The sequence below is a fragment of the Ruditapes philippinarum genome, unplaced genomic scaffold (assembly GCF_026571515.1).
Source record: "Ruditapes philippinarum isolate M1 unplaced genomic scaffold, ASM2657151v2 ctg629_1_1_1_1, whole genome shotgun sequence".
Lineage (NCBI taxonomy): Eukaryota > Metazoa > Mollusca > Bivalvia > Venerida > Veneridae > Ruditapes > Ruditapes philippinarum.
Window position 1 is genome coordinate 791,171 of NW_026858135.1, and position 72,089 is coordinate 863,259.

Consider the following 72,089-nt stretch of genomic DNA (forward strand, 5'->3'; position numbering starts at 1 on the left):
TAGCGTGATTAACTGTAAACGGGAGTTCCGAACCTGAAAACTGTAGAATTACGAACTATTAATATTTATCTGTGGAACCTTCAAAAAATGTAACATTTAAGGCAATACCTTTATGCTTAAAGGAATTGTTTAATCACAATTGAGCCAATTCTGTGTCATTGCTGAAATGCAGGTATGTATTTAAAATTATCAATATTTACAAATTTTTCACATTCGAAATTGTTTTGTTTTGGTTTTATTGGTGTTTCTTTTGCATAAAAACTAGTAAACATGTAAGCTACTCCGAGTTTGAAGAAGCAACACCTCAGTATTTAAAATAAAAAAATACATTTACAGCTTTCATAATTGAAAAAGTCCTTATTCGTCATTCCTGGATTGAATGGGACATTTAAAGAAATATTGCCACTATTAATATGTTTCTTTTTTTAAATATTTAGGAATACCATGCTACGTAAAACATTCAACTTGTTGTCATATTTTTGAATGCAATTTCGATGTGAAATATCCCACTATGACGTACTTTAAACATTTATTTAACGTCAACTCATTTTCTTTCTTTCTCGACGTGACAAATCTCGAGCGTTTTCCCTACCGTTAGTAAAAAATTGTCATCTTAACAATGCATGTATTATCGCCACAGGTGTGGATTGAAAACAAAATATTCACATTTTGTTTAAAATATGATCAAATATAAAACAAAACAAAGATCAACAAAGAAGGGTCACATTCAATGAACGTACCCCCAACACAAACCAGAAACACAGGACCACCGGCAAGGTGCCTAACAGGTCACAAGTATTTTATCACTTAGGATCATTCGCCATTTCACAACTACGAAATCGAGATGTGTCTCCTCGGAAAAGAAAGATAACAAAATGACATTTAGGAAACGTTCTAGTAAGTGTTGCCCCTTTAAACACCAATAAAGTGATTACGTCATCGGCAATAGAAAAGAGCAAACTTATGATATCTATAAAATAGAGAATAACAGAATCCCCAAAGAGCGTACATAAATTGAAATGTTGCAAGCTCAGTTTGATTAATACTATTAATGGACGGTAATGGAATCTGACGACTAGTGTCAAGGGCCATAGAACTGACTTAAGCAGATTTCAACATTTAACATTCAACCACAGACGTATTTATACGGCGATGACCATGGAACCTTCAATGTAAAGTGTACCACGACAAACGGCGTATGGTGCCCAAAAACAGAAACAAACTTAGTGAATATGATTAATGCATGCGCAGTAAAGACTAGGTGTAGCATCATATTCACTAAAATACATCCAGACTCATATTTTATGACCATACAGCATAGACCATTTAGAATTATTGCATGGTATAATTTTGGATTCAAAAACCTTTTAGTTCACAAAAATAGGTAAAAGTTATACCTTAATGATATGTCAATTGATAACTTGTTTTTAATGTTAGGCTTTACTTTTGTGTTTTATTCTTAGGCTAGTCATATAATAAAACAATTATAGAGTTGTGATCCAATGAATATACGACATTTTACCTTATACACGTGTTGCCTTAGAAAGTAATTTGTACCCCCATATTTCAGCTCGCACACTTACACAGTGATTTTGTGTCTTTTTGTTTACCGCACATGTATTCAATTAATGTAATGAGTTTTCTAAGAAAAAAGGTAAGCAATTAAACAAAGAATATTGAAAATTTATCAAGATACTAAGGACAAATCATTAGTTTATTTTATGGATTGTAGAAACGTTTAGATAACAGAAATAAAATCAACCGAATACTGTTTATTATCATGTTAAATCTAACGGACTTAAATATGGTATGTCACAGTTCAGAACTGTTCACTATTTAGGGGAGAAGATGTGTAAGCGGCCGGATAGCTCACTCGGTAGAGCCGCGGAACTGTATTCCGAATGTCTCTGGTTCGAGTCCCGGTCAGCTTGCACATTTTCCACCCTGTGACATTTGGCGCCCAAAGGGGGACCGTGACTGGACATAACTTAGAGTTAAAATTTGTATATGTATATAAGGTTGTACTTTCTGTGATTTTTTTTTCTTAGCCTATTCATATAATAAAACAATTATTGACTAGTGAGCCATTGACTATGATGTGATATTCACCGGCAGAAAGTCATAGTAATATTGACATATGCCGGTGAATATCACATCATTTTCAATGGCTCACTAGTCAATAATTGTATAATAAGCGTGCATCAATATAATATTTCAGAAATATCGCAATTTGTTGTCGGCATAAAGAGAATGTACTAATTTAAGAAATCCCTTATAAAATAATAATCCGTATGCACTAAATGAAACAAAAAGTGTGATACGAAATAATGGGGATCAAATAAATAACGGGGATCAAATGTTATGAAGTCTGAACTACACAAACTATCAGATGCAGTTACACCGACACTGTACCAGTCATACAGCGACATTCTAGATTTACTGGTGGAGGGCGACGAGATATCTTGCCCCTCATAGCATTCCTCATGGTATAAAAATTATCCACAATGACACCAACGCTGTATTACGTGCGGCAGCAAAATCTTTTTTAATCATTTTTGACACGCTAATGAGACGTAATAACTTGCAGACCATATGCAATGTGTTGGTATTTCGAGTAAAATTCACAACACTTGTTAAATATTTTTCAAATATTTCTTTTGTCAAGGTTATTTGGTAAAAAATATATCTTGTAAGTATTTCATCCACATAAGCAAACTTCACTCGTATTGAGTTCCCTACCGATTTGGTTGCTATGGCAACAACTAGCTTTAAAATAGGGTAAATATAACAATATTTGTGATTACTCAAAAAGTAGTGAAAACTTTTTTTGAAACTTAAAATATGAAAAGATGGCAGAATATTATATAAAAATCATTTTAATGTTTAATTTAGGCTATCCGACTCATCAAGCGTCGTCGACCTCGTCAAGATTTCTAATCAGGTTTTTTAAGGCTTTTCACTATACGTTCTTTATTTCTTAAGGTATTTACTTTAAACTCCAAATATATGTTTCTCATAGTCAACCACATTATATGTGACAAGGTTTACAACTATAGCACAAAAATTATCAGAATAATCTCGCTTGAATTTAGGAGATAAGGTTCAATACTCTAGCTTGACTATCTTCAGAATCCCCCTTGAACATTATTATTTTTAATCAAACTTCTTAATTTATTCAAAGCATTTACTTCAAACTCCAACATCATAATAATATTAAATCTATCGTCTATAAAAATGTAAAATCAGAGTGTCTGTCAGTTCGGTCGTCTGTCTCTCCGTTCCTAAAAAATCTGTTTCCTGAGATCACTTTTAGAGAACTTTTCCAACAAATTTACTTAAAATAGACAGAAGTTCAAACATTAGTTTTTAATATTCATTCCGAGGAAATTTGATCTACTGATTATCTTTGTACAAAAATAATTTCATTACTAGGCAGGGACACATTACTAAGATAAAGACAAACCTGGACACAAAAGATTTAAGTTCATTCATGTGTAATGCCTTTCAGCCTTTCAGAATGTTGCTGGGGTTTTAACCGTAAGGGAACTTATGGATTGCTTGCAATACTATGATAATTGTTAGTTCTTTATGTTCCAATAGCTTGAATTCATTCGATTGAAGATATCTCTAAACCAATCGGTTGTTGGTCGTATCATTTCCTCCGAGATGCAAAACAATTATATAACGTTCAGAATAAAGGTTTCAACTATTCGATCCACCCATACCAAACATTTTCATATTTCAGGGTATACTCAGTACCTATGATATCACGGGTTCTATGATATCACGGTATTTACATTTTCTGAGACTGCTAATAAAAGCCACATATGTCCATGCTACTATTTTTAAAACTGTCACACTTAATCGCATAAAATCTGCCAATAAATTTAATTTTGTGAATTTGTGAATAATTAATATATTCGTGGTAAGAAATGTATTTTATAAAATTTAGATTATTATTGGATCTTTTAAAGTAATTTAAAAAAAAACAGTTTTGGAAAAAGTTCACTTATTGTTAAACAGAAAAAAATCTCATAAACAACAATTTCTTAATTTTTTTTGAAGCTGCCATTTCTAATCTGCTCAAATTTTTTTTATCTATTGCGGAAACGAGTTCAAGTTACATGATATTGTCCCCTGTCAATAGTCAAATAAAATGTACTGTACTTATTTGTGCTTTGTATTTATACCAAACTTTATAACCTTCCTGTAGTATTCAGTAAATTTTAGATTCCTGTCAACAATGCAGCAATCTTTAGCCAATATGTTTTGTAATGGTGGTTTTGCAATATACATTTTAATTGACTGATATCCTTTATTTCTCTTCCGTTAATAAATATTTGTATATCTTAAGACTATACGCCATGAAATTGTGATGTGTTTCTTTGGAAAAGAAAAGAAATAAAATGACATTTAGGCAATGTTCTAGCAACGCCATTTTCAGGTATTCGTACTGTGGTGTTGTCCCTTGTATCACCAATAAGACGATGGCCTCATCATCAATGTGAAGGATCAAAACTGTGATACTTATAAAACAGTATTCATTAAGAACGTCCAGATTATTCAAAGGTTGGGTTTGATTCAGCATATTTATGGACTTCAATAAAAACTAAAGACATGCACAATAACCCCTAGCTTACTCAGATTTCAATAATTGATATCCATTTAAGATAAATATCTGAAACAAGTGATACATCGGAAGTACTTAAACAACAAAATTACATGACAATGCATACTCGGTTTGATTGAGTCTGTACATGAGGGATAAAGAAAAAGTTCAACATCCCTCATGCCCCCTAGAAAAAAACAACACTGAAGTTAAGTATTGGGTAACTTTTTAACGGCTGCCGTGCGGCACTTGACACCTGCTGTTTTGATATTCAAATGACTGGAAGAAAGTGAAGCGCTAAGAACAGCAAAATTACATGAAAACTGCAGACACGATTAGATTGAGTCTTTGCATCTGCCGATGTTTCTAAATCAAAACTGTTGTCATTTTTCATAGTTAAACTTTGCCGTCAGCTTAAACAGTTGCTAGGTACGTGGACGGTAGTTTGTTCTTTTCAATACTATCCACGAACAGGCACAATCAAACAGATACTGCAACATTTTCAATTTTGCCGTTTTGCGCGTTCTGAAAGGATCATTTTTCTATTTGTGGGCATCTTACGCAATTTGACGTGGATCATTTTACATTGAAGTTAACATGATCACCGTCGTTTGAATATATCTATGTTTGTTTCTTTGTATAAGTAAACCAAAAAGAAACAAGAGCTCACATTTTGACATAATATATGTTTATCATACTACTATAAATTTTAGTATGCAACAGTTCGAACGGTCAAGGCTTTAAATGTCTTATAATTATATAGTTCTTACAAATGAATTGCTAGGAAATCAGTTGAACTAGACTGAATTATAAGGAAGAAATAGAGATGTTTGACTGTCAAACTTGTTTCTCTAAAATAAAAGAATTTGATGTTTGGGAACATAACAAATAAACGAGTTGTACTCGTTTTGTAGACATCAGGATCTACTACTTCAGATTGTGATTTTATGTTGTTGTAGCAGAAATATTCATAACTACATTTAACCGTAGACACAGACAATACGATGACACTTTTGATAATCAAAATATCAAAGTATGTTCCCTTGGGTCTGTTTTAGAGCCTCGTGAAGATTTATCTTTAATGTCGCTTGTTACTAATTAGGATCTTATTTCTAGCTGGACGAATTTACCAGGAGTTTTTCGAAGGAGATAAGCAAAAAATCAAAGTAAGTGTTGGTACGGGCCTACAGAAGAATATGTTTTGGTTATCATTAGCAGTAACTTCACTCATGAAAATTTTAGATCTCGCTATTTTATCTGTTGAATGAAAGATATTGCGATATTGTATTTGGCTCAGACATGACAAGTTTCTTCTGTACAGATATCTAAAAACAACGATCTACAGCCATTTTATTTCCCTAAGGCATTCTTCATCATCAAGATAATTTTGTCGGCACGAAAGATTGACAGAATTCACGACCCTCATTATTCATTGAAATATTTGTATACAAACTTTTGTTACAGTCCAATGTTATTTACCTAATTGTTTTAACTATCCTATTGTGAAAGAACAAGAAGATGAAAAGGCCCGTATGAAATAATTAATGTTTATAACTTACAAAAGGAAGAATAATGTATCTATTATATAAACAAGCAAACTTTATATTATTACGCCCTTTACTCAGTTGTTACCCAATCCATTCGACTGACATTTTCTCTAAGTTGTAATCGCTTTTGGCTTTGGACTAAAATTAACAACAAAATGGTTATGAACATTTGGTTTATATTAGCATCGCTTTTCTGTGTTGTTACAATGGTAAATTGTCGATTTGTACCACATGACTCTGATAAAAACGTGGACATTGGAACACCGTTTGCCACTGTTAAGAAGATGTTGGAGAATATATTTTCCAGACTGAATGTCTTAGAAAGTCGAAAGGAAGGTAAAACTGTTTTTAGATATTTTTACATTAAAAGTGAGATTTGACATGTATCAAACTTTAAAGACTTAATAAAATGTGTATTGTCTCATAAACAATCTTATTTGTCGTAATAAAGATAAATGTAAGCATATATCTGAAGTTGATGACCCTACCAGATCTTAAAAAAAGACAAATATTCTATACAACGTATATTTTGCTGTGTAATGTGGGACTAGTAAAGTGAATATATTCATAGCAAAGTACTAGTAATTATTTCTTCATAATCCAATGTTTTGAATTTAATTTGCGATCGGCATGAGAAATGCATTAATTTTGACAATATTTACATAAACATTTAGACAGACATGTTAATATACAATAGCATACAAACATATAAATCATTATTATAAATTATTTCAACCATGGTACTATTGAAGCACATATAATAATAATTTTTATTGAACAAAAGGCAAATACCTGTGAGTACATATATACATACATATAATACAAGTTTTTTTTTTTTTTTTTAAATAATCAGTGGCGGTCCAATTCTATATAAATCAGCATAAATGTATGAGATCGTAAAAAATATCAATCATCACTGCATGCAATCATTATCAGTTTGCAAACTATAAGAGGCGATTGGTGAAACAACAGTATCATAAATGCTTTTATATAAATCTTCTCAAATTTTCAAACAGTTATACACCTATTATAGTCAACGTCAATAAGATTTTGAAAAATACAATGAATATTAAACATGAGAATTAAAAAACTTCGCACACACACGCACCCACACACACACACACACGCACGCACATACACACATGCACACGTATACAAAAATTAATACATCAAAATAGAGTCTTCCACAAGAGAAAAATGTAAAAATATATTTTGTGGAGAAAAGTGACTCACATTTAATATAAAACTATGCTACGGCGTTCCATGGCTTTAAATAAGTATATGGCAAGATTTGTATTTATTTGTTTTTGGTCGCTGGAAATAAGTTCAACAAACTTTGGAATATTCGGTCTTTTTCGAAAATATTGTTTTATATATCTAATTCTTAAATCTTTATATAATTCGCATTCTAAAAGAAAATGAAATTCGTCTTCTAGTGTGTTACATAAGATACATTTGCGTTCATTTCTTGGAATCGGATGCGGTTTATGCCATCTGCCGGTTTCTATATACAATCTGTGTGACGATAAACGAAATCTTGTTAAAGCAGCCCGGTATTTAGTGATATTAATTTGTTCTATGTATTTCGAAAAACCGAAAGTAGCGAAAAGTTTATATGTGTCGGCCCTGGGTGAAGCTTCAACTTCAGACATCCAGGTTTGAATAAAATTATCTTCAAGTCTTCGCTTGATTTCTGCTATAAAAATGTTTTCATTTCCTATTTCTTGAAATATCCATGCATAATTTAAGCCTAAATTTTCAAGAATTGTTCTTACAGATGTTGCCCAATTAGTAATTTCATTGTTTCGTTCAATATCTTCAAGCATCAAATTGAATGTTTGTTTAATCAGTTTCACGTTATCGTATTTAATTATCTTTAACCAGAATTTTAAAACTTGTAATATTCTTTGTTGTTTTAAAGGCATTCTACCTAAATCGCCGTATACAAAATTAGTCTGGGTTTGTAATTTTACCCCTAAAATATTTTTCAAAAAATGTGTATGTATATTTTCTATTTTATCAGCTTTATTCATGCCCCATATTTCACATCCATAACATAAAATCGGTTTAATTAACTTGTCAAACAATTCAATTTTATGTTTTATATCTATATAAGTAAATTTCTGTAAGTATTGTTTCATTTTGAAAATAGCTTTTAATGCTTGACCTGACAATGCATCATATGTGTGTTCAAAAGACCCCCACAAGAAAAAACTATACCAAGATATGTAAATTTATTCACATATATAAGAAAAGACAAGCAAAATCACTTATAGATACTAACTTAGATTTTTTGTTCTTAATGAGACATTATTAATTATTTGCAGGAAACCTGACGTCAGTGATGCCAAGAAATATGAAATGTTTGGACGGCTGGATCACATTTAAAGATTCGTGTTATTTGTTTGACACAAAAAAACTCGATTTTCAATCAGCTGAGGCACCTTGTGCTACTACTATTTTCAGAGTCTATATCTATATTTCTATTGTTATCTTAAATATGTGGAATGTTCAAATGTCAACTAGTTAATCGATAAACATTATTGAATTATTCTAGTCTTTGATGTTGGCATTTATTATTTTTATATTCGTTACAAACATTGAAGGATATATAAATCAAAACTTTGACATTTGAGAATAAAAAATAATTTTATCATTATTTACTATTTGCCTTTTTAAACTATGAATGATATGGGTTTAAGAACAGAGAAGCCATGTCTAGAAATTATGTATGCTTCTTGAAAGAATTCATTTTATATAATTAGTTATGTGTCTCATTTTCCTTGATTGGCATATAGACCTTTTGTTATCGTACAATTTACCAAACGGTTTGCAAGGATAAAGTACTGTTATGGAAAGCCTAAGTTTTAAACAAATAAAAATAAAAAAAATATAAAAACTACAAAAGCAAATATGTTAACAGCGGATATCTTACCATAAACACTGTTGCAATATAAAGACACAAGGTATTTGTATTCACGTTTGGTTCAATGACAACGTAGAGCTTTTTTCAGATTATATTTCAATGGCAAAAATGACATACGTATGTTCTGTATAGCTTCTGATATAAATATACCTTGAATATGTATTATTTTGTAATTTTGCGGTATTTCAGAGAGAATGTGGTAAATGGGAAGCTTATGTAGTACGTTTAGAGACACAAGAAGAAAATATATTTCTAAAATCATTCATGGCCAATATTTTAAAGGTGAGATATAATTTTAAGTTTTCTTCAAAAATTGAAAAAAAAATGATTGCAAGAAATGGTAGAATTTAAAAAGATATATTCAAGTCAAACATTATATTCTGAACTACATACTATAAATTTCAGACACAAATTACTGGATTGGTATGACAGACATAGAAACAGAAGGATTGTGGAAGATATCAGGCACAAACAAAATTGTACCATTCACAGACTGGAAAGGCAATTAACCAAATAATGCAGGAGGAAATGAAGATTGTGCATAATTTTATCCTGTCAATTCCTTCAGTTGGGCTGATGCGCCGTGCACCTGGAAAATTCGAGCGGTTTGTGAGAAAAATTCAAGCAGTCTTAAATGAACCCGTAAATTACAAAAAGGAACTGAGGATATTTTCGCGTTAAATGTGCCTATTTAATTTGTATATAACTTATTAAGTCGTGTGTACCATTGAATAAATACATACTTAGTATCATTACATAGATTAATAGCAGAACTTGTTTGTTTTAAAAGACATCTCCGAATTCACTGTTTGAATGTGCGCTTATAGTTCTTTCTCCAATTACCCTGTGCGTTTATTAACGCAATAAATGTTTATGATTAAAATATAACTTTGACACACCTACTGATATATTTTATTTAAAGTTTCGCCAAGTTTATATGTAAACTTTTGCTTAAGCCAGTGTTAGGAGGCGTGAATAGTAGAATGCAATTACTACTAATACTTTGCTTGCACAGGCGGCTCAATCCAAACGGGTTTGCAATGTGGCTTTGAGCGTTCGTTAGAGATTGTGGTTTGCTCTATTTTGATGTACAGTTTAAGTTGATATAATTTAAATAAGTTATATAATGAAAGTCACATTATGGTCATATTTCCATTGTCAGATGTGCTGAATTGACTATCAAAAATCACATAATAGCGACATTTCAGTAATAGTAATTTTATAGAGCTAGGCCAGCCCGCGCGTCAAATTCTGTGAACTAGTTTAGTTTTCGATACTGAAACCATCTAACGAATTCACGGACAAGTCATTTACATTAGTTCAAGATCTACGTTATTGTTAGTTGTACTTAGCATTTGGCATGATAATGTAACGCAACAGTTTTGCTTTAACTAGTGATCTAAGTATTGTTTTAAAATTCTTCTGTTCCGGCTATGCTTTATCAGATGACACTAGTACTGGTTGGGTCCAGGAAACGGAAACGGGGCAAGAAGTTTCCTTCACAATCTACCTTAAATACATGTATTTCTCGAAGGCAGTTAGTCGAGCGTGACACTCACCTTTGTGTGTTTTAGTTAACGATAGAAGAAAACTTACGTATGGTCATATTTCCAATTTATGTCATTTCATACGATTATTTATGCCTTCTGTTTTTGATTTCTTGTAAAGTGTCAAGTCATTAATTTATAAGCTGACCTATTTTGCACAAAACATTGCGCAGCTTGAAGATGCATTCAAAATTCAAAGATTGGGAAAACTTCGACATGGCATTAAGTTTCTGTCAGGTATTTTGAGTCCATAGCGAAAGTGAGTGACACATTGAATTTATTTTGCCTTTTTCAATTAGTCACTGGTTTACATGGTTTACGCACATTCTGGCTTACACAATACACCGAAGCAAAAATGCATATAAGCAGTTGTTTCTAAGAACAATATAGCGATCTTGTCATGTACATGTATGTTCTTTATACAGCTTAAGATGTAATCGTCTTCCAAAATTGACTGCAAGTCTTGATTTCTCCAGGTCTGGCTTTAAAGTGAAATTATGCTAATATTTTTATTGTCAAGTTGACCTGAACTAACTTTATATTTCAAGAGATTAACTGTTTAAATGATGTTTGACAAACAGATTATATTGGAAAATGTTTAGGATAAAATTTAAAATCTACCTAAAATATAAAAAGACTGCCCCACTCTTTTTTATACTGAACGGTACAGGTAAATTCTAAATGATATTTACTGAAATTTTGTATGAATCCGGTGGCTATTTATTGTTTATGCGGTTATTTTTTGTTTATGCGAAGTAAATTATTAAATCAAAAGGTATTTTGGCAAAATGAAATTTTATTTTGACTCTCACCTGTTCACTCACTATATACTTTTAGATGGGCATAATGTCATTTTAACTCACACCGACACAATTTATGTCATTGGGCGACTTTGAAGCTTTAGTAGTTGAGGAGAACCCAGGTGCCCTTCCGTGCAAATGAAAATATCAATGGGCATTATGTGCATATTCACAAAGCTTTAGAGCTAATTCATTTGCATAAGAACATTGCAAATTACAGATATTGTGTTAAAAACAATGGATACATATGACCAATCATTTCCGTACTATAATCGAGGTTTAGGTATATGGTTTGAATATAACCGACCAGTTTCTTTTTAATACTTATTATTAAATTGCCTATACTATAATATGTTATTTTAAGTTGCTAATATACATATATTTCACTATTCTTTTCCATTTCGTGTGCAATTTAAAAAGTACAATTGACAAGCGACATAACATAAAGAAATAAGTCATGCCGCTATGCTTATGCCGTATTTTGTAGTTTAAATGAATGTCGTTTTCGTTTGATGACAATGCCACTATTTATGGACAGACATGTGACCGGACAGGCGCGTTTCGACCGATTGCAACAAGGGACAATGTTAGTCATATTATAAACTTCTTTGTATGTTCTATTTGGTTTTACATCAAAACATAGACGGAAGATAATGTTATTATAATTAATGTTATTATTTTCCTTGTTGATGTTGCTTGTGTTTTAAAGGAAGTCAACATAATAATCTCCACTTGTTTTTTTGTTTTGTTTATTATTATACATTTAAAGAATAACATTATGCTTTACTAAACAATTATCACCCCGTGGGTAAGGAGCTTTCTGTAGTCAAGGCATCCTTTTGCTTCAGCTGGTTGTTCCGCTTCTTTATTATCAATAATATTTATCTAAAGAAATAGTTTAAATCAAGATGTGCATCACTTACTGTCCGACTTATTGTTTTTTTTTAACTTTAAAAAAACTGTTCAAATAACTTAATTTTAAACATACCAGTATTGAAGCTCCATCGAGCTGTCACTTCATATTCAAAGGTCTCCCGCAGGTAAGTTGTTAAGGTCGTTGGCTTCGAACCACTTCTCTCATCGCTGTGGGTTCCAAACCAGCCAGGGACTGTGTATTATTTCATGTAGAAAAGAACATCTTTCATGTAAGGAAGGTAACCAGCAAATTAACGGTATGTCAGTGGCTCTACTCAGGAGCCCGCTCCTATCTGAAATAATGCACAATGTGGCACCTAAGGTCTTCTGCCACCACTAAAGCTGGAAATTGGCAATATGACCTAAAGTATGTCATTGTGACATAAGACTCAACCGAAAAATACATATACGAAAATTAAAATTAAAAAAAAAGATAAAATAGAAAATAAAACAAAGTAAATAAATAAAACAAAAATAAAAAATGCATAGTTTTTACGTTGTCCTGGTTGTCTAAAACATACATTATAATGCCATTATTTTCAAGTGATGCTACCCTATTTACATATAAACACCATATACTTAAAAAAAACTTTTAAAAAGTTCTTATTTGGGATTGTCTGCTTAATAAGAAAAAACCCAACTAGATAAACAATTTACTGGAACAAACCCATTGAGTATATACCTTTATATACATATAAATGATTATAATAATTATTTGGCTTTGCCTAATATAAGTTGCTTTATTATAAAACTTTGCAGACAATTAATACACTTGTTAGTACAACAACGGTCGCCAGACTGTTAAAGTAATAAAAACATCGCAACCAATTATCACTTAGATTTCATTGAAGGGAACAATGAATTCAGGAATTATTCTGTTGTTTTTACAATTTTGTTCGATGACAGATGAACACATTATAATATACGGAACAGGTGGGGATTCTCAACGTCCAGTCTTAAAATGGGATGGTGAAAGTGCAAATTTAGAACGAGAGATTGAAGATGTTAAAGAGGACGTGATTTCTATCAATAAACAGATCGGTGTCTTGAAGAACCGGGTAGAAGATTTAGAGACTCGAAAAGGTAGACGGAATTCACTTTTGAAATGATACGTTTCAGTTTTCAGACGATCTTAGTTCACGGTTGATGAATTATGTTTTAACACAAGTTGACAGTATTTATTGGATGGACATGTAAATATCCAACTTTTGTTCCTAAGCAAATTTCTTGTTTTTCTTGCTTTTAACAACAATTAGAAATATGTCGTCGAAGGTAAACATCTGTATTAGTGTTATCGTTGTTAGACATAAAACACGCAGAAATATAACATTTACTCATATTGTTTTATTAGTAATGTTAAAAGACAGCTTTCAGCTACCATTTATACACGTTTTAGCTGCAATACTTTATATTTACGTTATTATTTGGTTACTATGACATTAAATTAACTTAACAGATAAGCAGTAATGCTGGTTGATTTTCCAATGCAGATTTTTATTTTAGAAATTCATTTTGACATTGACTGTGACAACACTAAGTCTCTCACACCATTGATGTACAAAATAAATATTTTATTTCTATAAATATATGTGTTGTTTACAGATTTGTCTTAAGTTTTAAAAGATATTATTTGTCGTCATGATATTAAAAGATTGCCTGCTGTCCCGAACGCCATCTTGGATTTGTCAGTCCGCTCGAACACCAAATTCATAAAATTGCATTACTTTAAAATAAAAAACATGCCACATGTTTTGGTAATATAATGTTATACCTTTTCGATCACTTAATCCTAAAAAAATGGATCCGTATGTTGTCAAACATCAGTTATCGTTCAGTGCAACTTTATGACTTATATATATATATATATATATATATATATATATATATATATATATATATATATATATATATATATATATATATATATATATATATATATATATATATATATATATATATATATATATATATATATACACAGGTCACTTAGAATCGTCAAGAACACCATGCCTCGATGGTTGGATAGCGTATGGAGGGTCTTGCTACTATTTGAGTTCAACCAATGTCAACTATGCTGGTGCTGATGTAAGTAATGTTATCATACCAAACTAAAGAAAAAACAAATATCTATGCTATTATCAAGACTAATCACATTTCTTTTTTGTAGTTTTCATTGGAAGATCTAGCGCACATAAATTGAAAAAAAAATCATGCATATCAAAAATTTATGAGGATAAAGATTGTGTGAATGCCCGAACTTGTATACTTAATATGTTTTTAATAATAATAATAATAATTATTATTATAATAATAATCTATAGACCGTATAGATTCCATATTACCTTATATAATTTTAAAAGTCACCAATCCATGCAAATTCACCACTTAGCGAATTTTTTTATTGGAAAAGTTTGTAATTTTTTTTTCAGGAATACTGCAAATCTCTTCGAGCACATTTGGTTCATGTCGAAGATAAAGATGAAAATACATTTCTAAAGACATTCATGCAGAATCATAGTCGTGGTAAGTAATTCGCATGTTTACAAACATTTGCCTTATCGTTTATGTATTATGTTATATTATCTAAGTTTATTATTCATTATTTGTTTATTAATTTGAATTCTTTTGGTAGAGTACATAGACATATGAAATATTGATAGCACCCTGTCAAATATAGGTTTTTAAATGTGCGCAAGTCAAGTATCATCAGGTTTTATGTGAACAATATATAATGAACTTTTTATATTACACTCGCCGATTAAAAGTTATATAGCCACTGTCTTATTTCGTCATACTTCTAACATTTTAACAGAACTTCTTACACGCAAAAGGCTCGTTGTAGTCGAAATGGCATACAGTCACAGTGAACTTGTACATTAAAAATGCCCCGAATATGTAAGAGTTAAGCAGAAATAATTGAAACAAAAAATAGAGTATAATATGAATTTGATATTAGATTCGAAAAATGAAAACTAGGCTTAACTTAAACTTGGGGGTTGCGTTCATTGAACGCCACCCTTCCTTGTTGATCTTGTTTATCATATTTTAATTGATAGGATTATAAGATTTGATCCAAAAATGATATACACTCGAAGGTTACATGGTGCAAATGCTGAAAGTCCATTAGTTACATTTTCTAAATGTGAAATAATTAAGTAAGTTTGCCGATGAAAATATTTTATAGGTTTAAAAACAGCTAATAGATGATAATGGTTAAAAATGAATTATCATACAAAAACATACATGCATATAAAATGGAAAACTGCTATAAATGAGTGAAGTACATGTTATGTAATAATAAAGTTATACATAAAATATGCACTGTCTAAGTAATTTGAGTCTTAAGGTTTATATATCGGCATTTTGTCTGATGGTCAGTTGACATAAAGAAGAGATTAATTCAAATTTAGTTTTATTTATTCTAGCTGGTATACATTACTGGATAGGCATCACAGACATTGAGACAGAAAACGTATGGAAGTTATCTGGGGAAAACAAATCCTCTTCGTTTTTCGACTGGGGAGCTAGCCAAGAACCAAGCGGTACACGCACAGAAAATTGTGCCCGATTTGCGTATGAACACCAATACAAATGGGGAGATGTCGCATGCACATCTACAGCTCGCCCTGCCTGTGAAGAGAATTGGAAAGGCGATTAAATATTATAAAATATCATATTTTATATGTTGCACATCCCATTGTTAAAAAATTAAACTGATAATTTGAAACACATATTTATATCATCTTCAGATTCATTTTTGTTGTCACTTTTAGTTTTCTTTTGTTTGTCACGAGTGGCTGCTTTTGAAGTTTGATAAATACTTTTTGTAGGTCTTTAGAGACAAATCATTTAGAAATAAAACCGGATGTTTCTTTAAATAGAATCACGAGTGGGTTAGAATCCACAAAAAGCTTCAATACACGGAAGACCAGCGTTTATAACATAAGACACTATTAGAATCCTGATACACTGTAAATTCGATCGTGTTGGTCCTACGGTGCCAGAAGAGCTTGCTGGCCGCTGCAGACTTTGTTTGTGTCGATAAAATAGAAAACATCCAAACAAACACACACACGTCTTCAATCGGAGCACCTCGGATTTTAATCGTAATAACCTCGGACTTAATGCGGATTGAAAGTAGTTCTACCACGTGGTTTTAGATGTAAACAAAAAAGAAAAAAAGAGAGTGTAATCTTTGATAATGTAGAACGACTGCTTATATTTGATATATTCAAAAGAAAATAAAGACTAATTCAGTAAAATTATGATTGAAATATGTCTGACAATCATAGACAATAAAAATACCCACTGATGTACAAGTATAATCAAATCCGAATCAATGTCAACAGGTAGACATTTCGTACTTTCGATTTCTATAACAAGATTAATAAGTACATGTATATAAAAAAATGTTCGGTTGACATAAATATCTATAAATTTACTGATCTAGACTGATTTTTACCCGAATAAAATAAGTCAACATTTCCTAGCATTAAATTACTACTTATTTACGTGTTTAGTTTCTTGGTTAGAGTAAAACCGAAATACCTTAATATCCGTTCTGCATGCATATGTGTATACTTACTATTATGACATGTATGATCGAGGTCCTTATCCGAAGTTTGACGGAAAAATACCATTAAAGATACCATTGAAAAAAAATTAGTCTTATTCTGTCTAACATAAATTGTACTAAATTAATAAGTTACATAAAAAGTACAGTAGCATATGCATGCACCTAAAACAATACAAATACAGATCTGAAAACATTCATGTCAAGATGCCAGCGTGCTGATAAAGAACACAAACGATAATAACAACTCTAAATTTAGAATATCTTGTCATCTATCATAACATGGTATGAAAACAGGGAACGTGCTGTTATGTTTGAATATGATACAAAAGAGAAAGAACACCAAAACACTCGGCAATCTGATTTATACTCGGAGGCTACGCCCCCCCCCCCCCTCGTACAAATCAGATAGCCTCGTGTTTCGGTGCTCTTTATATTACAGGATTGAATATTATCACAAAGTGTCTTATTCACGGAAAGGCACTTGGCCGTGTTTAGACCGATTGCAACAAGGGACAATATTAGTCATATAGTAAATTTCTTTGTATGTTTCTTTTGGAAGAGTCTTAAATTTGATATTATTGTTAGTTAATATTTGAGAAAACTTAATTTTACATACAATACAATAGTGAGAACTTGTTTTCATAGACAGTTAAACTGCAAAATTTAAATATATTGTCAAATGTTATCACTTTTTAAAATCATAGAAAACGTTTTAAAATTTCAATACATCTGAAAGGAAAATTTTGAACCCCTTTTTCCAGTAATAAGAATAAGTATTGTGCAAAGCCTTATGTTGGAAAATAATACCTATATTTTCTTAAATTGATACGAGTATATGTTTGAATATTTCTTATATAGAAAATGTTTTCCTTATACAAGCATTTAAAAGAACTCTGTGATGTTGTACGTTTGCTGCAGGATACGGGTGTTGCACTGACAATTAAAATCCTGGCTGCTGTAGACCTCATAAGTGTCGTTAGAAGATTTAAAAAAAGTTACAACAAATGCACACAAAATTATCAAAATATTTGTTTTGTTGTATAAAAATCGTCATAAATAAGGAAGTGTTTTCAAATGTAAACTTTTATATACATGTGTATTTCATTATTTAACAAAGACTCTGAAAACAAACATTTAAGATCATCGCGTGTCGATGAAACAATTGTAAATTTAGAAGACATTGGTTTTTACATCATAACATAGGCGGAAGATAATCCAAAATGTTATAATTTTCCTTGTTGATGTTGCATGTGTTGTAGAGGAAGTCAATATAATAATCTCCACTTGTTTTTGTTTGTTAATTATTATAAACTTTAAAGAATAACATAATGCTTTACTAAACAAATATCACACCTTGGGTAAGGGGTTACTGACAGTCTGTAGTCTAGGCAGCGCTTTGCTTAAGTTGGTTTCTCCGCTTCTTATTATCAATAACATAATATTCATCTAAAGAAAAAGTTAAATTTAAGATGTGCATCACTTACTGTCAGACCTATTGCTATTCTTAACTTTTTTTGTATTCAAACTATATATTTTAGGCATACCAGTATTGAAACTCCATCGGGCTCTAAGGTGTCCCGCTGGTAAGTTGTTAAGGTCGTTGGCTGCGAACCACTTACCTCATCGTTGTGGGTTATACTACACAACAGCAGAGCCTGTAATTCTCTTGTAATTTTGTTGTGATTAATGCTTCTGAGGGATCACTTTGTTTCCAGATTTTTATACTTCACAACAGCAGGTGTCAAGTGCTGTGTGGCAGCTGTAAAAAGTTTCCCCGTATTTCACTTCAGTGTTGTTGTTTTTCTGGTCATTCGGGATCATTGGTGCCAGCATTATTGAGTTTTGAGAATTTAGTACCGCTCAAGCCGGTGTAAGGGGGCGTGAGGGATGGTGCACGTATTCATTATCCCTCGTGTAGAGCCTCAATCAAACCGAGCCTGCAATTCTCTTGTAATTTTGTTGTGATTTATGCTTCCGAGGGATCACTTTGTTTCCAATTCTTTTCAAAACCAGCCAGTGTGTGTGTATTCTCTCATGTAAGGAAGGTAACCAGCAAATTAACGGTATGTCTGTGGCTCTACTCAGGAGCCCCTTCCTGTCGGAAATAATGCACCACTAAAGCTGGAAATTGACAATATGACCTAAATTGTGTCATTTTGGCATAAGACTCAATTAAAATATATATAAATTATATGAAAAATAAAACTAAAAAAATAATAAAAAAAAATAAAGTAAATATAACTGTTTTCAATAATAAAAGAAATACATAGTTCATACTTTGTCCTGGTTGTCTAAAACATACATAATTGGGGAAATGATAAAAACATGCCATTATTTTCAAGTGATGCTACCTTATATACATAAACACCATATACTATAAAAGAATTTGGGATAGTCAGCTTAATAAGAAAAAACACTAGATAAATAATTTTCTGGAACAAATCCATTGAGTATGGATACATATAAATGATTTTAACAATTATTTGGCTTTGCCTAATATAAGTTGCTCTCTTTGATAGTAAGTATTATAAAACTTTGCAGACGATTAATACACTTGTTAGTATAACAACGGTCGCTAGACTGTAAAAGTAATAAAAACATCACAACTAAATATCACATATCTTTCATTGAGGGGAACAATGAATTCAGGAATTATTCTGTTATTTTTACAATTTTGTTCGATGACAGACGGACATATTATAATATATGGTACAGGTGGAGATTCTCAACGCCCAGTCGTAAAATGGGATGGTGAAAGTGGAAATTTAGAACTAGAGATTGAAGATGTTAAAGAGGACGTGGTCTCTATCAACAAACAGATTGGTCTCTTGAAAAACCGTGTCGATAATTTAGAGATTCGAAAAGGTATACGGAATGCACTTTTGAAATGATATTTTTTTTATTTCAGTTTTCAGACAAGCTTAGTTCACGGTTGATGAATTATGTTTTAACACAATTTAACAATATTTATTTGATGAACATGTAAATATCCAACTCTTGTTCATAAGCACATTTCTTGTTTTTCTTGCTTTTAGCAACAATTAGAAATATGTCGTCGTAAGTAAACATCTGTTTAGTGATATCGTTGTTAGATATAAAACACGCATGATTATACCATTTACTCATATTGTTGTATGACTAATGTTGAAAGACAACTTTCAGCTACCCCTTACTCACGTTTAAGCTGCAATAATATATACTTAAGTATTTATTTGGTTACTATGTCATTAAATTAACTTAACAGATAAGCAGTAATGCTGGTAGATTTTCCATTGCGGATTTTTTTAAACTTAGAAATCCATTATAACATTGACTGTGACAATTAAAAAACGTATTTCTAACAATTGATTTTCAAAGTACAAAACTGTACAGTTTCTGTTTCTATAAATATATGTGTTATTTATATATACGCTTAGTTTTAAAAGATATTATTCGTCGCCATGGTATTAAAGATTAACTGCTGTCCTGAATGCTATCTTAGATTTGTAAATCTGCTCGAGCTCCAAATTCAGATAGTCGCATAACCTTAAAATAAAAACCACAGGTTGGTATTATAATGCAATACAGTTTTGAAAACTTAATTCCTATGTTGTCAATTATCAGTTATCATTTGGCGCAAATTTATGTTTTATGTATGCAGGTCATTTAGCATCGTCAAGAACACCATGCCTTGATGGCTGGATGGCGTATGGAGGGTCTTGCTACTATTTTGGTTCAAACGAAGTCAACTATGCTCGTGCTGATGTAAGTAATACCATATATTTACACTCTATTGTGTTTTGCTCGTAGTAAGTTGTTAAATATACTTTTAGATTTTATTTTTCTTATTATCATTATTTTCATTATCAAATGGAATTATTATTTAGTGCCATACAAGCTGAACAAAAAATACCAGATAAATACGGATAGAATTTTGAAATAGGAACAGAATTCTTTTGAACGTATAGACAACAAAACTTTAAAAATATGCCTTATATCTTTGCTATTATCAAGACTAATCACGTTTCTTATGGAAATGCACATATTTTTTTTTAAATGCATGCACATCAAAAGATAACGATGATAAAGACTGTGTGACTGCCGAAGTTTAATACTTAATATGTTTGAAAAAACCTAAAACAATAAATAGATAAAAAATAAAAACAATATGGATACAATATTGCATGATATAATTTTAAAATTCGCCAAAGCCATGCAAATTCACCATTAAGTGCATTTTTGTATTGGAAAAGTATGTATCTCTTTTCAGCAATATTGCAAATCTCTTCGGGCACATTTGGTCCATGTCGATAGTCACAATGAAAATATATTTCTAAAGAAATTCATGCAGAACCATAGTTATTGTAAGTAATTTGTATGTATACGAACATTTGCCTTATCGTATACGTCTTTTGTTAGGGGCCAGTTACACAGACGGTCGGTCGCCAATCGGTCATTTGATTTTAAATTTACTCGCTGTTATGATCGGTTGTCTTGCGTGATTTTATTTCTGGTTTTTCTGTGTAAACGGCCATCGGTGACAGAAAGCAAATTCAAACGGGGTTGGGTCGGTGATAAAAATGCTGAAATACTATCGGTTTTTATCGTTTGTAAATCGGAGCTAAATCGGGGGTAACGCTGATTAATCGGTGTTTGATAGCTAGTCATCAGTTGTTAAACACTTTCCGTCAGATATGGCCGGTGATTCATATTTGGTTATCTTTGTCCGATCGGCGATATCGGTGATTAAGAGCTTGCATATCTCGTGATATAGGAAGTCGTCGGTTATTTGTAAAATATTTTCACCGATCGAGAATTTTAAACATGTTAAAAAGTCCCAATCGGTAATTTTTCACCGATGAAACTTATCTTTCCCCAATAGCAGTTGATAGGTGGAAAACAGGTGACCAATAGGTGATATCGGTGTTAAATACGTTGTCATCGGTTCACTCCATAATTTGGCTAAAAAAAACTACCGATCAATCACCGATGACTCTGCGTAACTTGGGTGTTATATTATCTAAGTTTATTATTCATTATTTGATCATTAATTTGAATTCTTTTAGTGGAGTACATAGACATATGAAATACTGATAGCACCCTGTCAAATATAGGTTTTTAGATCTGACAAGTACAGTAGAATCAGTTTTGAGTGAACAATATATAATGAACTTTTCATATCACACTCGCCGATTAAATATTATAGCCACTGTCTTATTTCGTCATACTTTTAACATTTTAATAGAACCTCTTACACGCAAAAGGCTCGTTGTGGTCGAAATGCCATACATTCAGTGCCCCGAATATGTAAGAATTAACCAAGAGTAATTGAAACAAGAGATCGAGTTTAACATGTATTTGCTATTGGACTCAAAAAATGAAAACAAGGCTTTATTGATAGGATTATTAGATTTGATCCAAAAATGATATTCACTCGAAGTTTACATGGTGCAAATGCTAAAAGTCCATTGGTTACATTTTCTAAGTTGTGAAATAATAGTTTCTCTTTGGCATTAGCTTTGAATACTTATTTATGGAAGTAAGTTTCCCGATGAAAATATCTTATAGGTTATAAAAACAAGCAAATAGATGATAATGGTCAAAAATGAATGTATCAAACTAAAACATACATGTGCATAAAATGAAAAAGTGCTGTAGATGAGTAAATTACATGTTATGTGATAATAAAATTTTTCATAAACTATGCTCTTGTCATTTATGTCTAAGGTTTACGAATCTGTATTGTCTGATGGCCGGTTGACATAAAGAAGAAATTAATTTAAATTTAGTTTTATTTATTGTAGCCCGTAGACATTACTGGATAGGCATGACAGACATTGAGACAGAAAACGTATGGATGTTACCTGGGGAAAACAAAACCACTTCGTTTTTCGACTGGGCAAATAGCCGAGAACCAAGCGGTACAAGGACAGAAAATTGTGCCAGATTTGCGCAAGAACACAATTACAAATGGGGAGATATTTCATGCACATCAACAGCTCGTCCTGTCTGTGAAGAAAATTGGAAAGGAGAATAAATATGATAAAATATCACATTTTATATGTTGCAAATCCAATCTTTGAAAAAGTACACTGATAACTCATGAATAGCTGTCTTAACTCACGTACTTTGTCATTTTACCTACAAAAAAGATAATTTCAAACAAATATTCATATCATCTTCAGATTCAATTTTGTTGTCACGTTTAGTTTTCTTTTGTTTGTCACTTTGTCTAGTTTAATTGTAAGCACTTGTTCATCTGGCTGCTTTTGAAGTTTGATTTATGCTTTTAATAATTCCAGTTATAGAGACAAATGAATTAGAAATAAAACAGGAATTTTCATGTTACTATAAATAGAATCACTGAGGTAGGTTCAAAAAGCGTAAGTCTACGAAAGACCATCGATTATAACATAAGGCACTCGCAAAAGCCTGACATACTGTACATTGGATTGGATCGTGTTGGTCCTACTGTGCCAAAAGAGCTTACTTTGTCAGTGTAGATACAATAGAAAACATCCCAACAAACACACACGCCATCAATCGGAGCACGTCGGATTTTATTCTTAATACCCTTAAGATAGATTGAAAGTAGTTCTACCACATGGTTTTAAATGTAAATAAAAAAGAGAGTGATAATGTAGAACGACTGCATTTATTTGATATCCAAAAGAAAATAAAGACTATTTCGGTAAAATTATGATTGAACACATGTCTTACAATCATAGTCAATAAAATACTAACTGATGTACTATTAGTAAGACCGAAATACCGTATCTGTTCTGTGTATACTTACCATTGTGTTCGATGACCTAATCTGAAGATTGACGGAAAACAACGAGAAGATACCCTTAAAATTAAAAAATTTAGTCTTTTATTCTGTCTAACATTGTACTAAATCAAGAATTTTATAAAAGGTACAGAAACATATGCATGCATCTTAAAACAATACAAAAACAATTCAAAGAAGATATGAAAGCATTCATGTCAAGATATTTACGTGCTGATAAAGAACACAAAGAACAAGAACAACTCCTGATTTAGAATATCTTGTCTTAAATCTTAAATGATAGTCATAAAGAGTATTTCCTCCTTGTTAACGTTGCTGAGAGCTTAAAGGACGTCAACCTCATAATTTCCATTTGAGCCGCGTCATCACAAAACCAACATAATGGGTTTGTAAGCGACCAACATGGATCCAGACCAGCCTGCACATCCGCGCAGTCTGATCAGGACCCATGCTGTTCGCTTACAAACCATATAACAAGTTGAGAAACTGATAACGCACAGCATGGATCCTGATCAGACTGCGCGGATGCGCAGGTTGGTCTGGATCCATACTGGTCGCAAACCCATTATGTTGGTTTTGTCATGGTGTGGCTCATTTGTTTTGTATCATATGCATTTGTAATGAATAAAATCGTGCTTTACTCAACACTAGACTATAAGAAAACATGTTTCTTTTTCGTTTTTTTTTCATTATAAATAATAATAATTTTTAAAACGAAAATATAAGTGTCTGTCTTTTATAGTTTTCCCATTAATATTTCTTTCTTGACAGATATTTAATGAGTGGAATGATAAAAACTAAGTGTTGTTATTTTTCATACAAGTGATGTTACGTTCTGTACTTATTTTTATACCACGCATTTCATAAAAGACACCAAATTAACCTTTTATGTCAAACTTAAATGCAAACACGATTTTAAAAAATACATACACCACAGAACAGATATATTAGGAAAAATCAACAACAAAACACATTTCCTAAAACGTAAACAATTGATTAGCCATTTACATCATTATAGAACCAAATGAAATAAAAAAGGTACATTGATTAGAACAAGTGGTAGTGTTGGTAGTTAACTCTCTAGTACACTGCAGTAAGCCACTTTGAATTCACCAGGACAATGTTCAGCCCCTGCATCGTTCCTGGGCAGACTGTGAAAGAGTTTACTAGTACTAGCGCCTTCATTTTCATGCGAATGACCGTAGAAAAGATTACATGATAAATCACAACGAAAGTGGCCTGTACTGCCACGGAATCAATCCCGAGTCGCCCAATTCACAGTCTTACGTTTTATCAATTGAGCTAACCGACTGGTAATGATTAGAACAGTTGGCTTTGCCAAAGATAAGTTGAACGGCCTTTAACATGTATACAACTTTGAAAATTGATAAAGTTGTTACTTTAACAACAGATGTCAAACCGAACACACGTAAAGACATCACAACGACAAAAATTGCTTTTTCTTTTAAAATTTTAAAAGAGAACAATGATATCAGGATTAATTCTGTTGTTTTTACAAACTCTGTCAATGACAGGCGGACATATTATAATATATGGTACTGTTAAGGATTCTAAACACCCAGTCTTAGAATGGGATGGTGAAAGTGAGCATCTAGAACGACAGATTGCAGATGTCAAACATGAACTGGTCTCTGTCAAGCAACATATCGGTATTTTGAAGAACCGTGTCAAACAATTAGAGAATTCTGTTGAAGGTAGAAAATACACTATTAAAGTATTTAAATGTATAAAATAAATAATCATTAATCGTTTACTTTTTATAACAATGAAGGTGTTGACTATAACTAACTATAGATGCCTTAACAAAGACATAGAATTACCGGTTTTCTAGTAAATCACATTGTGCCCATGCCAATACATTCTGGTCTTTGTGCCTTTGCTGTTATTCGATTTAATCCTTAATTCGATGTGATTTATAGGTAAAACGTCAGAATCTATGTTATCATCAAAAACACCACAACAAGAAAAATGCCCATATTCATGGATTCTCTATAAAGAATCCTGCTTCATCTTTGACTTCATTGCTGTGAATTTCTCTACAGCGGAGGTAATTATTCATTAGTATAATTGGTAGAAAGTATCAAATAGAAATGACACAACGATTCGTCACACTGACGAATCGCCCAATAGCAACTCGCCCCGTTGGATATGATATATTCTTTGTATTTGAAGAAAATAAGTTTAGTTTTTATTATATTTGTTGGATGCACTGCAATTATCATCTTTTTACTGAAAGGTCTTGCGTTACTAAAAAATGTAAATTCCTAGTTTTAAAAACATCATTATATATTCAGCATACATAGAAGTACTAGAAAAAACACAACACATATGCTTTAAGTAAGGAATAAATCTATGTAAATAAACTATTATCGCTAATTTATAGCATCAATCTACTTCATTACTGATAGCTCTGAAAGTTCTATGAAAAAATACACAAATGAGATATAATGAAATAATATATGAGTATAATTTTTAATGATATCAAGTGGGGAAATCGTTAATAAACTGGGGCGTTATTGGGCGAATCGTCAGTGGGACGAGTCGTTAAACCGGAAAAATGCCATGAGACATGGTTTCCGTTTAAAAAATCCTTCTTCTTCTTTGGCTTCATTGCTGTGAATTTCTCTACGGCGGATGTAAGTATGTATAAGTATAATTGGAAGGAAGTATCAAATATAATTGACACGATATAGAATAGGCACATAGTTTAGAAAGTTCTTCCCAGCCAGCATGACTATATCGGGCCGATATAGGATTAATGTCGGCATGTCGGCAAAATATGCCGACTACTTGCCGACGTCGGGCCGCTGCAGTGCCGACATATTGAGTATTTTGAAAAAATTTAATTGCAATGGCATTGTTTACTTAATAATGTGAATAAATTATCCTGTGTATGATTTCAATTACTAGAACCACATTAACCACATTTTGTGTTATATCAAAAAAAGATACATCGGGTCTGCGTCGGGCCTACATGACCTATCAATGCAAACTATTTTGTATATCGGATTTGACATCGGTACGATATTGCGTTTTCTGTTGAATTGAAAATCATGCAGCAAATAATTGTACATTTGATAATGAATTTCTAAATAATTATAGTTTGAGTTGGAGATGATATGTGGTTTGTAATTAATTCAATATTTATGTTTTGACTACTTAAAAATCACTCTTTTATTATATTTTAAATGAAAAGCTTGAAAATATTCACTGCAGTCCTACAATTAACAGATTAAGCGCCAAAAAGAAAAGCTAACAAAGGAAGGTGATTGCATGTTTTTTTTAGTGTAATGATATTCAACAAATCTGTAAACGCTGTTAATAATTTTGATTTTTACACTTAAAATTATTGGAAAAATACAATTTATCTGTTTGTCTCTTTTTAAGATGTAAAATTAATGTTTGAAATAATTTGTCACATGATTTCGCGACATGCATTAGCATGGTAGTGATTGTCATTTGCACATTTAAGTTAAAATATATGTCTTTATTATCTATTTTGTAAAATGATTATCTTCTATTTTTGTGTTTTTGCAGGATATGCCAAATGATTGCTGCTAGATGTCATCAACATGCTTGCATAAGGATGATACCTGGTCGATATAGGACCGATATCTTTCTATTGTTGGCTGACATCGCACCACTATTGTTTTGATGTAGGCCCGATGTCGGCAAGAAATATCGGGCCTATATCGGTAAGATATCGGCCCGATATTGTGCTGCCGATGTCGGGCCGACATCATTCCAATTTGCAGCCGAGGTTAAAGCCGACATCGGGCCGTCTTAGAAAACCATGTCGGTTTGATGTCGGGCCGATATAGAATGTTGGCTGGGTTATTGCCCATCACTGCGACAATATGTGTTACATATATTTGGGTGTGATATCAAGTAAAGAAAAATCTGTTTATGCTCTATGTGTTCAACATGTTGTCAATGAACATTTGATTTATCCCCTGAAAGACGAGATGTATTTTAATATTCGAAATCGTTAATGTGTATATTTATTTTATCATCGACTGTTGTGATAGTGTACTCTTTGTTTCCTTGAAAGCTTGTTATAAAATGATTGAATTATTTAGTAGCTACCAAACTTCATTCTCTAATGTTTATAAAGGATAAAGAATGAGACTCAAGATCAGGGACACATTTCACATTAAACGTGGTATATGAACCTCAAATGGGCAATTGTTGTTCGACTGATTCATTCATACATACTGCTGAAAGAATAGAAAAGATTGGTAGCTAATGTTGATTGTTTCATTTTTATAACAACTCAGACATTTGAAACAAATCTTGTTTTGTTTAATGTGAGTTAAATATAACTATTTGCGCTTGGCAAATTATATCATATGAATTAGTTAGGCAATACTAGTATACCGATCTTTCTTATTCAATGCTTTGTTTGTGTAGATGAGCTTGTTGTGCATCAAACGAATGAAACATCTGATTATGTTAAAAAAGATAAACTTGTTTTAACTTATTATACATTCTTCTTATATATTATTATTCAGAGTTTCTGTAGAAAACATGACGCTCATTTGATACATTTGGAAACAAAGGAAAAGAATGCATATTTGCAAAGAATATTGCCAAACGTTTATAAAGATAAAGCAGGTAAATATGATTAAGTGTCTCATTAGATTTATAGATATAATGTTGTTTCTATCTGCTTCGTGATATAGTTTACGCTACACTAAGTCTTTATATTTGCAAAATGCAAAGGAGCACACCAAAGAAACCCCTTCTCCAAAAACGTAAAATATGACGTAACCGCGGAACACACTCTGTCATAAAGTAAAAAAAGTCATCATAACTCGACTGCTACTCTATTTATGTGATGGATAAATAATAGGGAAACAAATCCCATCTTCAAATAATTTTTGCTTGCTTCTACATTAAAGAAATATATAGTCAATTCTTTTCAATTAATGATATGATAAGACAATTAATGATAACATTAACATAATTGTCTACACCCAGCAAAACCATGTCAAATGTGTAACTACGAACACTTTTATTCAAATCTGTTGCATGTATTAATATATTCTAGAGATTATCTTACGATTTATTGAGTATGAATTAAATGCTGAACCTTTAAATTTCCTTAAAGTCCACGACAAAATGTACAGTATTAACTCCATGGTGCAATATGCTATATCAAATAGCTAAAGACAGTTTTCTGCTAAGCTAAGTATTGTCGTTCTTCCAAATTGTTTCCATTACAGCCACTTAATTTTCTACGCTGTTCGGACTGTCAGAAAAAATTGTCCATTCTAATAAAAGTTTCCTGATAACTAATTATTCACTTTTGGTTGATTTACACATCTTCTGTATTTACTTTGATTTTTATGCGACCAAAGAATTGACGACAACACTTTCAAATTAAAAATACTGTTCACATTGCAATTTTGATGTTATGGCATCGTTCAAATGACATCAAACTTACTTGACATAAATTAATCTGCATACTCTGATATGGGTTCATTTGAACATCTCGATCGTGTTTTCTTTATATACAGAATTAATTTTAGTTCGATTGTGTATTAAGCTAAAAGCTTAAAAACACTTTCGAATCCGTTCCTTGAACCAACCAGCAGTGAGCAACGAGTTTCTTGCTCACAGAAACAACGACTTGCTCCTGATGGGGTTTGAATCCATGCAGGTAGCAATCATTTGATTACTAGTCCGACGTGTAAACCACTCAGCCATGCCGCCACGTGTTTTTTGTTTTGTGGTTACTTAAAATATGTGGTAAAAATGTCCTGCCGCGTGACAATAGTTAAAGAACCGCATCACGTGCAAGTAATAGTTACTAAATATAACATTTCTCGAGGAAATGAGGTGTCATTGGAAATATTGGATCATTTCTCGTATAGATGTTTCAATATTTTAAAGGGAGATAAATATGGTCTTCTCAAAATTCGGCATCCGAAGCGTTACACATATGAACCGCGCCATGACAAAACCAACATAATGGGTTTGCGATCAGCATGGATCCAGACTAGCCTGCGCATCCGCGCAGTCTGATCAGGATACATGCTGTTTGCTGTCAGTTTCTCTACTTGTTATAGGGTTTGTAAGAGAACAGCATGAATTCTAATCAGACTGCGCGGATGCGCAGGCTAGTCTTGATCCATGCTGGTCGCAATCCCATTCTGATGGTTTTGTCATAGCGCGGCTCATTATGTAGTTTAAATTTGCTTTTAAGATTTCCTTTAAAACAACTTAACACATAAGTATATTTTATGTGACTTTCTAATTTCTAAGGCAAACTACGTTTCGTACAACAGCTAATGTTTCTTTTAAAAACAGTTTTATGATTTATTTTGTTTAATTGTTGATATGAATTTATTTCAGAACGTTGGTTTGGATTGGGATGACTGATGAAGCCAAAGAAGGACTTTGGAAAATGACAGGGACAGACAATGTGGTTTCTTTCTTCGACTGGGCGAATGGAGAACCACAAAACAAGTCAAATTACCTTATCGATTAAGACTGTGCTGCTTTTAATTCGCATGCAAATTTCAAATGGGCTGACATAAATTGCAGCACAAGACCCGCCTATGTAGCTTGTGAAAAGGTCAAACAAAATTGAGTCCATCTAAAGCAAGACATTACATAACAATAATAATGTTTACAATTATTTATCATTTTCAACTGGAAGTAATTAATTTTACTTAAAAGTCCAAAAGTTCTCAATTCTTATTTTCCAAGCATTTGCTTTTGAATGATAGAGGATGACAAATTATCTAGAACATGTTAGTATCTAAGTTATGTTATTAAATGTTGCTTTTTACACAAAGCGAAGCATGGCGCCGTGCTGAATTTGATATTTCTCTGGCTTCTACAGTCCAAAAAATAAAATTTCAGTCATATTTACGGTTACGTTTTTACAACATTATGGCCACGCTATTTATGTTCTTATGTTAAGAAATTAGGAGCTAAAGATGCAATCGTCTCTCATCAATGGACTGTAAGAGTATATATCAATAAATAGGCATATTTATAAGACTTGAAGTTCTGAATCATTTGTCCATTACGGATATAATGTTGAAAAATAGTTGATGTTTGATGCCGATTCCCATTCCTTGCCGTACTATAAAAGATAGAAAAAGAAAAATTCCATTATATTATTTGATAAATATGTACGGATAGACTGTGTCCTGTATTTTAAACACGCCGTTAATATATTTCACTTATTTTATTTTAGTGCTTAGTATTGAAAGAAAAAGTTAAATAAACAAGATATATAATTTTTAGTTATTCCCTTCGTTATAGGTAAAAAGTTCTACAATTTAGACTTTTCTTATAGATTTTATCGTATCTTATCTTCCTTTATATCTTAACCTCACAAAAAGTAAGTAGTAAATATATAGTAGATTGATATAATTTGACTGTAACATAATGCAAACATCATTCATTTGCTAAGTTATATGGTCACATTTTATATGGATGTTTGGGGGAATTGTGGATATTGTCAACCCTGGAACTGGTGTTTTACCCGAAAGCGTAGCCAAGAGAATAACAACAGCCACTCTGACAGCCGTCTCATTATGGTATTGTTTTCCTGAATATCTCGTGTATTGTCGGTAAAATATACAAATCTGTCTAATTCACAAATATGCGGTTATCCGTATAACGCCCTAGAAAAACTGTTCAAAGGGAATTTACTCTATTATTATGGCGTTTTTGCTTTGCTGGAGTTTTCTTTCTTTTTTTCTCTTATTTTTTTATGGCTTTACAGCATTTCAAGATGAGCGAAAATATTATTCAGCCTCAGTCATATGAAGTGGAACAGGATTCTTCATTACACTAAAACAAACTTTTTACAATGTTTCTTTTTTTTCTGCCAAGATTCAACAATATTATGTGTACATATTAAAGTTGCCACAACGCTGCAAATCATGGAATATATACACATGTATGTTGCTACTGTTTATTTCTAAAACACTACTTTTGAATACTATGTAAATGACTATTTTGTTTTATTTCATTTATTTATCAATGTCAATAATACGGGTTTTGCAACGGAAAATAAATGCCGTTATTCATTCGCAGTAATTCATTCAACTCTACAAAATGATCAAAGTATAAAAATTGCATTTAAGTCGATATTTATGTTGAAAGATTTTTTCGTTGTGTCAGTATAATGCTTTTATGATTAAGAATACAATGTTAAAATGTACGAAAAATTCATAATTACTTAAAAAAAACCTTATCCTGCACTTTTTATTCTTTTTCATCTCGTTGACGTTTGAACTGATACTTTTTAGGAATGTTTGCTAAATTTATGCATTTTATTTACCTCCAAATGAAGATGTGCTTACAAAAAGGAAACTCTTTATGAGTAATGTTTTTTTTTTTTTTTTTTTTTTTTTTTACAAAAATAAGATAAACATTCGAAACGTTTTAATATTCAGTCCCTCTCTCTCTGTGTCTCTCACAAAAAACTGGGTAACTATTTTCGCAAGGTACATCCATCCAACCGGACCATTGAGTGTGATGATGTAATACAGCACAATCTTCTCTTCCTCTGAAATCGTTTGGCTCATTGCCTTTCCAGTCTGTATATGGTACAACTCTGCCTGTACCTGATAACTTCCACACTCCTTCTTTTTCGACGTCAGTTATTCCAATCCAGTATATTTTTGTATCTGAAATTGATCAATATCTGAATTGAAATTATTAAATTGAAAAGAAACAGTGGTATATTTGTTGGCAGAGATATCTTTGGAGATATTTAACTCATTTGATATTTATGTAAATACCCTTCATCATAACAATGCAAATAAAGTTCTTGAATTCGAATTCGATTTGTAAGCGATGCCGTATTGACCGCGAAAAACCGAAGCGCACTCAAATATCAATTTTTACACTAAGAGTGTGCATAAAATCATAATATATCATTTTTTGTATTGTTTAATGGTTTAGTGTAGTGTTGACTAAGCTTTATAAATTGTGAATATTGTAAGTAGTTTTTTGCATTATAGATTTTGATTACTATGTAAATATTCAAACTTGCTCAATTGTCTGACACCTCTTTATGCATATTTTATGTATTCGTGTTCTGCCTGCTCTTCATTTAATAGAGGAAAACAAGTGGCTAGAACAACGTAAAATATGAATACATCTTTTTAATTAATCCTTTCTAATTATAATCTAGATAAAACTTATTTTTCTGGTCATTCGGGCTCATTGATGCCAGCACTATTAAGTATTGAGAATTGAGTACTGCTCAATCCGGTACTAGGGGGCGTGAGGGATGTTGCACTTTACATTATCCCTCATGTACAGACTCAATCAAACCGAGTCTGCAATTCTCTTGTAATTTTGTCGTGATTAATGCTTCCGAGGGATCACTTTCTTTCCAGATTTTCATACCTTCAACATGCTTGTCCATATAAGATTTCAGAAACTCGTTTTCTTCTTTTGTTTCCAAACGAACTACATGTGCATTCAGTTGTCTACATTCGTTCTGAAAATTCATTTAAAGCAACTGTGATTTTGAAATGTTAAAAGACACATTTTCAGTTATTGCATAAGAAGGATTAAAATGTCATGTGTCTGTATAAGATGTTAGAGGAAAAGAGAAATTCTTGAACAGGATGAAAAAAAAGAAACACAAAGATACAAGCTATTACAAGTAACACAATCTTAGTTTTAATTAATTAACTGTTTCAACAGTATCATGTCATTATAATTTTCAATCTAATAACTATTGTTTAGTTTTCAGTGCCTGATTCAGAATTATTGTAAAATGTAAGGTATAGGTATAGGTAAAAATGGTTAACAAAATAATTTAATGATAACAATTGTCATTTCTTGTGTAAACTTGTGTTTTTTCCTTAAATAAGGATTTATCAAACAGACTGTTGACCTAACACCTGAAACCCTTATTGCATAATGGTTATTATAATGTTGGCAATCATTTCTTTAAATATCGTGAATAATAAAAAATTGACAATTATTTCTTTAAATATCATGAATAAAACAATATTCAACCCGGAATTCAAATAATCGATTTAGTATTATTGCTTTGTCATTTTGAATTGAAATCTTCGCATTCTTCTGTTTGGAAAAAGTCAGATGTTTCAAAACGACTTGGATTTTTTTTTCAAAATGAATTGCTTATAATTATACTACTTTGAACTCTTTATACTACATGTACCTATCATTTTCAGACAGTTATATTTTAGTATTTCTCTCTTGAATTGAACCATTATAAAGGATGAAAAATTACCTCTGCTGATTGGAAACTATTTTTTTTTGAGATAACAAAGTAACAGGAATCTCTATATTTGAACCAGTCACCACCACACTCTGAAGCATTTCCTGAAACAATAACGATCATGTAGTAAAAATGCAGAAAATGCTATAATAATAATTCTCATATTTTCAAATTATACAATATAAAACATATTTAGAGATATGACTATTACAAACTATACTAGTACTGCTAAAATGTCCATAAGCAGTACATAATTCTCACACGACTATATTAATCTAACAGACGATGGCAAATCAAAACAGTAAAATAATATTATGTTAATTTCCTAGAAAATGTGCTTTATTTGTTGTAAATGCTTATTTCCAAAGACGTTTTGTTATGGACTTTAATCAAACCAATATTTATTATATTATTCACTTATGTTTTTATACAATATGATATAGAGGATATTTGTTTGATTGAATTATAATTTCATTGAACACCAGATGCAATATTTTCACGAGTGGAGTAAAAATAGAAAAAAATAGCTGGTGTCCACGAATGAAATATATATCAATCTTATATGTAAAACAAATAAATTTTCTTTTTATTTTATGCTTTTTAAATGATTTTAAGTATTTTTTACTGATTTTGCCGCGTAACGTCGCGCATTCTCTTTGTGAGGTTATCACATCATGACGTCACATCATCAATTTTGAAACATAGGTCTGTTAAATTTCTCTACTTTTGTTAGATTTTTAACATGATGTATGATGACATCGACTTTTTTTCTTAAAGGCATGACGGCATTTATTTCTACCTGTTATTCCATTTAGTTATGATTTTCTTTTCATCCGCATTCAGATATAGTCCGGCTACAGTGAAAATTATATTTGATAAATTTCACTAGTGGATTATCAGAATATAATCATCTGATATATTATAATACAACACTGGTAAGCATGAAATAAAAGACTTTATCACACACCCGTGCCGATTTTGCGACTCCGTAAATATGGTATTGCACGGCCGTGCATATATTTTGACGTGACGTCATTAGCGTTATACAAACATTGTGTAAAGACGAGCTAAATGTTAGCGTTATACTGTAGGCGCGTCAATGAAAAATGACTCTTATTTCACTTTAAACTGTCTTTATTTTGGGTATGTGATAAATAGAATATTAAATTCGTGTAAGTTCATTACTGAATTTATTACCCTCGTTGAATAAAATAATATTATGCTCGCCAGAGGCTCGCATAATATAATTTTATCCAACTCGTGCAATAAATTCAGTATTAAACTTACACTCATTCAATATCCTCTATGTATAACGTGATGTAGATTGATTCATGTCTTGACTGCAAAGTGTCATATGTACCATTTAAAACTAAGTGTGAGAGTTCTATTTACTATTCAAGATATTGTTATCATATTTTATCACACACCGTGCCGATTTTGCGACTCCGTAAATATGGTATTGCACGGCCGTGCATATATTTTGACGTGACGTCATTAGCGTTATACAAACATAGTGTAAAGACGCGCTAAATGTTAGCGTTATACTATAGGCGCGTCAATGAAATATGACTCTTATTTCACCTTAAACGGTCTTTATTTTTGGTATGTGATAAATAGAATATTAAATTCGTGTAAGTTCATTACTGAATTTATTGCACTCGTTGAATAAAATAATATTATGCTCGCCAGAGGCTCGCATAATATAATTTTATTCAACTCGTGCAATAAATTCAGTATTAAACTTCCACTCATTCAATATCCTCTATTTACTGAAGTATATCGAAATACGTGTATTCCTTTGTAATACAAAACAGAAATAACACTCATCCTTTCATGCAATCAGCTCAATTACTTATTTACTAATTTGTTTGCAAATTATATCAATATAATTAGTTAATGTCTTTTCATAATTTTAATGTAGAACAATCCTTACCACTTCCATGTTCATAAATGGCATTCACTTTTGACAAGATATTGTTTAACATTTTCTTAACTTCATCAAAGTGAGATACCACGTCCACTTTTGTATCCGAATTGTCTGAATTGTATAATACAAATCGGCAGTTTACCAATGTAGACACACAATATAGCGATGCTAATATGAAAAAATATTTTCATAGCCATTTTATCGGAAAATGGTAAGAGTAATGTTGAAATAAACGTTTGAAGACTTCAAGTCTTAGAAAGATGTAACAACTTGCTAAACGTCGAAACAATTTCAACTTAGTCTCAACAATTTGACTCTTAAATAGCATACGAATGGTATAAATTGTAATATATTTTCCTTATGAAACTCTGATACAATATCACATTTACTCTTTCAAATGAGCGTTTTCAGCTTCTTAATACCGGATACTTTGGTCAACAATAGAAAAGTTAAAACAATGATGAAGTAAACATGTAAAACAACAGATGACTTACAAACAATACGTTTTAGTTCTGTACGCCCAAATATTGTAATGAATAATACAAAGCTATCTTGCGTTTGCGGAATGCCATTTGTTATTTTTTCTTTGTTTCTTGAAGATAATTATCTGTAGAGACGCATGATGTCTGGTTCAGGCCAGTTTTAATAATAATAAAGAGAATAGAAAGTAATAATAAATATAAGAAAATATAAACAACGTTTCAGATTTGAAATCTCGAGCAAATGTATTTCGTATTGATATAAGAAAAATTCAATTAAAGGAATATATGGACACCCGTAATTCTTCTATTGTAAATACAAACACATGTCATCACACTGAATTAGTCTTACATTAACTTATACAAAAGTTTAAAGCTACATTAAATAAAATATGTAAACATAGTTTTTCGTCAGCTTAAAAAACAAGCATTCTATAGTTTCATGAACATCTTTAACAGTATTGTTGTAAATCTCATTAAAAAATGTTCATAAGTTTTTATTTTAAAAGGAAGACCCCACGGTAACATTAAAGTACGTATACGAATTTGTACATGCAAATGAAGACTTGTAAAGTTAGCTGGTGTATGCGCTATGTCACAATGGTAAATCAATTGTAACCATGTGGATCATAGCAAATACGCGATATTCTTGTGCAAACAAACTTTTACCGTTTTAGTTTCACGGTCGTTAGCCCTGATGTTTAAAAAATGAAATTATTCTCGTATCGGATATAGCTTGAATGAGTGTTTATGTATGGTTTCTGTACCTGTAAGTTAAGTATAGGATAGAGTACCAGTTGGATGTGAGATTTATCAACGAGCGAAGCGAGTTGATAAATCTCACATCCAACTGGTACGAGCGATCTATCTGACTTAGACCACAGGTAGTTTTCTCTGTTTAAGGTGAAGATTAAACATGCGTAAACGTTTTTTTTTCTCCGACAATTACATAGGGATATCGAAATATTTCTTATTCAATCTATTTTGCCTTATTGTAGGCAAAACAAATGCACGAGAAAATAGCATAGTTCATGTTCTTTCATAAGTTACTGAATACACACTCTTATGAATGATAGATATCATATTCCATTTTTAATTTCTATCACAAAGGTGCTGTCAGAAGAAAATTGGAAAGGATTTAACATTTATAAATGTAATAACCTTACAATTTCGCAAATTGAGAGATTTTGTTGTTATTCCTGTTGATTCCTCATTTAAATGATTTAATGACATATCACAGTACGAGAAGTGGAGAAGCAAGACCGCTAACCGAAAAATACTCTTAGACAGAAATCATTGGCGATTGCTGCTTATCAAGAGTGGGCTTGTTGGAGAAACGGGCAGGTAACTTTTATTAAACGTTTTCCTTAAAAACTCTAGGGTTCAGGGTATTTATTGGTTGTCCGGCTGAAGTTGAAAATATTATTCTTGACTTATAGATTCGTTTATTTATTGTATGCATTATATACATCCTGCAATGGCTTTTTTACCTTATTCATGAACTTAAAAAATATTACAAACGTCCCTCTGAAGCTTTAAAGCATAGCATTTCCTTAGCGTTGAAACCGCAGCCCAGTCACCGTTCTAAACGCCCACCAGTGGTATCTCCTCTTCCCAAACCAGTAAATGAATGTACATCTACAATGTCTGCTATTAAGAGTGCACCGGGCATAATTCAGGATACGATTATTGAAATCACAGTGCTTGAAAATATTAGCACAAAAGCGGTCGTAAAAATAGATTGATAAACGCATTTTTCTTCATTATTGCTAGTTTTTTTTTCTTATTAACAAAAACAGCAACTATTCTTGTAAAATGATGAAATGTCGAAATTAATTTTTTCTGTACTATAATATTAAACATATAAATTTTTCCCGCATAAAGCGTGCACATAACGGTTTTTTGCTTTCAGTTGAATACAAAGATGATAGTTATATCAAACACTTCACTGTGACGTGTGGGATATATCAAACACTTTTAAACCTCTCTGATTGACCGAGAGAAAACAGCTGTGGTCTAAATATGGAGTAATACCTTATATATTTTCTTTTAACGGTGCACGTGTATTTCGTGGGCTAGTGGGGGTATATATATAGTGATTTAGCGGTTTTTCTTCACTCTACGCTTGCATTTGGTGGTACTTAAATAACCTGTTTAAATACGAAAGTATGAGTGATGAAGAAAATCGGTATTCTCAGCCACGTGGAGAATCGTCACAAAGAGCAGAAATTGTTGATGAACTGAAGAATTATTTTGATTCTAAATTCAACGACTTTAAGAGGAGCGTTCAGACTGATACAGAGTGGATTGCAGAAGCTACAAAAAAAAGGTTAGAAAAAATCCATCTGTTACTTTAAAGGGTTTATCTTACAATAAACAGTATCAATTCAATTGTGAACTTGATTAATAATATCTGTCATATTTTGCGGTTCGGATCGGAATATCCGTCCCGAGGTGAGCCTCGTTACCGCCCAATGGGCGGATGACCGAGGGACGGATATTCCGATCCGAACCGCATACATATTTCAGATATTTTTTCTTGCATATTCTACCATATTCCATTATATTTTAAATTCTTTATCTTTATTTTCAATGAAAATTTATATCAATTCAATCGTAACTACTTTCATTCAACAGCGTATGAATCACAAAATCATTCATAACGGTAAAATGACGTCATCTTTATCGTGCCATTGTACAGCACGCGACTTATCTGGAACCCCCATGCCAGATGAAATTTCCGGCATGGGTAAAACTAACGGAAACGCCGGTCTGATATGCAAGAAAATACGCTCGACAGTATTGATAAGGCTATTTCGCTAAGAAATGCAGGCAAAGCTCATGAGTATATTTCTGAAGCAAAACATCTTATTAAAATTAGAAATAAACTGATCAGAATTGCTGACAATTCTCCTTCCGGTTGGGCCACCATTCAAAAGTATGAGAAATTGGATGTGGCTAGCGATTCTGGTGACGATAAAAGAATTCGTAAAGCTGAAGACCGGGCCAAAGCTCGTATCGAAAAGGCCAAATTGTCTACTTATTCTAACCAAAGCTCTCAGTTTAATTTTCGTAGCTTTCGCCGAACACCAGAATCTTGATTGGCCATGGCTGGCGGATCATCATAGCAACAACAACTTCCCTCAACAGTCGTTTGCTTCAAGTGTGGACAGTTGGGACACATCGCATCTGGATGTACACATGTCAGAACCGGTCCATATACAAGACCCATGGGTACCTCAACAGAGTCAAGAGCACCTGAATGCGACAAGCAGGAAGTCAAGATTAATAAACAATGAATTACAAGACTCTTCTTTTGAATATGATAAGTATTTTTTGTTTTTGTTTTTTTTTGTTTTTGATAATTTGCACTCTAATTTTTCACATTTTTGTTATCACGAGATATTTTGTGAATATACAGAAAGTAGTATTAATATTTCTGATTATTCAGTTAAAGGTCGATTAAAATATGCTTTAGAATTTTGGGAAACTTCGATGCAACCTAACAATGATATTCTTAATTGTTCCTCCAGTTTATTTGATACCAAAGTCTTTAAACCATTTATTATATTCTAAAGCTAATGGTACATTAGTAGCCCCTTACTGGCCTTCGAGCCTTTCCCCAATGATTTTTGGGAAACATCAAATCTTAAGCAATTTGTTTGTGAAATACTTTTGTCTAATGATCCAAAGGATATATATGTTCAAGTCAGAAACAAAGCAACTATTTTTGGATCTATGTACTTTACTAGTATGGTTATTGTTGCTAGAATAGAATGTTGTTAGTTTTGACTTATATATTTTATGTTTTAATGATTTGTTTAAAGGTCAATTTTTTTTGTGAAAAGCAATGCTATAATTAAGCATAATGAAATATTTTGTTTTATTATTGTTTGTCAATTTTTACAGGCATTTTAACCAGTCAACGTTGGTTAGATGTACAAGAAATGTATAGATTTTTGCCTAAAAACCAGGAGCTTTTCTCAGAGAGTGAAAGACGCTGTGATGTCAAGCAAAGAACATACGATACGTAATTATAGTATTCTTTTGAAAATTTTCAAAATGGTGTACGGTATAAGTTTTCTTTTTTGCCTGCCTCACAATGTAACGGTAGCAGCTGGTATTAGTGTTTTAATTCATTCGAGAATGAGTGGGTTGATGGGATAATCAAAATTAAATAAGCGTTTTTATGCTATTAACTGTGCTCACGAGTTAGCTTCTTTAGAAAATCCGTGTAAAGAGAATTGGTTAAAATTATGTTTGGAAGGTTGTGTCAGGAAAGTATGTCGACCAGTGCAGAAAAAACAACCTATTTCTCCTGATATTTTGAAAAGATTATTATATACTTTTGCTTCTAAGAATTGTTCTCTGGGAAATTTGATAATAGTTACCTTGTGTATTTTGTGTTACGCTGATTTTTTACGAATGAGTGAAGCCTTAGATCTAAAACGTTTCTTTGAAAAGATTCTTTGAAGGACCGATTATCTGTGTCATAAAATCTTCATTTATAATTGACACTGTTATTAATCAATAGCCATGTTTTTTGAAGCTATTACATTATATTGTGACTTGAAATTATCACATCAAATTGTTGTTTGAATTTATTTCATCAAATAGTGATTTGAAATTATTACTTTATATATCAGTGATTATGTTTTAACCTAATATGAATCATTTGTAATAGTAAAAGTTTGATTAAGGAAGATTATATATTCTTTTCATTCTGTTTGAATATCTTTTTATATCGAATGCTTGCCTTGAATCCAAGTGTTGCCCCTCGTTGGGCGGAAGTGTTGCCCCTCATTGAGCGGAAGTGTTGCCCCTTGTTGGGCGGAAATGTTGCCCCTCGTTGGGCGAAAGTGTTGACCCTCGTTGGGCGGAAGTGTTGCTCCTCGTTGAGCGGAAGTGTTGCCCCTCGTTGGGCAGAAGTGTTGCCCCTCGTTGGGCGGAAGTGTTGCCCATCGTTGGGCGGAAATGTTGCCCCTCGTTGGGCGGAAGTGTTGCCCCTCGTTGGGCGGAAATGTTGCCCCTCGTTGGGCGGAAGTGTTGCCCCTCGTTGGGCGGAAGTGTTGCCCCTCGTTGAGCGGAAGCGAAAGCAACAATGCTATACATCTGATGAATCCCAAATACAAGAACATAAGGGGGCAGGGGACATATTCGAATGAAGGCCCCGGTCAAATTTTTTAAATAACTCAGACATGGTGTTTTGAAGGTACTGATAACTTCTGATATTTCTCTGTCATTGTAATTCTTTCTTGTTTGTATGTAGGAAATGAGATATATTTTTGAGTTTTTACCCGAAACTAAGCATTTTGGTAGCTTTGTATGTATTTCTGACTCTCCGAATGGAGGTGAAAAAGTTAAAAATCAAGCTTTGACAGTTGGCGCCAAACAAGTAAGAAATTTCAGATAAATTTTGTGAAAAATCTAAACGTATGACAGACACTTTATTTGTAATTTCTGAAAATGCCATAGCTTGCACTGCGTGTTACTGATATTTTTAAAGGAATCGGGCGGATTCTGGAGTATGCTGCACCTTCATGAAGATTGCCTATATTGGTATATTTTAGGTGTGATTTTGGCTGGGTGGGGGTAAATATAAATTGCTGTCAGTCATTTTTTGAAGGAGCAATGCATGCAAACTATTATTTTCTTCAATGTATGTCATATATCATTGAATAATGCTGTGCAACTGGTTATCTGCCTGTGAAACAGATTTTGAAATATTTGGAATTGTGTTTCTGGTCACACTGAAATACAAAATTTTTCATTTTTAGGTCCCCTGCCCCCTTAACAGATACAGATAAATACCGATTGATTCTATTGATTTGTAATATGTACTACCAAATATTAAGCGTTATTCCTATGTATTGGTTGTTGTTTTTTTTGCTATAGTAGATTAGAGAATAATTGATTTACTCTCGACATAAGATAGAGTAAAAGTAATCATCTCATAAAAAGATTGAATTGGTATGAAAACATCCGTTATATAATGCGGAAATATACCGTTAATTTCAGACTGCTATTTACAAATGTTTGTTGATTTTCTAATGATTTACGGATGACCCAAAGGCGGAGTTTCTCATGCGAATAGAAATTGTACTTCCAATTTAGCCACAATGAGGTTGTAGATTTATGGCTTATGAAACTCTTTTTGGTTGTCTGGACACCAAAATAAGCACGGAGATCGATATGAAACATATTTAGTTAACGATATGTAGCTTTTTCCTTTTTCATGAAATTTATTTAATGTAGCTTTAAATTGTCATGTCGCAAATTAAAGGAAAAAAACTATTAACAGTGATTTATGAGTAACATGCATATATTGTCACAATCGTACTGTAATGTTTGGTTTAGTTCGGCTATTGCTGAAAAAGTGACGCTTCACATGCAGCGGTATAAAAATGATTTTAAAATTTTTCATACGATTTAAAAATATAGGGCGTATTACATAATTAATGTTTCTGAAATTTTTAAAAAAATCACATTTCATGGTAAAAGCTATTTTAAATAAAATTAATTTTAAATTTCACAAAATGTTCACCTCATAATAACCCAATTGGTTGTTCAGGGTTGTCTCCCTTTAAAAATTTTATATGAAAATATATGTTAAAATGCTGCTGTCTGCTTTTCAAAAAAAAAGAGCATTGATTTGTTAATGTCTCTCACTGCTGATAAGGAAATCATGTGGAATTAATCACTTGAAGAAGAAAATTACGTATTTACATGTTAGTTATCAAGTTAAGCCTGATAGGTAGACCCGTCACAGAGATAGAACCAACATTTGTTAAAATGGGCGGAATTTGTTGTTGTTGTTGCTGCTGCTGCTGTTCAGTGTTATATGAAATGTTATATTCATAAAAAAGTTCCTGAAATAACAGAATTGCCAAGCTTGAGGACCAAGCATAAAAACTGAATTGTAACTGGAATAAATTGAGTTGAACTCCATTTCAGGGTTGCTATTATTTGTTGTTATATATTAAGTAGTTATCGGTATTATGCGATTAACTAGGTCAAATTCTATTCATATTGAATCTTTATTTAAGTTTCGTTTCAAATGCAAACATACTTTTAACGGTTATGAACATAGATACGTTAAATATCTTCATGATTGGCATTGTAAATCTTATGATATTACTCTAGGTAGAAGCAATATGCTACTTAGTATTAACATGAACTAACAAAAAAGAAGAAACTTCATGAGTTTTTTTTTACACAAATAGGATAAACATTCCAAATGTTTTATTATTTATTCTCTTTCTCTCTGTCTCTCACAAATAGCTGGGTAACTTCTTTCGCAAGGTACATCCACCCAACTGAACCATTGAGTGAGACCAATCTTCATTTCCTCCTACATTATTTGGTTCATCGCCTTTCCAGTCTGTATATTGTACAATTCTGTCTGTACCTGATAACTTCCACACTCCTTCTTTTTCGACGTCAGTAATTCCAATCCAGTATGTTTTTATATCTGAAATTGATTTATATCTGACTAAAGTTTTAAAATTGAAAAGAAACAACGGTACTTCTGTTGGCAGAAACACCTTTACAGATATTTAACTCATTTGATATGAATGTAAATACCCATCATCATAACAATGCAAATAAAGTTCTCGAATTCGATTAGCTGAACAGTTTGTATACGATGTCATATCTACCGTGAAGAACTGAAATGCGCACAAAAATATTAATTTCTACATCGTAGACGGTTAACTAAGAGTGTGCATAAATCATAATATATCAGTTTTGTATTGTTAAATGATTTAGTTTAGTGTTGACTAAGCTTTATAAATTGGGAATATTGTAAGTAGCTTATATGAATTAAAGATTTTGATTATGTAAACATTCAAACTTGCTCAATTGTCTGACACCTCTTTATGCATATTTTATGTATGCATGTTCCGCTTTTCATTTAATAGAGGAATACAAGTGGTGAGAATAACGTAAAAATATGAATACATTTTAAATATTTCTTATCATAATCTAGATAAAACTTCATACCATGATTGTCCATATAAGATTTCAGAAACTCATTTTCTTTTTTTGTTTCCAAACGAACTACATGTGCATTCAGTTGTCTACATTCGTCCTGAAATTTCATTTTTGAAATTTTGATTTTGAAATGTAGAGAATCATTTTAAGTTATTGTATAAAAAGGAGTAAAAGGTCATATGTCTGTACAAAATGTTAGAGGAAAAGAGAAATTCTTGAACGGGATGAAAAAAAAGAAACACAAAGATACAAGCTATTACAGGTAACACAATCTTAGTTTTAATTAATTAACTGTTTCAACAGTATCATGTCATTATAATGTTCAATCTAATAATTATTGTTTAGTTTTCAGTGCCTGTTTCAGAATTATTGTAAAATGTAAGGTTCAAGTTTGATATAGGTACAAATGGTTAACAAAATAATTTAATGATAACAATTGTCATTTCTTGTGTAAACTTGTGTTATTTCCAAAAATAAGGATTTATCAAACAGACTATTGACCGAATACCTGAAACCCTTATTGCATAATTGTTATTAATGTTGGCAATTATTTCTTTAAATATCATGAATAAAACAATGTTTAACCCGGAATTGAAAAAATCCATTTTATAATATTGCTATGCCATTCTGAATTGAAATTTTCGCATTCCTTTGTTTGGAAAAAATCAGATCTTTCAAAACAACTTCGATTTTTTTTTCAAAATGAATTGCTTATAGTTATCTTACTTCTTTATACTACATGAACCTATCGTTTGCAGACTGTTATAATAAAGTATTTCTCTCTTGAATTGAACCATTATAATGGATAAAAATTACCTCTGCTGATTTGAAACCAATTTTTTTTGAGATCACAAAGTAACAGGAATCTCTATATTTGAACCAGTCGTCATCACACTTTGTAACATTTCCTGAAACAATAACGATCTTGTAGTAAAATGCAGGAAATGCTGTAATAATAATTCTCATATTTTCAAATTATAAAATGTACAACATATTTAGAGATATGTCTGCTACAAATTACAAGTATACTTAAACAGTCTAGTAAAATGTCCTGCTAAAATATGCCTATAAGCAGTACATATTTATCACATGACTTTATTAACTTAACAGACGATTGCAAATCAAAACATAATATTATGTTAATTTCCTAGATAGTGTGTTTAATTTTTTGTAAGTGCTTATCTCCAAAGACGTTCTGTTATGGACTGTAATTGAACCAATACTATTTACTTATATTTTTGTACACTGTGATAAGACTGTATAACATGATGTAGATTAATTCATGTCTTGACTGCAAAATGTCATATATACCATTTAAAACAACTGTGAGAGTTTAATGTACTATTCGAGATATAAGTATCATATTTTATTCAAGAATATCATAATACGTGTATTCCTTTATAATACAAAATAAAAATTACACTCATCCGTTCATGCAAATAACTCAATTACTTATTTACTAATTTGTTTGCAAATTATCTCAATATTATTAATTAATGTATTTTCAAAATTTCAATGTAGAATAATCCTTACCACTTTCCTGTTCATTAATGGCATTCACTTTTGACAAGATATTGTTTAACATTTTCTTAACTTCATCAAAGTGAGATACCACGTCCACTTTTGTATCCGAATTGTCTGAATCGTATAATACAAATCGGCAGTTTACCATTGTAGACACACAATATAGCGATGCTAATATGAAAAATATTTTCATAGCCATTTTATCGTAAAATGCTAATAGAACTTTTGAAAGAAATTTTCGAAGACTTCACGTCTGAGAAAGATAAAACTTACAACTTGCTAACCGTCGTAATAATTTTAACTAATTAAAGCTCAACATTTGGCTTAAAAGCATACCTATTGTGCATATAATCATATATTTTCCTTATGAAACTCTGATAACATTTACTCTTTCAAATGGGCGTTTTCAGCTTCTAAATACCGGATACTTAAGTCAACAATAGAAAAGTTAAAACAGTGATGTAGTAAACAAGTAAAACAACAGATGAATTTCAAGCAATTGGTTTTCGTGTAGTATCCCCACATTTCATAATGAATAATACAAAGCTATCTTGCTTTTGAGGAATGCCATTTTTTTTCTTTGATACTTGAACATTTTTATCTGTAGAGACGCATGATGTCTGGTTTGAGCCAGTTATAATAATAATAAAGAGATTAAAAATGATAATAACAATTAGAATCTCGTCGTATTGACATAAGAACAATTCAATTAGAGGAATAAATGAACACCCGTAATTAGGCCATTGCAAATATAAACGCATATATCGTCATCATGGAATTTTATCACTTAATTAGTCTTTCATTAATTTATACAAAAGTTTAAACAATCATGTCGCAAATCAAAGTTCGAAAACAATAAACAGTGATTTATGATTAACATTCATATGTTGTTACAATCGTACTGTAATTTTTGGTTTTGTTCGGCTATTGCTGAAAAATCTATGCTTCACATGCAGCGGTATAAATCTGAATTGAACATTTGTCATACAATTAACATACAAATGTATATGACAATCTTTATATAATTATACTGAAATGTTAAAAAGTTCAAACCATTGCATGGCTAAAAAACCTATTTTAATAAATATTTAATAATTTAAGTTTCACCACTGTTCACCCCAGGTAATGATAACCAATGCATTGGCTCAGTCACGATTGTCTCTATTTTGATACACTTGGCGTAAAAATTAACCAAACAAACACATTTTTGTAGTTACTATTTTATATGAAATATAATATCTATGAAGCGGTTCCTGAAAGTAGAAAATGGCGTAATTTTAAGCTCGAGGACCACGCTTAAAAGCTGTATTGTAACTGGTATAAATTGAGTCGTACTCCATTTCATGTTTGTTACCTTTTGCTGTTACAAATACAATAGTTACCGACATTATGCGATTAACTAAGTCAAATTGCATTCGTATTGAGAATCTTTATTTAATTTCCGGTTCAAATACATACTTTCACTGTTAGAACTACCAGTCTATACAAACAATGCACCATATTAACATAGAGATATAGGAGCGAGCTCTTATATAATATAAATAAATTCATCAGATTTTGAGTGTAAATATAAGTACATCAGTACTCTGCAATGAGTGTGACCATATTTTTGTACCTCAAACGTCAATACTGATAAATGTTTATGGCAAAATAACGATACGTTTAATCTATGACATTCGATGTATTAGTTTTAAGTGAATCATTTTATACTTTCTTACTTTAAGCGTTTTTCCATTGTATTTGATAATTTGAAAACATGATCTGTCATAGACGTGAAGGAGTCTTAACGGTTGTCGGCACTATTTAAGTCAGAGGCTGATTTTATGGCCATGATAAACATGCAACTGACATCACTCCACAAACCATTTAACGCATCGATTATGAACACAGACTGGAAAATATCTTCATGTTAGCCATTGTAAAACTTTATGATGTTACCATTGGTAGAATCAATATGTAACTTTGTCTTTAAGTAACATAAATTAACATGATTGTATAAATATTGAGCGTCATTTTCAAAATAATATTAATTCATGTTTATAAAATGATTAAGTTTTCATTTTGATTACTTTATTAATAGAAAAATTCTATCATAACATGCAAAATGTCCTTGACTTTAGAAAACATATCATTCTAATATAAATATTCCCTTTAGTTTCATTCTTTTGCAAAGTTTATTTTGGATTTTGTTTTACAATAAAGGATAAACATTATAAATGTTATTAAACATTTAAAGATCCTGTATGCTGTGATCAAAGTGGTAAACCACACTAAGTGAAATTATACATAATTACGCAAATAAAACAATTTTCAAACATCAAATAATATGTAAAATATGTACTGCAAATAGTTGTGCATATTAAATGTAATGATTAAAGTATATGCATTTATTTCTTATTGTAAAATTTAACTTAAACTTTATAGAAAATAAATTTCTTATTACCTCCCTTTATTTACATGAAATGTTAAATTGGTAATTTCTTTATAAATAATGCTTTTTGGAACCTACAATATTGATAAAATTTAATTTGAGCATCATGTTTATGATTTAAAACCATAAAAGAATGTGTAACGGGATTTCATGAATAAACATTTTAAACAGGAATTTCATGAATTATTACTTTTATTCATAGACTTGCATATAAAAAGTTTTTTTAGTAACACAAACATCAATACTGTGTCCTTTGAACATTAGAATACCACATAAGTCTTCATCTTGTCATTTATAATAACATGTTATTTAAAACATAGTAACATAGCTTGAAGCAAGGACCAAAGCAACAACTGTAAAGATGAGTGTCCCAACCAAAAATATCCAGAAAAGAATGAAGTCAAGAGCATCTATAAAATCCTTCCAGTCGCAGTCAAGCCACGGACCAATAACCTTTGTCCAGTTGCCATCCAGGTGGTCGGCCGAGAAATCTTTGATGGAGTTGTTCTTACACAAACAACGTTGGAAAAGCATACATTTGACAAAATGTACGAGAGCGATTGGCAACTGAAATATAACGTATACTATTAAATCAGAAATTTTACGCAACGACTTTAATTTTGCCAACTTTGCTATGTACCTAGGTATCGTAGGGATTTAACAGAACTAAGAGTAGAAATTTGCGAAAAAATAACCTTGCCATATAAGTACGAAATCCTAGTTATGCGAAGTTTTGGTCGCCTGCAAGTATCTGTTAGTGATCTAAAACTAAAAGATTACAATAAATTCATTAAATGAAAAAGTGATAACAGTTAAAGCTATACTTGCTTTAAGCAAACATAATTTAATTCCAAATATTTAGTACTAAACATATTTTACTACAAGTACATGTATGTCATTATGTCGTACATAAAAGTCAGTCTAGATTTAACATTGAAATAAAGACCTATAATAAGTCCCCTACCGGTTGAACCGTAGGAGACTTTAAGTTTTTTTTGAGTGGTGTAAATCTACGATAAAATTACGGAGGGGGATATATACTGTAAAAAGTACAAGGTAAATTTACCCTTCCTCTTGTCTTCTTGTTGTAGATTCTGAGCTCAATAATGGTGATAATGGTGGCAAGGGTGGACAGAAACATCATGAAGAATAAGTATGCAGCGATGGTCGATACTGTGTCGGAATTCTTTGGTAGTGACTCGCTGAGAATCGTATAGAAAAGCGCATACGAAAGAAACACAGCAATTGTGTAGCCGACTTTCTCACCGGAGCCTGCTGGCAACACAAACACGAAAGCATTCAGTATTGACAACAAAATGGCGGGAACAATGAGGAAAAGAATATAAAATGAAGACTTCCGTTGAAGATTTAGTGTGTAACTTAAAACTGTCTTGCCGCCATTTGTTTCTGTAGATGTTGACATTGCAGTTATGTCCCATTTACCGTTCTTTTCAAAGTTGGATTGGTAGAAACCTTGTGAACCAAGCTGCAATGTTACTTTTGCATCATCATGCATGTAAGTTATAAACTTAATGTCGCAAGTCTGTTTGTCAAACGGAAAGTGGACAATATCAACAGCGCAAGATGTATGAAAAACCTCATAAGGACTCCACGTGACTGTCCCATTAGCATATATTGTCACCTGTAATTGAAGAAGAAATAATTGTACCATTGATACTAGGTGTTTGTATAATAGTTTTTAATGAAAATACAGATTCTTAAATTTGTTCTAAGTTAAACATTAGCAATCTCTGGAATCAAGCTAGAAATAGTCATATTTTCTGCCTGTTCGTCCTGTGAAAAAGATATGTCATTTCCTTCACTTGTCTTTGATATTTTCACAAAGACATTGAATAAATATACTTAATTAAAGAGACAGAACAGGTATAGTTCAGTGCCAATTGACGTTTACTTTTTTTAAAGAAGAGTTTGCTGTACTGTACCTTAATATAAATTCATATTTACACGTCATACTGTTACAATGTAATTAATTATGTACTTTATGTTATTAAAACAAATTCTAGCACGCTTTACATTATTCCCCTATCAAACAGGGCTGTCAATTGCATTATTACACGATATATTCACTATGGTAGCTTATTTGGTACGCTTTTGTGCGTCGCGTTGGCGCTAGCGACAACAGACACAACGCCAAACGGCGCGTTGTCGCGTTGTCGTCTTGTAGTCCTGTCTCTAGAGCGGCACGCCAAACGGCGCGTTGTCGTGCGGCGTGTTGTCGCGTTGTCACCTTGTCGCTCGGTTCAAATTGAAGGATTGATTGATAACGCGCCGCACGACAACGCGCTGTTTTGCGTGCCGCGCTAGCGACAGGACGACAAGACGACAACGCGCCGTTTGGGGCTTTGGCTTGTTGTCGCTAGAGACAGGACGACAAAACGAAAGTCCGACAATGCGGGAAGGCATGTTAGAATAAAAATAGATTAAACCGTATTAGTAGCCGTTGCTCATGTGCAACTTTTGGTAATATTGTATATTCAAAACACGCTTCGCACTATTCCCCTATACAACGGATAAAACAATCAAGTGTATTACTCCACGATATATGCACAACATAAAAAAAGGAATGCTACACGTCATTTGACGTCTATTCATTAAACAAAAGTCAGTTTATATAATTCAAATTAAATACATATTGCTTCATAAGAAATCATGTTTATATTTTTATTTTGCTTGTTGATATGAATGTAGAAATTGATAATGGACCGGATTTGTTTATTTGTTACGGTTTTTTTAGCTTGAATTTAGTACTCCTGGGAAAATACAATTATTATCAATCAATCAATCAATCAATCAATCAATCAAAGCAAAAGTAACCAATATCTTAATGTAAATGAAAGAACGTACATAAATTGTCATCTTATCATGTCATAAACCTTTCGATTCAAGTTTAGAAAGTTTAAGAATTTTAATAATACCTGTATAAAAGACTGTCCGAGTGAAGATTTAGATTCCATTCCGTTATCAAGTGTAATGTCCGGCTTCCATACTTCATTCTGCGGTACCAATATAGACTGAATATTGTCATAGTCACTGGGTGTCCACGTTAATAGCTCATCCTTCCATTCCACTGTCAGGTAGCCTGTGGTGGTCAACTTCTGATCAGCGTCATCAAACGCATTGATTCCAACTAAAGCAAAGTCTATAGAAACAGTTATTGCGTTATTTTGCTCTGTCACAGGACGAATTTTTGTATTATAACTGTCAGTAGTAAAGAGTTTAGTCTTTAACCGGCTAAGTTCTTGACCTGATTGGCAAAGTATGTATCCAAACACAGAAAATAATATAAGTTTACTGAAAAACAACATTTTCTTTCTCGTGGGATTGATATTTAAAGTATATCCACGTTACTGTTTTTTTTAATTCTTTTTACAATGAAAATATAAAGGAAAGTTTTTGAAATCATATTACTTAACATTGGTCATATATTGCATTGTATTTGACCAGGTTTAAGAACAGATAAACTATATTTATTGATATCTGTTTACGTTCGAAAGTTAACTTACTTTTTGAGTTTATCAGAGCATTGGAATTAATTGTGCATTTTGTTAAACTTGAAACAAAAATAGAAAGTATGAAAGGGTCCACATTGTATCAGCCCATTGTTACAAACTGCCTTTAGAATACCTGCCAAATATCTTTTTTCATAATGTCGGTTTTAATGAATTTTTCACAATGGTATCAATTTCACGTAACAAAAAGGTGGAGAGGTTAATCTACGTTTTTTATTCAAAATGAATAATGAATAACTTAATGTTTTGAAATGAAATGAGATCCAAATGATTTAAAAATTAAAAGAACAAAAACAACATTTTTAAATAAACGCTATCTACATTGTATTTAGTTTATACAAATGAAAATACATTTGAGCCGTGTCACGACAAAACCAACGTAATGCGTTTGCGACCAGCATGGATCCAGACAGCCTGCGCAGCCGCGCAGTCTGATTAGGATCCATGCTGTTCGCTATCAGTTTCTCTACTTGTAAAAGGGTTGGTAAGCGAACAGCATGGATCCTGAACAGACTGGGCGGGTGCGCAGGCTGGTCTGGATCCATGCTGGTCGCAAACCCATTATGTTGGTTTTGTCATGACACGGCTCATTTTATGTTTTGATTAAAACTAAAAAATACAAATTAGATCTTAAATCATCTTTCAGTGATACATTAAGTTTGTATAATTTTGTATCTATACATTAGAAATGGTGTAAAAATGAGAGCTAATTGTAAAACAATGTCTTAATAAACATGCAAACCTTGGGTTCCACTTTTAAGGGAGTTGATCAGCTAAGTGCCCATTACTGTGCTTAAGTATTATTCAGGAACGCAATGAACCTTTTCAGTGCAGTACAGTGCAATACAGTAAAGTACAGTACAATATATAACAGTACAATAAGCATTAAGGGGGGGGGGGGCTGATCTTTTTTTTCCTTTACATTAAGCTCACTTTATAATTGATAATTAATTGATTAATTGATTCCTAATTAGACGAAAAATACTGCAATGATTAGTTCAAAGCACGTGTAACATATTGGTATACACTATTTTAATGTCACAGAACAGAACAGAACATATAATTATTCCAAATTGGGCTAGCGCATAGCATCTCGACCACAAAAGGTGATCACAATAGATAACCAAAGTACATGTATAGAGCTACCTATCAATGATTAAGAGAAAGAGAGGAATATAGCTGAAGCATATATAAATATCACAAAACAACAGTCAAATAAGAAAATGAACAAGTCTTATTTAAATTGTGAAGAGCTTCAATTTTCAACGGCATTAAATTCATTTCAAGAATTAAACCTGCCAAATTACTGTGTAATTATTACAAAACCAAGCATATCTAGTAATATGAACTTTGCTTGCTTTTTCATGATGTACTTATTAGATATACTATTAAGTCAATCATCATGGCAATGCTACATATGTTTAATTTTTCCGTTGCACCACGCAATGCTACATATGTTTAATTTTTCCGTTGCACCACGCAATGCTACATATGTTTAATTTTTCCGTTGCACCACGCAATGCTACATATGTTTAATTTTTCCGTTGCACCACGATCTGGTAAAACCAAAATGACCACAGGCACGAGTATCAGACCTGGGAAGAAAACATGACCTGATTGATAAAAAAAAACTTATAATAGTATATTTTTAAAGGGTGTCATAATTTACATGTTTTGGTTTTTGACACTTTTAAGATGAACACAGGTTTTTTTATCAATCAGGTCATATTTTTTTCTTCCCAGGTCAGATACTCGTGCCTGTAAAAATGACCTGACATAAAATTACCATGTGTTGTCAAGACCAAGGTGTTACGATTTCAAATACTGAGGGAGGTATACATAACATCCAGAGGATCATCACCTTTTTCATATAACTTTATTTTTAACGAACTTAAGAAAGCGATTCAACTAATGTAAACATTTGAAACAACAACAATAGACGTCTAAAAAAAAACAAGACGTCATCCATTGACTATATATTTGCTTGATGATGTCATGACGATTTATATCTTTTATGTATATGATATATATGGATGATCGCATTTTTGTTTGTGCTTGTATGATGATTGAATAGCATGAATTGAGTCTGTAATGTTTCATCCACAGCAGCTAGAAGAGCGACTGTAAATTTACCAGTAAACCACCAGAGTGGTACATTTATTTGAGCCACGTCACGACAAAACCAACATAGTGGGTTTGCGACCAGCATGGATCCAGACCAGCCTGCGCATCCGCGCAGTCTGATCAGGATTCATGCTGTTCGCTATCAGTTTCGCTACTTGTAATAGAGTTGGTAAGCGAACAGCGTGGATCCTGATCAGACTGCGCGGATGCGCAGGCTGGTCTGGATCCATGTTGGTCGCAAACCCACTATGTTGGTTTTGTCGTGACGCGGCTCATTTTATTTTTATTATTGCTTATCTTCGGTAAATTGCAAAAACAATATCTGAAAATGACATCTCGCTTTCAGGGGTATATTGTGTGAACAACTGAAAGTAAAAATAAGATAAATCGCCATTATTCATTTATTTTGCTGAAAGTTGAATAACTCACGTGGCCCGAAGAAACAACTGGAATTTATCTGTAACGTTCAATTTACAAAAAGAGCGGGGCAGTCTGTTTTATATTTTAGACAGATTTATATTTTATCTTAAACATTTTCCAGTATCAGGTGTGGGTCAGTCACTATTTTAATAATATATCTTCTGAAATATACATGTACACGTGACATTTGCGATGTGTTAATTACTTTCTTTGTTTACTTCATAATATTTTACTTTTATTTTTAAATACATTTTCTACATATTCAGAAAAATTAGGATGAATCTGGTACACTGGTCTAAATGTATGAATATAATATATAAGAGACCTCGCTTCCGAAATGTTTAATTATATGATCTAAATATAGCTGCAATCTTATTGGTCCAAACAGTAGTTGTCAGAACTTTTTATAAAATCATATTCGCTGGGTGAAGTGAAATATGTTCATCCTTTCGAAATGTAACATGACCAGCGATTGGCTGAAAAAGTGCAGGGAAACCCGTAAGATTCAATTGATATTAGGTAATTGGATGGAAATGGGGTATTTTTAAGTATGAAAATTAATTTAAAACACTTTATTGTTTTCTGAATAAAACGAATGAGTCTCTATGTTAATTTGGGACTTGGATATTTGCATTGATAAAAAGTGTATGTCAGTCCTGTGATCAGCAGAACAGTTCAATGAAATTGGGAATAGGAAAATCACCTTTTAAGCATGAAAACTCAATTTTAGGTAGGATTAGGGACCATTTCTTATAATGTTAGTCTATATGAAAATCAATGTAATTGTCTGACTATATTCACTAGCTGAACTAGATTTTCGTGAGACTCATATTCATTGAACATACACCGTAGACTGTTAATTACGCGTGCGCATGAAAAATAATTGTTGCGTTTTGTTCTTTATTGCATATTTCTAGAATAAAATATCATTACATTACTATTATCATAAAAGGCCAAACCGCAATGATGAGTTTAAACTTGAATTACTATTATTATAAAATCTATAAATAGCTTTGAAATGCCTTTCCCTGATTGGCTAACAAGCAATTAAAAGTAAAAAATAACAGGTCAACATCAGAGTATAGACCTTTTTACGACGCGGTCCGTTGCTATGAAAAATCGACCGGAAATAGAATTTTCTCGCGCATGCGCAATCTGCGTCGGGCAAGAAATCCTTCGCCCTACATAGAAATATAGTAAAAGTTTATAGACAATTCCGAGTTAGTTCAAGGTAAACGGTTGAAAATTATATAAAAGATATCACACACATTTTATCCGCTTCTTCGTAATACATTTTATTTTTAATTATGCACGTGACACAATTTTTCTCTTCTCAAAATCCATAAACATTGATCGGTATATTTAAAGGTTACATAAATAACCATTTAATAAGCGTAACTGATTAACTATATCATGATATTTAAACGTCCCGGTTCAATGAACAAACGTTCGGGTGCCAATCTGTTTGACACTTGCCGCCTGACCAATCCAGTTATTTAAAGGAAGTGTACAATACACATTGTGTAATATTATGTAATACAGGGGTAATAAAATTTTATCTTTAACACCCTGATGTTTCAATTTAAATTACTGATGGAAAAGTCGTCTAATGATACCTTAAACAAAGATATGTGTGTGCCCGTTTTGACCATTGAATTATTACTCCCGCACATTTTCGTAGATCTCTTACAAAATAAATTCACGTTTTCTGTACTTACCGCCTTAAGTCATCCCAAAATTAATTTTTTTGGGTGACATAACATGAAACAGCATCTATTAAAGCCTTAAAGTATGATAAACTGTAGACATCGAATCGAAATCCCCTGAATGACGCGAGACTACGACGTGACGTCACGCCAAGTTTGTTGTTATTATTCAGAAAAAAAACGTTGAGTGACTCGTAAATAAGTGTCAAATTAGTCTATTTTAGTTACCGTCTTAACATTTTAAAGAACAATACAAATAAGCTTGCCAATGCGCTCACTTAAAACAAAAGGCCTCGGTCAATATCAATTTTTTCAGTACATATCACATCATATTCAACAGCTAAAAAGTCCATATTTGTATATTATTGTATGCGCATCCTTACACGAGCGTCTTATTTCCCTGCGCTTCAACGAATTAGGCAAAAGTTGTACCTGTATAAGGTTGTTCTTTTTGTGTTTTTTTTTATATTCTTAGCCCATTCATATAATAAATCAATTACATGTATTGACTAGTGAGCCATTGAATATAATGTGATATTCAGCAGCAGAATGGCATATTGACCTCGGCTATTGCCTCGATCAACATGTCACCTGCCGGTGAATATCACATCATATTCAATGGCACACTGGTCAATAATTGTAAAATATCACACACTAGACGACTAAACGCGCGGGGTACGGCAACGTGTCCGGATTTGTTTTTACAAAACTTGATAAGAACATTGTTTCCTCTTTCCACTTTACAAATCATCTTTGTTTTCTTTTCTTTTTTTTTCAATACTTAATTTAAGGGAAATTGTTTCTTAGATGCTTACAATCTAAGGAAAGAAGCGATATACGAAAATAACTTGTCATAAAAGTAGCAAAGTGATACTTTGACATCTATACGGCATACTAAATAACTATAACAGTACTGTATTAATTGTAACAAAATAAAATAAGCAAACAATAGTTCAAGTATATGGCTAATGAGTAACAATTTATAAAATGTAAAATTAAAGGGTTTTAAAAAAAGACATTTTTAAGCGTAAGCGAAATAATAATCATGGCATATCTTGGGCTTATTGATTTTTTTATCATTAGAGACCTACCAGTTTTCTTTATTGACAAATAATCGGATTCAAAGAAACAATAGAATCTAAGTGTTAAATACTTTATTTTTTTATCATATACATGTACATAATATGTATATAGCTGATGATATAAACCTTTTTTCATATTTAAAGATAAAGTTAATATACGTTTACATGTATTTAAGAGATTAACAGATCACCCAATAACATCGTCATATTTGTGATAAAGACACACCTTATAATCCATTTTACAAATTCGCAACTACATTGAACTTTGAAGAATCCACTATTTCATTATCAAAAAGACTGAATATACCTATAAATATCAATTTGCCCCCGATACGGCGAACGCAATAAGGGTTGCAAGAGTGTTGACAACAAGAAACAAGACAAAAAACAAGTTATCTAACGCCAAGACAACTTCCGGCCACGACATTTCGTCAGAGGAATCCCCATTTGACGAATTTACAGATATTGAATCGTTCATCGGCTCTTTTGGTTCTGGTGTCCTAAATTGACGGTAACCTCCTTGTCTAAGACCCATTTGTACATTGGCCATTTTTGGTTTTTGTACTATGTCACCGATTTCGTCAACGTCTTCAATAGCCAGTTCCCCATCATAGATAGGCCCGACTGATTGTGGTTTATTAAAGAAAGCGTCCGGGGCTACTCTGTTTTCATTGCCGAGTATATCTGCTAGTCTGAAAGAGGTCTTTGAACTTTCAGTTTTCAATTCTGTAGCAGTCTCGCTCGAACCCTCTTTCCAAATCATCTCCTTCATTTCACTCTCATCACTTTCGAGACTTTTTGCACCGCAACACATTCTTTTCTTAGCTTTACTGCTAAGCGAAGGCTTTTCAACGGTATTTCCGTCCGATTGTGCAATTTCTTTCAATTTCCTCCCCGACTTTTCAATAGTTTTAGAGTAATCTGACTGTTGATTTAAAGCCGAAAGGGGAATTTTAACAGGGGTTTCATCGCCATTATCGTTGTCGCTTTCTTTTTGAACTTCAGAAGTACAACAGATACCGCATACTTTTGCTTTTATCCCCTGGATGAACGTTGTTAAAACGATTAAAAAGTTCGGGATAGGAGTATCATCACCCTGGTTATGAAGTCGAAGCTGAATAATGGTTATGAATACTATTATTGTACTGAAGATGCATTCAACCAGTAAATAGCTACTTATGATAGGGACAGTGTTCATTCCTTCTGGCATTATCTCTGTAACTATCAACAGAAATATGGCAAAAGATAAAAACAGGACAATAGCGTAACCAGTCTTCTCCCCGGAATCACATGGTAACACAAATACAAAATTATTCAGAAATGAAAGTAACACAATGGGTATCATGAAGTTTAGAAGATAATAAATCGGTTTCCGGCGAATTCGTATTGAAAACGATAACCCGGATGTAGATGCTGTTGAAGAATCAAACGTAGACACACCCAACATTTTCCAGTTTGCGTTCTCTTCATAAGCATCAATATTGAATCCGTCATCGCCAGTTACAATGCTTATCATTTCTCTGGTACTAGACCACGTGACTAATTGCAAATCACATGTCTGTGAATCAAACGGAAAGTATGTCATATCAATGTTACACGTGCTATCAAAAACTTGATACGGTTCCCAAGTTATATTGCCATCATGTGTTATAGTAAGATACATAAACGAATCTCCGAGACCGGTTATTGTGTCGTAAGCATTTGCTAGAGCAAGATCAGGTTTCCAAATATCCTCCTGTGGGAGGGTGAACTGTGTAATGTTACCATAATCCGCTGGGGTCCATGTCATGAAGCTATCTGCCCATACAATCTTCATGTATGCCGTGGTAGTTATCTTCTGTTCAACCTCATCAACACCGTTAATGCCCACGAGGTACATATCTACTGTAAGCTGTAAAATAACAAAGTATTTTTAATGTGTAACAATACTTTATGTTTTCTGTGTTAGTAACCTTCTGCTTATCTTCATTTACATCGATTTATAGCAACCAGATAAATATCTAATCTACCGTTTGCGGAAAAATAACAATATAAATTATTACACTTTTTACGTTTGCCCTAGCTTACGGAACGTCAGTGCTTCTACTCAGGTGCCAGTTTGTTCCTGAACGGAGGGGAACCTTAGGAATTTCTCCACTAGTAAAACTGGAAAGTCGCCACAATCATACCCTTTACAGTGTGTGTGCGACGAAAGATCCAACCCCTAAATATGCGTGCCGTGGTAACATAACTCCAACAACACTAATAACACGTCTACAGTCTGCTTCAAGACGACAGAATATATATAATCTAATTTTGTTAATGAATAACACTGTTGTTTAGCATTAGATTACTTTTATGTAGAAGAATGAAAGTGATAATGACATTTGATATACTTCTTTCCCCATTACTCACATCAAGTTTTATAGACACTCCGAGGTGCAATTTCAATGTGCATAGTAAATGAATTATGTATATAATTAGAATTAATAGATTGATTGGTGGATGGTTGGATAGATGGATAAAATTCAACTTGAGATAATGAAGCAATTAATGTGTAAATGGAAATGAAAAATGCATAATAAATTAGTTAAATGCATACTGCATAAAAATGCATAAAACGCATAAATTGATACATACGTAAATGCATTAATCAACTGAACTTAAAGGATTAACTGGGTGTCTGAATAAATAAATAAATATGTAAATTATAACATAAAAAACCTAAAGTGAATAAATAAATAAACGCATAAATAAACAAAAATTTAATTTAACTTAAAAGCAGATATAAGTGAGTGAATGAAATAGTTTCAATTGATCATAACGACAATATATAATGAATACTTACGGTCATAACGTTGCCGGTGTCTTTGATTGGACGAACCCTTGGAGAATAATCTGAGCTGTTTAGTTTTGCCGCTAGTAGTGCCCGCATTTCAGCTTCTGTACCAGCACGTACCCAAGAAGTATTTTGGTACATAAAGAACATCGTTACAAGCAGCCATCCTAATTTAAACATTTTGTTTACGATGACAAATAACAAATGCAAAACATATATATCTTTTTACTTGTAACTCTTTGAACAAATGTTTAAATGTTCGTTGAAATTCTCCAGTTCAATCGGGTTTCATTTCGTGATCAATGAACTCAATATCAATGACATGGATATAGGCGACGCGTTGATATTTAAAACAAAAGACGCAATTGAGCAGACGAAAACTACACAGACATTTAATACAAGTAAAACATGTTGCCGAAAATAAAAATAAAAAAATGGAGAGAAATCGGCAATTTTTTTTTGTACAGGAAAGTAACATACTGCATTATTGGATTATTTTTTTTTGTTAATTAGACAAACTAAACGTCAAGCACTTTTTAACTAACGAAAATTTTAACATAGGTCTGAACAACTCATTTTGACATTACGTTAGTTAACGAAAATATTAAAATTTAACAATAGTTAAGTTATTTGTAGTTAAAGTAAACAAAAGTTTAGAACAACTGGGCCAATGTGTTTTACAGAGTTATTAAACAAAAATTAGTGCCAAAACTTAAGTGAGCCGCGTCATCACAAAACCAACATAATAGGTTTGCGACCAGCATGGATCCAGACCAGCCTGCGCATCCGCACAGTCTGGTCAGGATCCATGCTGTTCGCTATCAGGTTCTCTACTTGTCTATAGTGTTTGTAAGCGAACAGCATGGATCCTGATCAGACTGCGCGGATGCGCAGGCTGGTCTGGATCCATGCTGGTCGCAAACGCATTATGTTTGTTTTGTCGTGACGCGGCTCATTTGCTTTCTTTGTTACGTCTTCTTTATTTCATTCAAGTCTGTCAATATTTAAGGTTGTTTAATTTCTCAACAGCTCATTGAGTAGCAATATTTTCAAACATATTTACAAAATTATTTGTAAGCATCAAATATAAATATTCATCACCTATTTACATAAACATAAACCAAATGATTTACAAAAGTGTGTCGATATTTTTAAATGCCAAATATTAGCCATTTCCATATGAAGTTCTATTTTAAACTAGTGATTTTTCCTATTTACAAATGCAACATGGAAAGTATCTTTGATGTTTTTGCTTTTGTCTGTATGAATCACGTGAACATTATATAACCAATATTTTTCTAGTTTGTTTCAATTTTGTTTTCTTTTTATTTAACGTATTTTCATTTTATGCATAATTATATTAGTAATGTTATTTCTTTTAAGAAATTTAGAAATGGTTCATCAGTTACGCTGCCTGTAAAGTCGTCATCCGAATCCGTCTCCTCATTACACCTGTTCACTTTTAGCTATATTAACTATATGTATTACATGCAAAAACAACAATCAACAGCAACAGCAATAACAACAACAAAAAAATCAACATCAACAAAGAGGAAACAACAACAACAAAACGACCCGACAAACAAAAATCTGGAAACAAAGTCATTCCATATTTCATACGGTATGATTCGGAGGACACCTATAAAAGTAAAACATTGTACTGAAATGTTTTGTTCTTACAGATTGTAAATTTAAATACCGGCACATGTGTTCTCTTTGGTTAAAATAAATAAATGAATGAATAAAATCTTCATAAAAAGCTAGGTAATCCTGACAAAGAAGAAAAGTTGCGCGCTGTATCTAAATCAGCAAATAAGCATAGAATAATAAAAAACAAGCATATAAAATGTATAAACAGGAAGACATAAAAATTAATTCAAAGCATGAATCTGAATATTGGACCATCCATGTTCTGTTTATTGTCGTATGTGAACTATTTTTCTTAAAGTCTCAGCTATTTATAGTTGAATTAATGTTAATCTTTGTGCTTGGTTTACGTCCATTGCCGTACTGTTAGAAGGAAAACGAAAGAAAAAAACAAAGACATTTTAGCAAGTAATGGATTTTCTTTATTATTAAAACAATAATGATATCTTTTTAAGAGTTGGAGGATAGCTGTCAGATAACTATATCCGTGTAATGTCTTAGTTCATTGATCTATTACATGTATAATTAATTGCATGTGTACATATACATACGTTTCAAAGGAGCCATATATAATTCACAATTCACATCATTGATAATAATCTGATACTCTGACATGGGTATGTGTAATGTATTTCAATAATAATCAATACAAAAAACAAAAACAAAAAAAACCAAAAACCACACAATCAACAAACAAACAAAAATTTAGCAATCTAGTGGAAAAGTCATAATTTATAGTTTTTGCTTCTTTATTAATTAGACATTGGCTCATTAATTAATTGGACATTGATACAGATAATGTAACGATTGTTGTGATAGTATTAATGAGCACAGACATGACGAATAGAGTGTTGTCAAGAGCTAATATGAACTCGGGCCAAGTGATTTCATCTTTAGATGACGAGTTTGTTGTAGATGAAATGCTTGCGGACGATACCGATCCTGTGCGTAGAAACGGTTTTGTCACTTTCGAGTTTTGAAAATCTTCAAACACGTTGTTTTCCAGAGTTTGTACATTCATTTCATCTTCTGTGTTCGTATTTGGATTGTATATTGGACCCACATCTGCTGGTTTGTTAAAGAAAGCTTCGGGCTCAACTCTGTTCGAGTGTCCAAGAATATCTGCCAATTTAAATGCCGTCTTATTATTTAGTTGACCCATTTTTGTTCTCCACATATCTTCCTCTTTGATTTCATCGATCTCGTCAGCGCTGTGAATTTTGTTTGCCCCGCAAATAAGTATTCGTTTTAACGGTAAAGCACGTCCCCTTTCGTTTGAATCATTCACAGATCTCTTGAGGTTTTCATTCGTTGTTGTTGGCTTTGTATCGAACATTGTATCTTCAATAGAAGAAACAAATCTTTTTCCTTGATATTCATCAACTTTTACATTCTTGTCAGAGGCCTTTGTTTGATAAAAACATTTTCCAAAGATACGTCGTTTTAATTCTTGCACGAATTTGGTGTATTTTCTAAACAGTTTTGGTACTGGTTTCTTATTTGATCGATTATGAAGCCGAAGTTGTACAATTGTTATCAGGACAATAAGCGTACTGAAGATGCTCTCAAGAAGTAAATAAATGGTGACAAGAGGCATTGAACTCACTCCTTCAGGCATAATTTCAGTAACAATAAGCAAAAATATTGCAAAAGACAAGAAAAGTATAATGGCGAAACTGAGCTTCTCGCCTGAGCTACATGGCAATACAAAAACAAAATTATTTAACAAAGAGAGCAGAACTATAGGGAAAATAGTATTCAAAATATAATAGATAGGTTTTCGTGTTATTTTTAATGAGAAAGATAAACCGGACGTTGCAACTGTAGATGAGTCATACGTAGACACATTCAAGAGGTTCCAATTTGCATTTTCTTCATAAAAATCAATGTTAAAGCCATCACTTCCAGTAATAATGTTGATCATTTGTTTTGTACTAGACCAAGTCGCCATTTGAATATCACAGACGTGTGTATCAAATGGAAAGTATTTCATCCTTAGAGAACATGTGCTAACAAATCTTTGAAACGGTTCCCATGATATTTTCCCATCATTTGTTACCGTAACATACATAAATTTATCACCAAGACCGGAAATAGTGTCGAAAGCATTTGCTAAGGCGATGTCAGGTTTCCAGATCTCGTCTTGAGGAATCGAGAACTCCGTTAGGTTACCGTAGTCTATTGGATCCCATTCCATAAATGTATCAAACCACACCAGCTTTAAAAAAACTGTTGTTGTTATTTTCTGTTCAACTTCCTTCACGTCATTGATGTTTATTAGGTACATGTCCACCGTGAGCTGAAACAGTGATAGACAATCTTTTATTCACAATACCTGATAGAATTAATATATTTCACAGCTGAATAAAGTTATCTTTAAGGTGTAGCACAGATAATCTGTCTGCATGATGGTAGAAAACCACTATATTTAGACAACATTTGAATGTTCTCTGATTTCCTTACTTATATTACCCAGTTTTACACATTTAACATAATCGAACGAGTTGCAAATGTTTGTTATTTAAAACGAAAATATAATGCAATATGAAATGGCACAATCCACGAATGGAAGAAACATTGTAAAATGGAGAAAAAACGTGTTTATATTATAAATTTACGAAAAAGATGTGATTAAAAGCGATAAAGCTTACATTTAAGGTATTTCCTGTGTCTTTAATTGGTCTAACGCGCGGTGAATAGTAAGTGCTGTTCAATTTAGCAAATAACAATTCCCTCAACTGTGTTTCATTGCCTCCGTAGACATGTGAAACCTTTAAACATAGTATTCCATAGATTCCAACGAAAAACCCAAAGCTCTTCATATCAGAAATGTTTTAATACCTTGTTTTAATGACAATGTTAAAAGAAACAAGTTAAGAGTTACAATTGTCTAGGTACAAACAGACTTAAATAAAGTTAATACAATGGAGCAGTCAACTGTGAAAGCGATTGACAAGTTAAGTATTGATTTTGCATTTTTTTCGTTGTCTTGTTCCTTATTATATCTTATTATACTTGTTTCTACCGTAAACATTACCGCTAATTTGGTTTTAAAGATTTGTAAATATTATTTAACAACTGTTTTAATTTCATTCCTCTTAAATTATTGCAGTAAATAATGAGCGGTTTGTCAAAGAATGCAATTAATGACTGTATAAGAAAAAAAACCCAAATATTTCCATATCGTAAAATATACTCATTGAAAGAATAGATTCATTTAGACCTCAACCTGTCTATAAAATCTCGGTTTACTTTTATATAATATATTGTTTTCATATATTAAAAATACTCGTATATGCAATCTTTATTTCAATGTTGAGTAAAATTATAATATATGTATCTACTTTAACATGGGCAAAGGGAAGCAACTACTTAGCAAATACAAACAAGTGTACTCGAGGATTTATTTATTCATGCATTGTTTTAAAAGATAAAAAACCCAAAATGATTCAATAGATGATTCGGACCCAAATTATTCCAGTGGAAAGACAACATGCTCTCTTCTAATTCTTTATTATTATAACAAATTAAGATAACTCATCGTTATGAAGACGAGATTTATTGTGGTGGAATATGCTGAGCCCAGGATGATATCGGTTTCAAATTTTCGGTAAAAAAATCAATTTAATCCGAAATACATACTCGCATTCAGATTGAATTATATCAATTTCATTTATCAAATGATTTTTAAGCTTAGTTTCTTGAACACACAAAATATGTATGTATGTATGTATGTATGTATGTATGTATGTATGTATGTATGTATGTATGTATGTATGTATGTGTGTGTGTGTGTGTGTGTGTGTGTGTGTGTGTGTGTGTGTGTGTGTGTGTGTGTGTGCGTGTGCGTGTGTGTGTGTGTGAGTGCGTGCGTGCGTGTTTGCTTGCGTGCGTGCGTGCGCGTGCATGCATGCGTGTTGGTGTGTGTGTGTGTGCGCGCGCGCGTGGGTGCGTGCGTAGGGAGTTGTATGCGTGTGCGTTTGAAATAATCTGTTTTTTTCTTATGTTATTGAATATTTTTTATATAAATCAGTTAATATGCATTAGATTAATGGCATTATATCGTTATTTGTTTGTGAAAAAAATATCACAAACTTTTAAAAAAATTAAATTTGTTTCTGTATACAATTTTATATTTTAAATAAACAATTTAATTTCATTATGTTGTACGGTAAATAATTATCAAGTGTATTAGTGACCACTTTCACTTATTTCTCAGGATGAGAGTGTCACTTTGTTGAAAATACATACCGTTCAGTACTTAACCCTTCGAGTAAAGAACATATGTAAGTATAGTTTGATTTTATTGACATTTCAGTTATGAAATTATTATAACACTCATTAAAATATTATATCCCACGTCGGTCATGTCCGTGTACTTTACACGAATTGATATGGAGTCACATCAACTTACTGTATAAATCGTCGTCACATCTGCAATAACACAGCCGTTTAGTTAGTTTAGTGAGAGGTCAATTGTTCGATCCCTACAGTTGCCATTTTGTCAGACCTACACTTTATTTCTGCAGTATATTTTAATGGAAATGGTTTGCAAAATTGTCGTCTACGCGGAGGAAACTTAGACACGCTGTTTAGTCTCGATTTGCATTATGTATTGTGTATTTGTTATGGCATTTATTAATTTTCATCCAATTGAATTTCAAATATTTATTCCTAATTAAACAATGCTATCTAAAAATACTTTAGAAGTTAGCATTTTAAGTGTGAAACATAAATAAAATTAAATCACATCTTATTGCGTATAATTTTAAGGAACTGTGGTGCAATAAATGACTGCACTAGAAAATAATTGAAAGCTTAATTTAATATATTGTGTTCATTGACCGTATAATCAGTATGCAATTGAAAGGTTCGTAAAATCAAACAAGACAATTACACACAAACAGGGAAACAAAAGAATTTGTATTAAAAGATCTCTTTATTTAGTAAAAATGGCCCCTCTTTATGCATTTAAGTGGACTCTTCCTGCATCTATTAACATTTTATACATAAAGGTTAACGTTTCATTCATCCATAATGGTGTTTAACAACTCAGTCAGAAGGAATCGTAGACGGAAGTATTCATATAAAGATCAGTGTGTTAACATTTCATTCGTATTTGTAATTGATCAATTATCATTATTTCATGTTAATGTCCATATAATGTAATGAGACGTGTGGCATTTCCTGGTACCAGAAAGAAAAAGTTCCTTCATTTCCATCTACTTTACCAGAACAATAATATGTGTCATATATTGTGGTCGGATCGGAATATCCGTCGCAAGGGTACCCGCCCATTGGGCGTTAACGACGCTTGCCAATTTACCGTTTATGGGCGGGCTCACTTGGGACGGATATTTTGACTGTATCAGATATTTTTGCTAGTATATTCTACCATATTTTATGATAATTTTAATTATTAACCTTAAAGATCTTGTATTATGTAATTAAAGATGTGACAACACTTAAGTGAAATTTTATATATGTATATAATTATTCTTCTCATACAATTTTCAAACGTCCAATAATATTATTTATCATTATAAGTAACCATTAAAATGTATGCATTCATTTCTTATTGAAACATTTGGCTTAGACTTTATCGAAAATAATTTTCTAATTACCACCCTTTGTTTACATGAAATGTAAATTCGGTGATATATTTTACAAATAATGCTTTTGGAACATACAATATTGATAAATCTTCATTTGAGCAGCATATCTATTATATAAAACCATAGAAAACATTGAGTAACATGATCTTTAATAAATCAATTTACCCTGGAAATTTATGTTTTTACACCCGTAACTGCATTTATAAATTCGAAATTAACGTCTTCACACTGGCCATAGCTTTCGCAGAAGCGGTGGGTCCATCGCAGCGGCGGTGGAGAATTCGTCGCAGAAGCGATGGATAAAATATGGCCGTTTGCTGTTGTCCGTAAGTATATGACTGAATTTTGTTTTATGTTTTAATGTTTTACTGGCAACACTCGGTGAGACTGGAGCCCACATATGTACTCTTTCAAGCTATTACAGGGACACCGTGCAATTCATTGCCGTTAATGCAAACACTTCTGTACAGTTTGATGAGGGGACGCCACTTTTGCCTAATTTTGGTTAAAACACATACAAATGTGTGCAAAACGACCCCATAATAGATCGGCATCACATCGAATGAATGATACTTTCACAAATTAACCATAATTTGGAAAATTGGGAAATTATTATTGCCTGTTTGTAAAATAAATGACAAAAATGTTTTCGTCGCAGACGGCGGTGGATTCGATTGCAACGCAGTGCGGTGGGCCCGATACCATTTTTGTATATTTTAAGAATTTAACTTGACGTAAGGCACTTTTCAATTGAGTACAACCCTTGTCTTGCTTTGAAATCTGAGAAACGTGTTTATTTGATGTTTAAAACGATAGTAATTATTATATATACGCTCATACAAATATATGTCCGAGGTCCGCTTTCATTTTCCTTCCATTGAAAATTACTTCAGCCATAATAAACATAGAATAATCCACGTTCAACAATTTATTGCGGCTTATTACTAAGTATCAAGTATTTTTGAGTGTGAATGCACCATTCCAGTTGAAAAGCGCAGGAACGTAAGAATATATATAGTGCCCTTTATCAAATTTTGTATTTCCAAGTTCATATTAGGGATCATGCATTTGACAACCCGGACCGTAGAGGAAACGGCGGAAACTAAGAGTCATGATATTTGACCTTGATGCACCACCGAAAGGAAATTTCGCGATGTGCAGGGAATTCCACAGATGTGATGAATCCAGCCAAAATATCACATGTGTCAGACATTTACATGTTACACGTGATCACGTGTTATACCTTATAACCAATGCCGATTTCTGACTTAATAAAAGCTGCATGGCAGGGATATATATGTGCATATATTTTTGCATTACGGCATATGAGTTATAAAAACATAAAGTTAACACATATACGCGGCTTTTTCGAGAGCATCATATTAGTTATAAAGATTTTGAAAGGATATACAATATGGCCGTATATAAACGGTTGTTTGAAAATATATTACATAAACATACAATTTCTTATTGAATAAACAGCAGTCGTGTATATAAATATATAAACTTTATAATACTGCATGTTTGTAACGTAGTTTTTCATTGGAAAATCGAGACGTTTATTTAATTATAGAGAATTTTGGTTGATTTGTAACTTTATTTTCTGATTTTTACACACATGACAAGTACTATAAAGAATTTCGATAGCTATTAATATTGCGAACAACCGTTTATATACACGATACAAGATACAAGAAACTTTATTTTAAGTCGGTTTACATATTACAAGAAACATTAGCTAATAAGCTATTTACCGACAATAACAAAGGCATAAAACATATTTACTAACATATAACAGTTCTGAAAATAAAAACATATAAAACTATTAGCAGCTTAAGCATGAAATAAGAGTATCAAGGTTAAGAAGAACTTTACAATAAGATGGTAAATTAAGGCATAGATTGGTGACATGCACAGTACATATTGTATTAAAGGTAATAACAGTTTCTAAAAGTAATAAATGACTGTAGTCAAATAACCTGTTGGATATATTTATAACGAACTCATAATACATCAAGAATTTTTGTTAGAAAAAAATGAGATAATTTCATGAATCGACGGCAGCCATGTATTTAAAAAGTACATTGTATGTATATAAACGTCGCGATTATCCAATGGAAAGTGAGGTAACAAACGTGCAGTATTATAAACACATACACGCAAAATTAAGGAGGTTCAATACAATTATATTCTTTAAATTGAGCATGATGCTAGAATATGATAACGTGAACATTTAGAGCGAAAAAAAAAACATAGGTGTCACCGATCTCATTTCCTGTACATGAATTCGATTTTTTCCTTAATTGTGGTTATTTCAAGGTCATATAACTTAAATGTAAGTCTGAAAAATCTTTTTTCTCCCGCTTGTTATGTTCTTCACTATAGTTGTGTACATTTTCAAAGAAAGACTTAATTCCATAAAATATTTCTATCACTTTTTTTTTATTTCATTTCATACTTCAAAATTCTTTAAACATATACCATATTTGAAACATTTTTTTATTTTTCGATAAATGTCACAATTTAAGAAAAAGAAGAAAAACTAAAGCTATTAAACGCGTAGGTCTTTACAAAAAAAGTAAAAGAGAAAACTTTTTCTGAAATAACTCTTACGCTGTAAACATAAAATTTATTTAAATTGGTGTTCTCCGTATATAGTAATATAACACAGTGACATTAAAAACTAAGGTTGTTTTTCGAATTCAAGAAACATGTTCTGTTTATCTTTACGAGTATCTCTTATATGTCTGTATGACAAAATAATGTTGAACCTGGAACTTACGGTCTTTTTAAATCCAAGGTTGAACATGGATTATTCTATGATAATTATGGCTGGAGTAATTTTCAATGGAAGGAAAATGAAAGCGGACCTCGGACATTTGTATGAGCGTATATATAATAATTACTATCGTTTTAAACATCAAATAAACACGTTTCTCAGATTTCAAAGTAAGACAAGGGTACTCAATTGAAAAGTGCCTTACGTCAAGTTAAATTCTTAAAATATACAAAAATGGTATCGGGCCTACCGCACTGCGTTGCAATCGAATCCACCGCCGTCTGCGACGAAAACATTTGTTGTCGTTTATTTTACAAACAGGCAATAATAATTTCCCAATTTTCCAAATTATGGTTAATTTGTGAAAGTATCATTCATTCGATGTGATGCCGATGTATTATGGGGTCGTTTTGCACACATGTGTATGTCTTTTAACCAAAATTAGGCAAAAGTGGCGTCCCCTCATCAAACTGTACAGAAGTGTTTGCATAAACGGCAATGAATTGCACCGTGTCCCTGTAATAGCTTGAAAGAGTACATATGTGGGCTCCAGTCTCACCGAGTGTTGCCAGTATAAAACATTAAAACATAAAACAAAATTCAGTCATATACTTACGGACAACAGCAAACGGCCATATTTTATCCACCGCTTCTGCGACGAATTCTCCACCGCCGCTGCGATGGACCCACCGCTTCTGCGAAAGCTATGGCCAGTGTGGTCTTCCTAAGCATCCCTTGTATAGCATGCGTCTAATCTGACACCTCCCCCTCCCTAATTCAAAATGAAATTTCCGTCATGGGTAAAAGTAACGGAAACACCAGTCTGATATGCATGAAATATAAGTGTGATATGACAGTATTTACCATCGGCAATCCTTTTAATTTCAGCGGCTTTTTTGTGTAAGATGTTCTGATCTGTAAAATATGGAACATCATATGTAAAGATATGACTTAAAGAATTTCCTCGTCAACTGTCCAGAATGTGAATATAGTGTGTACACAATGTTGTAGTATCATATTTTCCCACTGCATGTAGAAAAATCCTGAACACCATGACCTACCGCATTTCATTTATACTTGAAGGTTAAAAAATTAAACATATCTATCCCTAAATTGCGCTGAAAATGATATCATATGCGCATCATGGTACTAATACGAGAAAAAGGAAATTATATCTTGGCATATCACAGTTATTTTTAAATCAAAATGGAATGAACTCAGACATTGAAATATTTAAGTGACACGATGTTAACCTGAAAAGATACACAAGAATAAAGGCTTTTGATATTGTAACGTTTCCACTACAGGTCTATTAAGTATTAGTTCCTATTTTGATATGATGTATACTACTCACAATTTTCACTAAAGATTCCTTTTGTGTTTTATTTTGTGTTATCATCCAAACGATACGCGTTTTGATTCAGTTATTAACTAAACACAGTCTTACTCTGATAAAGGCACAGCGACTTGGTCGAACACTGCAGTTATCATTATGAATGTGATAATATTAATTTGATTATTCGGAATCGTGTTCGTCTTTGAATGGATAAACTACATGTAATCGGAAAGCAAGATGGCGACCTCTAAAACCTCTTGATTCTTATTTACTTTTTGAATTTTGAATATTTCAGACGCCTTATTAAAAACGACATGTTTGAAAAAAGTTAAAAATGTAAGGTTATCATTCTTATCAAAATAATATGATGAGATATATGTAATCATGCATGCATTTACAATTGACATATGAAAGAATCATAAAAACACCCAGACCTCAAAAGGGTAAAACTGTTACAGATATATAGTCCGATAATAAATTGCTAAATAAATGATACATCAATTAAATAGTTGTTACAAACATTAAAATGTCTCATTTAGCGATAGGTATGATAGAGTGATGCCAACGTCATTATCAATTATTTTATAATTTCAATGCAGTTTTGTTTTGCAGCATGTTTTACAGATGCCGGTGAAAAGGATTTGTCACATCAGAAGGCCGAAATAGAATACAATTGTATTAATTTCCTTTTCATACCATAATCAAAAGAATTATTATTTATCTTTTATTATAATGTACATT

The 72,089-nt window shown here is 32.2% G+C and overlaps 7 protein-coding genes and 1 long non-coding RNA gene across 9 annotated transcripts; 3 read left to right on the forward strand and 5 right to left on the reverse strand.

The window, feature by feature from the left end:
• Positions 1–6,265: 6,265 nt before the first annotated feature.
• Positions 6,266–9,591, forward strand: LOC132752244 (collectin-12-like). Its single transcript, XM_060742561.1, has 4 exons — positions 6,266–6,492; positions 8,484–8,623; positions 9,272–9,281; positions 9,488–9,591. The coding sequence occupies exons 1-4, from the start codon at positions 6,312–6,314 to the stop codon at positions 9,589–9,591; spliced, it is 435 nt and encodes a 144-aa protein (XP_060598544.1). The 5' UTR covers positions 6,266–6,311.
• Positions 9,592–13,095: 3,504 nt separating this feature from the next.
• On the forward strand, positions 13,096–16,081 carry LOC132752233 (perlucin-like protein). 2 transcript variants are annotated; one of them, XM_060742549.1, is made up of 4 exons: positions 13,096–13,427; positions 14,335–14,429; positions 14,774–14,867; positions 15,770–16,081. In XM_060742549.1, exons 1-4 carry the CDS (start codon positions 13,202–13,204, stop codon positions 16,000–16,002), a joined length of 648 nt encoding a protein of 215 aa, XP_060598532.1. In that variant the 5' UTR covers positions 13,096–13,201; the 3' UTR covers positions 16,003–16,081. The 2 variants fall into 2 exon arrangements, with proteins under 2 accessions (XP_060598532.1, XP_060598531.1); XM_060742548.1 differs by having other exon boundaries at positions 13,101–13,427; positions 14,326–14,429.
• A 3,374-nt stretch (positions 16,082–19,455) lies between these two features.
• LOC132752232 (perlucin-like protein) lies at positions 19,456–23,545 on the forward strand. The gene is made up of 4 exons (XM_060742547.1): positions 19,456–19,785; positions 20,561–20,664; positions 21,170–21,263; positions 22,704–23,545. Exons 1-4 carry the CDS (start codon positions 19,560–19,562, stop codon positions 22,934–22,936), a joined length of 657 nt encoding a protein of 218 aa, XP_060598530.1. The 5' UTR covers positions 19,456–19,559; the 3' UTR covers positions 22,937–23,545.
• An 8,574-nt stretch (positions 23,546–32,119) lies between these two features.
• Positions 32,120–35,923, reverse strand: LOC132752245 (C-type lectin domain family 4 member E-like). The gene is made up of 4 exons (XM_060742562.1): positions 35,872–35,923; positions 33,951–34,042; positions 33,092–33,185; positions 32,120–32,364 (listed from the first exon to the last, which is right to left on the reverse strand). Exons 1-4 carry the CDS (start codon positions 35,921–35,923, stop codon positions 32,120–32,122), a joined length of 483 nt encoding a protein of 160 aa, XP_060598545.1.
• A 7,461-nt stretch (positions 35,924–43,384) lies between these two features.
• LOC132752252 (uncharacterized) lies at positions 43,385–45,243 on the reverse strand. Its single transcript, XR_009628788.1, has 3 exons — positions 45,153–45,243; positions 44,346–44,433; positions 43,385–43,815 (listed from the first exon to the last, which is right to left on the reverse strand). It is a non-coding gene; the product is annotated as an uncharacterized LOC132752252 (long non-coding RNA).
• A 3,222-nt stretch (positions 45,244–48,465) lies between these two features.
• Positions 48,466–51,754, reverse strand: LOC132752253 (neuronal acetylcholine receptor subunit beta-3-like). The gene is made up of 3 exons (XM_060742569.1): positions 51,228–51,754; positions 49,358–49,933; positions 48,466–48,858 (listed from the first exon to the last, which is right to left on the reverse strand). The coding sequence occupies exons 1-3, from the start codon at positions 51,615–51,617 to the stop codon at positions 48,601–48,603; spliced, it is 1,224 nt and encodes a 407-aa protein (XP_060598552.1). The 5' UTR covers positions 51,618–51,754; the 3' UTR covers positions 48,466–48,600.
• A 5,456-nt stretch (positions 51,755–57,210) lies between these two features.
• LOC132752234 (acetylcholine receptor subunit alpha-like) lies at positions 57,211–60,278 on the reverse strand. The gene is made up of 2 exons (XM_060742551.1): positions 59,981–60,278; positions 57,211–59,044 (listed from the first exon to the last, which is right to left on the reverse strand). Exons 1-2 carry the CDS (start codon positions 60,149–60,151, stop codon positions 57,470–57,472), a joined length of 1,746 nt encoding a protein of 581 aa, XP_060598534.1. The 5' UTR covers positions 60,152–60,278; the 3' UTR covers positions 57,211–57,469.
• A 1,739-nt stretch (positions 60,279–62,017) lies between these two features.
• On the reverse strand, positions 62,018–64,807 carry LOC132752254 (acetylcholine receptor subunit alpha-like). Its single transcript, XM_060742570.1, has 2 exons — positions 64,270–64,807; positions 62,018–63,917 (listed from the first exon to the last, which is right to left on the reverse strand). The coding sequence occupies exons 1-2, from the start codon at positions 64,438–64,440 to the stop codon at positions 62,394–62,396; spliced, it is 1,695 nt and encodes a 564-aa protein (XP_060598553.1). The 5' UTR covers positions 64,441–64,807; the 3' UTR covers positions 62,018–62,393.
• Between the last annotated feature and the right edge of the window lie 7,282 nt (positions 64,808–72,089).

Excerpts from the sequence above, each read along its gene's own strand:
- LOC132752253 (XM_060742569.1), bottom strand. The coding sequence starts at position 51,617 with ATGTTGTTTTTCAGTAAACTTATATTATTTTCTGTGTTTGGATACATA. Across the intron at positions 49,934-51,227 it reads TCGGACAGTCTTTTATACAG|GTGACAATATATGCTAATGG; the intron begins GTATTATTAAAA and ends CTTCAATTACAG. Across the intron at positions 48,859-49,357 it reads ACAAGAAGACAAGAGGAAGG|TTGCCAATCGCTCTCGTACA; the intron begins GTAAATTTACCT and ends GTTATATTTCAG.
- LOC132752234 (XM_060742551.1), bottom strand. The coding sequence starts at position 60,151 with ATGTTTAAATTAGGATGGCTGCTTGTAACGATGTTCTTTATGTACCAA. Across the intron at positions 59,045-59,980 it reads ACACCGGCAACGTTATGACC|CTTACAGTAGATATGTACCT; the intron begins GTAAGTATTCAT and ends GTTATTTTACAG.
- LOC132752244 (XM_060742561.1), top strand. The coding sequence starts at position 6,312 with ATGGTTATGAACATTTGGTTTATATTAGCATCGCTTTTCTGTGTTGTT. Across the intron at positions 6,493-8,483 it reads CTTAGAAAGTCGAAAGGAAG|GAAACCTGACGTCAGTGATG; the intron begins GTAAAACTGTTT and ends AATTATTTGCAG.
- LOC132752232 (XM_060742547.1), top strand. The coding sequence starts at position 19,560 with ATGAATTCAGGAATTATTCTGTTATTTTTACAATTTTGTTCGATGACA. Across the intron at positions 19,786-20,560 it reads TAATTTAGAGATTCGAAAAG|GTCATTTAGCATCGTCAAGA; the intron begins GTATACGGAATG and ends TTATGTATGCAG. Across the intron at positions 20,665-21,169 it reads TCAACTATGCTCGTGCTGAT|CAATATTGCAAATCTCTTCG; the intron begins GTAAGTAATACC and ends ATCTCTTTTCAG.
- LOC132752245 (XM_060742562.1), bottom strand. The coding sequence starts at position 35,923 with ATGTTAAACAATATCTTGTCAAAAGTGAATGCCATTTATGAACATGGA. Across the intron at positions 34,043-35,871 it reads CATTTATGAACATGGAAGTG|GAAATGCTTCAGAGTGTGGT; the intron begins GTAAGGATTGTT and ends TTATTGTTTCAG. Across the intron at positions 32,365-33,091 it reads TATGGACAAGCATGTTGAAG|ATACAAAAATATACTGGATT; the intron begins GTATGAAAATCT and ends GATCAATTTCAG.
- LOC132752254 (XM_060742570.1), bottom strand. The coding sequence starts at position 64,440 with ATGAAGAGCTTTGGGTTTTTCGTTGGAATCTATGGAATACTATGTTTA. Across the intron at positions 63,918-64,269 it reads ACACAGGAAATACCTTAAAT|CTCACGGTGGACATGTACCT; the intron begins GTAAGCTTTATC and ends TCACTGTTTCAG.
- LOC132752233 (XM_060742548.1), top strand. The coding sequence starts at position 13,202 with ATGAATTCAGGAATTATTCTGTTGTTTTTACAATTTTGTTCGATGACA. Across the intron at positions 13,428-14,325 it reads AGATTTAGAGACTCGAAAAG|GTCACTTAGAATCGTCAAGA; the intron begins GTAGACGGAATT and ends ATATATACACAG. Across the intron at positions 14,868-15,769 it reads CATGCAGAATCATAGTCGTG|CTGGTATACATTACTGGATA; the intron begins GTAAGTAATTCG and ends TATTTATTCTAG.